General features: G+C 43.9%; 2 protein-coding genes and 1 long non-coding RNA gene across 17 annotated transcripts; 1 reads left to right on the top strand and 2 right to left on the bottom strand.

Moving 5' to 3' along the window:
- Positions 1 to 3,620: 3,620 nt before the first annotated feature.
- On the bottom strand, positions 3,621 to 7,199 carry Gm43653. Its single transcript, XR_003954551.1, has 2 exons — positions 6,513 to 7,199; positions 3,621 to 5,830 (listed from the first exon to the last, which is right to left on the bottom strand). It is a non-coding gene; the product is annotated as a predicted gene 43653 (long non-coding RNA).
- Positions 7,173 to 37,689, top strand: Ap1ar (adaptor-related protein complex 1 associated regulatory protein). 11 transcript variants are annotated; one of them, XM_006501241.3, is made up of 12 exons: positions 7,205 to 7,547; positions 9,802 to 9,832; positions 11,528 to 11,632; positions 21,383 to 21,431; positions 22,086 to 22,112; positions 23,911 to 23,936; positions 27,690 to 27,786; positions 29,002 to 29,100; positions 31,401 to 31,456; positions 32,089 to 32,162; positions 32,352 to 32,480; positions 35,943 to 37,689. In XM_006501241.3, exons 1-12 carry the CDS (start codon positions 7,466 to 7,468, stop codon positions 36,203 to 36,205), a joined length of 1,038 nt encoding a protein of 345 aa, XP_006501304.1. In that variant the 5' UTR covers positions 7,205 to 7,465; the 3' UTR covers positions 36,206 to 37,689. The 11 variants fall into 11 exon arrangements, with proteins under 11 accessions (NP_666076.2, NP_001333647.1, XP_006501304.1 ...); XM_006501240.2 differs by lacking the exon at positions 9,802 to 9,832 and adding an exon at positions 8,517 to 8,560; XM_006501243.3 differs by lacking the exon at positions 7,205 to 7,547 and adding an exon at positions 8,527 to 8,560.
- Positions 37,690 to 46,301: 8,612 nt separating this feature from the next.
- Positions 46,302 to 55,821, bottom strand: Tifa (TRAF-interacting protein with forkhead-associated domain). Of its 5 annotated transcripts, XM_006501236.4 has the most exons (4): positions 55,159 to 55,821; positions 54,525 to 54,912; positions 53,167 to 53,223; positions 46,302 to 48,127 (listed from the first exon to the last, which is right to left on the bottom strand). In XM_006501236.4, the coding sequence occupies exon 4, from the start codon at positions 48,112 to 48,114 to the stop codon at positions 47,560 to 47,562; it is 555 nt and encodes a 184-aa protein (XP_006501299.1). In that variant the 5' UTR covers positions 48,115 to 48,127; positions 53,167 to 53,223; positions 54,525 to 54,912; positions 55,159 to 55,821; the 3' UTR covers positions 46,302 to 47,559. The 5 variants fall into 5 exon arrangements, with proteins under 5 accessions (XP_006501299.1, XP_006501300.1, NP_660115.1 ...); XM_006501237.4 differs by lacking the exon at positions 54,525 to 54,912; NM_145133.4 differs by lacking the exon at positions 55,159 to 55,821 and having other exon boundaries at positions 54,525 to 54,824.
- Positions 55,822 to 60,948: the final 5,127 nt, after the last annotated feature.

Here is a 60,948-nt window from a genome sequence, read left to right as displayed (position 1 = left end):
CAACTGATATGTTCCCTGTGCTCTTAGAAGAAAAATCACAGTCAGTTCTTGCTTCCCATTTGTTTGCTTTGTAGCGTTTCTATTTCTCCCTCAGGTAGCATGTATCTTAACCTACAGTGCCCACGTTGGTTCACATGGCTGTAGCAGCTCTCTGTCAAACCCCTTGTCAGAGTCTAGTAGCAAGGTCTGTCTCAAAGGCCACTTTTACTGCCTACGTTTGCTCTTCCATGAGGGCATCCTTTCTACATATTTTTAAAAAATTAATTTATTGACATTGCCTAAAAAGCAACATTAAAGATAAAGAGTAATTTTGTTTTGTCTCCTCTCATTATTCCTAAAGAGTAAGGTTCTTTTTCTTTCCTTTAAAGTGACTGCAATTATTCCAATTCTCCCTGCATGCCTGTTGAACAGAGATAAGCCACATTTCTTTAGGCTTTAACTCACTGGGAATTTGCCTAATATTCAAAAGATTCCTGTGTCCTTGGGGTGTTTGGCGGTTTTTTTGGTTTGCTTTGATTTATACTTCAGAGGAGGGAGTTACAGTTGCTGATAGCTCTGACTCACTGCCGGGTTTAGCCATTGGGTCTAAGAATCCAAGTGCTGCGAGGATTTGAAAGAACGGGAATCTCATCCACTTCCCAACCTTTCTTGCACTCTTGCTTCCTTGGCCATGCTGTGTGGGGAAAGTGTTTTATTTTCAAATCAGCAGAGTAATCTGCTTATCTAACACAACATCGCACAGGACTCCAGATTTAGTAGGTCTAAAATCTGAAAGTAGAGACTTTGAACTGGAATAAAACAGGAATATTTGAAATGAGAACAAATGTTTACCTAACACTCTGGGATTTCATCAATCACACTGGCTATGACCCCACACCAAGGACCGGGGATCTTCTAGAGGCAGCTCTGATCACAAGGGTGCTGACTGGTGCCATTGACAGAAGTGGCCTGAAGTGCTTTCCTAAGGCCACTCCTCATACTGTGGCCTAAAATGGGGTGTGCAAAGTGATGTCTACCAGCCAGGTGACAATGAGTGGAGCACCAGCAGGGGACAGCTCCACCCTGCTACCCACTGCAACCTGAACTCTCTTAGAGAAGAATGTCAGGATGAGTCAAGATAAAGCAAAGTTGGAGTTAATTAAGACAGATTCTAAGATGGTCTTATGCTCCAGGGCTAAAAGGAAAAAGTGCCACACCCAAATGTGGGCGGAGCTTCTCAGAGAGCTATCTTCATAGCAGTCAGATATATGTTTTTGGAGGCCCCTTGGGTTACATCTCAAAGAGTTATTGAGAAATTTACATGAGATGACAGGATGCCCTTGAGGTATTCAGGAGAGGATTACAGCTAATAAGGTAAAAACCCTAAATCACATGAGTTGTGCAAGGCAGCTATGATCTAGTATTATTACTGTAAATAAAGTTTATAGTCCTGTTCATGAGATTCCCAGAAGATAGCGAGGAAAGGAGGAACAAGACCATACTTGAAGGTCATGTACACTCAGTCGTAAGGCATGGTTAATTGCTGTTTTAACAGTCTTATATGGAATATTTCTGTATGAAAGGAATATTGTCTCTAGGTAGGCAACCTCCAGAACAAATGTTAATTGTGCTGAATTCTTTACTTCTCAGCTGTCAAGAGGCTTCAATCTTCCACTTTGGAGTGAAGGGTTCTTTTCCTTTCATGTTCCCTTAAGCCCTCCATCTTTCTCTATCCTGCCTCAAGACTAGGCAGAAGCTTGAACATCTTTTTTGAGTTAGCCTCAGAGCTAACATATGATTTCTGTCACTGTCGGAAGCTTGATTCCATGGGAGGGATGGATCATGGAAGGTACCACTCAATGGGGAAACTACTAATATTGCATTCATCATAGGACAGGACACTTACAGTGGGAGGTGCTGAAATCATGTGACTCCTCTGCCTTTATAGTGTTTGGTCTTGACCCCTCCCCTTGAGTGTTCAAGACTCTTCAGTAGGATGGGGAAACCTCTGCTGTTTCTTTCCCATCTTTGCCAGGATGCTTGATGTCAGACCTGTACCCTGCAGACTCTATCTGAATGGTTCCGGGTGAGGATTTCCCAATGGGTGGCATTGCAGGGATGTTCTTGGTGTGGAGTTGGTGTCCTCCTTTCCACTGTCCTGACCACATGACAGCAGGTGGATAAACAGGAAAGAGTCCTGCCATGTTTCCCACAGTGGTGAGCACACCACTGCACACAGGTTTAATGTACGCACCTTCAATCCTTGTCTTTCTCTGCTATCACAATAGCAGGTAGCATGTTTCCACAGAGCCTATGAACTCTCTCAGATATCGGTGTCTACCTTCAAGGGACTTCGGAATTTCTAAATGCCTTCCTTATTCAGTGTCCAGGGTTTTCAGGTATGGTAGCTGTACCCTCTGTGTGACCTTAGAATTTCCTTCTAGCAGTAAGCACTGCTCACTGCCTTAGAGATTCTCTGTGCTAAATTCTCCCTGTGCTAATTAGTAATGTGGTTTCTGGCTTGGCAGGAAGAAATTTGAGACAAACTCTGCTCAACAAATGCAATTTGCCGCTTGTATAATCGTTTGTGTGAATGCCTCTTTTGTGAAATGGAAATGTTTGGCGAGCAAAGAGGGAAGCGAATCACTTAGTGTCTTGTACTGAACAATGTTGAGTAACTAAGCTAATTTACCACACACCCATAAGGCAGACAACAAGCTGCGAGGGATTCCGTTAATAATTACGGTTTGTGTCTTTGAACATACTTCCACGCACTTGTTTTCTTTGAAAAGCATCTATATAGTTCAGTTCTTTATTTAACTGTACAAATGTACAGTAAAAGACTATCATGAAAAATAAGGGATTCCCTCCTGCTCTGTTTTACAGGTCTTTCTGTGTGCTTCCTGTGTGCCTGTGTTGCCTCCTCTAATAAAAGCCTTTCTTCATCTGTAAGAGAATTTATAAGGAGCTGGAATATTTTGTGTTAGTATAAAAAAAAAAAAAGAGTTAGGCAATGCGGGGTCAGCTCAAACCTGCACTGGAAAATTAGTCTTTAACGGAATAGTATCCAAAGCTGACAAAAAGAAGGCATTGGGATCATGATGCCAGATCCTTGCATTTAAGATCATTTTCTTTAGGTTTTAAATAAGATGCTGCTACTAAGTAGCAGAGCAGTGTCTCCTCTTAACACACTGGATGTTTTAACTTTCAGTCACCCTGAAAGAGGCAGAGAATGGAGGATTTTCCTTTTACACAGGACATATTTCATCTGCTTTTCTCCTCCCCTTCCTTTTGACAGGATCTCACTATGTAGCTCTGGCTGCCCTAGACCTCACTATGTGTAGACCAGGCTAGCCTTGAACTCATAGGGCTCCGTCTACCTCTGCTTCCCAAATGCTGATTAAAGGTGTGTGCCACTAATCTGGCTACTGGCCAGACTTTCTTAATGACTGACTTCAGGCAGTATTGTGAATGCGCTTGAGCGCGAGACTAAAAGGTCGAATTCTGGAAGAGGAAGCATTTCTTCACAGATGCTTCTACAGCAACTACAAGGTTCACTTAGTAATCAGAAGCATTCCCAACTGAGGTATGAAAGGTCCGTATAATACAGTATAGGGATTAATATACTAAGCAGTTGAAAGCAAGTTTGTAAATAGTTTTATTTTGTTGACAAGGTTTATTGTAATTTTCTTTTATGTTGGTCATATGCCATACCCTGCATTTGGTAATCTAAACCATGAAGTGAATTAAAAGAAGTTTGTGTCCTTGTTTGGTAATAAGTAACACAAAAATCTCCCAAGGAACTAATATTGTATTAGAACACAGAGAGATTACTAACCAGTAAGAAATTCTGAGCAAAGAAAATCAAATTTGGAGTTAGATGATCAGAAAGCACTGAAAAGTATAAAACATATCCTGACTCCAGAGCATCTATAAAAAAATGACTTCATAATAAAATACTAATTAAGAGAATTTTGAAGAGGGTGAGGAAGGGAGGCCTTATATACCTGAAAGGCAAGGGTAGGACTCTAGAAAGCTGACATTAAAACTGCTTTATTAGAGCTGATCTATGTGTGTTGATAAGCTGCATATTCTACTTGGTCGGTTTTCATATCTTGTCATTTCATATGAATACATTCCCTAGCTATGATAAATTCCATACATCTATCTTGGGATATTCTTGGCTACGGTGGTTACTAACTTCATCCTCTGCCCAAACCTAAAGGAAACATATTTCACCTTAGTAGGAACCCAAGCCCATGTTACTCGAGCTAGGTTTCCTTCACGTTCACCTGTTGCATCAATGCTCCTCAAGGCTACAGGTTTTCTTTCCATCGGTTATTAACCAACAGTAGTTAACTGACTGCATGAAAAGTTTCAAATCTTTTCAATATTTCTTCAGAAAGCTTTAACCCCTCAGCACAATGGCACACGCCTATAGCCATGCTACTCACTCAGCCGTAGGACAGAAACAGTCTCTAGGCTGAGCTCAGACTCGACTGCGTGGCAAGACCCTATCTCAAAAAACAAAACGGCAAACTAGCATTGTTCACACATTAGTCAAAAGGCATTCCCTCTACTATTAGCTTTCAAAAATATTTCTGATGACTGCATAATATGAATGTACCAGCAAAGCTACCATCCCTCAAGTTAATCATTCATTTGGGGATTACTGATAAATAGTTTTCAAATGGTTTTCCATTACAAGTGTCAGTGTCTAAGGCTCAAGAGAGAGCCAGTTCACTGGATCCTTGCACATAACGGGGTATTTCATTTGCAGACCTTTTAAGTTGGCCAGCGAATGACTTATTATTGTAAGTTGCTTAGATTTGCTTAGTGAAGTTTGTTGTTTAAAGGTTTATTCACCTACATTGATTTTATAGACCATTCATATCCTAAGACCTGACTTAACCAGTAATATAGTATTTGTTTTTCACAGAGGTTTCTGAGAGCACCCATGAGAAGTGCCCTGTCAAGTCTGCAGCTGTAATTCCTTAAGCTTTGGGGGTTTTTGTTTGTTTTGTTTTGTTTTTTGTTTTGTTTGTTTGTTTTGAGACAGTGTTTCACAATGTAACTCTGGATGACCCGGAATTCTAGGAATCCGCAGACCTAAAAATCTCAGAGGTCTGCCTGGTTCTGCCTCCTGACTGCTGGAGTTAAAGGCATGCACCATCATGTCCAGCCCATTTCTTAAGCTTAAATGAGCAATTATCAAGGTGTCACATGAAGTTTCAAGAAATAATACAGAGGGGCTGGAGAGATGGGTCAGGGGACATGAGCTGGGTCCCTACTACCTACATCTGGTGACTTATAACCAATTCCAGCCTGTGTTGATCCAATGCCTTTTTTCTGGCCTCTATGGGCATCTGTATGCATGCTCGTGTGGGCGAGTGCACACACACACACACACACACACACACACACACACACACAGACCTTTTTAAAAGAAGTAAGATAATGTATTATTTATTATTATCACCATTATATCTTACATTACTTTCCCTCAATAGTAGTGTCTGACAAAGCCACAGGACAGTACCACAAACTCGGGCATGATGATATCCATAGAGCCCAAATACAGACTTTCTACCATGGATCCACTTCTTATCCCCTGGGAGCCCTTTGCTGTGCTTGTCATTTGTATCACTTTGCCTTTTTAAAACGTTCCTGTAAGTGTAGTTGTGCAATATGTAAGCTTTACAGACTTTAGTTTAGCATCAGTTTCTGCAGACTCATTCACTCAAGGCATGTTCATCAACACTGGGTAGTATCTACAGGCTGTGTGCACCAGCTTCCTTACGCACTTATAGTTCCATTTCCAAGGCTACATTATTATTATTGATTTCAGGTACTGGAAGAGAGGAGGAAAATGCAGTGACAATTTAGGAAACCATTAAGCCATTTCACTGGCATCCAATGAGCAGTGGGGCTTGTCCACTTGAATACCAAAGAGTCAAGTTCACTAAGTGCTAAGACTGAAATCATGGCTGGCCTTGATGCTAAGAACCAACAAAATGAGTAGTTGAAAGAATGTTTTCCTAGTAGTACTGTTTTCTTTTCTTTTTTTTTTTTCAATGTCACCATTTCACTCACACTAAAGTGGGTTAAAATTGTAATATATGGTATCAGTGGAGCATGTTATCCACAGAACTGGGCATTTGTGAAACAACTATGCCTTGGATCCAGTTGGGTTAGACAGGGTTTCATTACATAGACATGGCTGGCCAGGATCTGGCTCTGTAGATCAGGCCGGCCTCCAACTCCCAGGCATACTTCTGCCTTCTGCTTTTAAAGCTACCTGGTGTCTGAAAGGGGGTTTTTAGGGTGGCATTTGAGAACATGGACCTTTACCCCAGCCTTGCTCTTCTTAACTTGGAATTAGAATATTATATTTGAATTAGAAATGGCTTGTTCTCCCGAAAACCCAAGACCTTTTGCTGACTTCTTCTGGTTCTCCTCTTCTCCACCTGAAATTACTTTTAATTTAAAAAATAAAAAATAAAAATACAGGGTCTCACACAGTCCGGACTGACCTCCAACTTAATGTGTATCTGAGGTTGACTTTGAATTTATGACTCTGCTTCCATCTCTCAAGTGCTGTTGACTGCAGATTTTTCCACCACACTTCTACCAACCGAGCTACATGCCCAAGCTGGAACTTTTCGTTTTTAATAAAAGAAAATCCGCCTAGGAGTGCACAGTGTCTCTCCAGTCCGCTGGCAGTATAACGAGAATAAGCTGCTCCGCAAACGAGAATATTTTAAGAATTAAAACAAAACAAAACAAAATAAAACAAAAAGCCTCTTAGTGTGTTCTAAGTAACGGCAGTGAGTCCCTCCTCTCTGCCTCTAGCTCTGGTGCCATCCTGGAGCGCACTCGTTGGGTGACTTCCGACCCGCTGCTGCAGAAGGGGAGGCTCGTGCGCTCTAGGTACAAAGTTCGAAGGCTAAGCTTGCGCTCGAGCATGCGCTGCATGATCCCCACTGCTTGACAGCGGGCGACGAAGGCGCCAGAAGTGGCGTAGAGAGAGAGAGAGAGAGAGAGAGCAGATCCCCGTCTAGGATCAGGTTCAGCACACAGCACCTACAACCGAGAACAGCGCCTCCTGCCCGGCGCTGCCAGCCAAGCCGGAATCCAGCGGAAATGACGCCCGCGCCAGCCGCCGGAAGCGGTAGCCGCCAGAAACGTGTCCAATGGGAGCCCGGGAGCGGCAGGGGGCGTGGCGGCGCGGGCCTCCCGCGGCTGCCGGGGCGGTGACGGGCGCGGGCGGCCGGGCGGGTGGCGAGCGGGCCATGCGGACGGCTGGAGACCCGGGACCCCACGGCCCTGCGCTCGTCCCTCGCGCCGCGGTAGCCCGGAGCCCGCGGGCCTAGCGGCGGCCTTTGTTCCCGGCGTCGCCGTCTGCCGAGCTCCGGCCGGCGCGGATGCAGCTGCTCCGCCTGGGCTCGCGCTCGGGGCAGGAGGAGGAGCGGCGGCTCCGGGCGGCATGCGATGGGGAACTGCTGCTGGACGCAATGCTTCGGGCTGCTCCGCCGGGAAGCGGGTCGGCTGCAGCGAGCGGGCGGAGGGTAAGCGGCAGCGCAGGCCCGGGATGCCCGGGATGCGCGGCCGGGGATCGGCGGTGGTGGTGGTGCCCGCCGCCCCCGTGCAGGCTCCCTGTCCCTGAGGACTTACCTCGGGAGGTACGATCTCCTGTAAGCACCCGGCACTGCCTCCTGGACACACCCTGCTTTGACTTAACGCCAAAGCTTCTGTCTCTGTGTTTGGTCTTCCTTTTGGGCCTTGACAGAACAGGTGAAAATCTGGCCCCAAGGTTGATGCCCCAGGTGCATTTTAAATAGAAGTCACTTCTGCTCCAGGCTCTGGTGAACTCTTAGGTAAAGAGCTGCAGGATCGCAGTGCACACTGGCCATTGAAGCGACTGGTGCGGCTGTATGCGAATCCTTTCATAGCAATAACTTAGAATTTTGGAGAGGAATACCATGCTGTGATTGCTACCCTTATGCTCGATAATCTAACCAAAATGTCACCGAGCAGCACGTCTCTTGTGAGGAAAGTGGGATATGCTTCAGATTTTTCTATCCAATAGCAAAATTGTGTGATTACTGTTGTACCTTTATTTCCTAGAATAGTGAAAAAACAAAACAAAACAAAAAACCCGGGGGCACATAGCATTGATGTTGATTTTATTATTCCTAAGCATTTTTCGGGAATTAAAACCTAGAATCAAAAAATCTAAGCCAGCCAATCTAACTAAAGAACATATCTGTTTTGAACTTTCTTAAGCATGGTGCCCAATTTTCAGCCAATAGCTTTGTATTGGGAAGCTTTCAGCCCACACAAACTGGAACCAAGTGATTTGTAATTCGAATCTTTGGGTCATGAGTGCATTATAAAATGATTCACTAATTAAGCAGTGTGTCAAAGTAGTGAAGGTGTTACTCTATGCGTCCCTAGAATGGGAGGGGATGGACTTAAAACATTTCTACTTAGTTTGGTATTTTGATTTTCCTGATTTCTGTACTTTACTTTGACAGCTGTTGTGCATTGTGATCCAAAATCATGTTATTCCAAGTACTTCGTGAGTGAACTCGTTTGTGAAGCTATGGAAAGGGGCTCATGGAAGAACTGGACATTACAACATCTTTGACTTTATTATCATTCCTTGGAAGGCTTAACAGTCAAACTCTGGGAGGGAGTGCTTTGAATTCTGCGGTAGACAATGTTTTTGTATTTGACTTTGGAGTACATTACCCGGGTTCTGTAAGAACCTTGGGTATTTTTTTTTTTAACAGTGATTTTACAAATGATATCTTCATTACACACTATTCATTAAAATTGCGGGTTCTCCTGGCTCAGCCCAGGCTTGGCAGCATAGGAGAGGCTAGCAGGGTGAGATCACGTGAGGCATGTGATCCTTGTAGATATGTTGTAGTGCTTGATCGAGAGTCTGTACTTTGTCTTTGGCTGACTCCTTGAGTGAGTCCTAGGGGTTGTGGATGCTGATGCCGAAGACCATGTGATCTGTGTCAGTCCTGTTTCTTGGCATCTATAAGCATAGGCTTCAACAGTTCCCTTACTTGAATCTTCCCATAAACTTACCGTTTGGTATCAGTCTTAACAGTTCTAGCAGCTTCCTGGAAGCATGTGGTATTAAACTGCCTTTCAGTTTAGTCGCTGTTAGTTGTTTTCCTTTAGGTGTGCATCTGGGCAGTTAATGGGTACATGTTTAAGTGAAAAACTGGGCACTCACAAAAGTCTGCGTTGATTTTATGTCACTGTACTTATTAAGGCTAGAAAGAAATAGGACATCCTGGGCTCTGTTAGGCTCATTTACTCTGGACTCCACCACGGGTGCTTTGTGATTTGAGGCCTGGTTTCTTAGCCTTGTGGATTTCCCAGGAGTCTCTCAAAATGAGATCACTTACTCTACGCTTTGTAATCTCGGCACTATAATTACCAAGTACAGTTGAGTGTGCTCTAGTAGTATTTTATATGTGAGGATAACTAATGACCAGTCTAAGTGCTAAGGCATCTTGGAGACCTTACTACCAAGAAACAAAATACTGACATCCCGATGGGTTAGCCTTCTTCGTTTGGAGGGTTCGTCTCCCAGCATGTTCTGGAGAACTCCGTGTGCTGGCCAGTTGTTTTCTCTGGACAAGACTAGAACTCTGTGTGTGCTACCTTGCCTGGCTTATGCATTGCCGGGGCTCAAATCTAAGGTGTCATACTGAGCTACATCCCCAGTCCTACAAATTATTTGTTCTTAGATGGGTTCTTAGGAACCTAGTTGTGTTGTATTTTATTTCCCATCTTTAGGTTGCTGTACAGTTGCCCATCCTTGCTTCAGGTGAGTTGTCGTGTTACTCACACAGGTGTGATGATGTTTGGGGTGCTCTGTCTGACAGGTTTCAGCCCCTTGGATTCTAGCAGCAGCCTTGCTTCTAGGTGATAGTTCACAGAGATTAGCTTTTCTTTTCCTAGGGAAAATGGCTTTAGTGCTTGCCAATATTTAGCTACTTCCTATGTGCTGGGCGGTATTCTAAATACTATGTTACCTTATTTATTCTTTTGCACACCCCTGCCAAGTAATAACTGCTATTGAAATTTTAGTTCTCTATCCAAAATGCATGAAACCAATTTCTTACTTTAAATAGGATTTTGGAGTATTTCTATAGACAACACCCTTAGACATGGACCCAAGTTAAAGCATAGAGCTGATTTGTGTTTCATACACATCTTGTGCACTTGACCGTGACTTTATAGAGTACGTTCAGTCCGCCTATGGCTTTTCACTGTTTGCTTTGGGCAGCATAAGCATCTTACTGTTATACCCAGGCTGGCCTCGAACTCTCCTGCAAGTTGAGTGTCCTGTGAAGTCAAGTATGGAGTCCCCACGTTGTGGCCTCTTGTTGGCTCACAGCAGCTTTCAGAGCATGGGGCATTTTGGATTTTGAACTTTCAGATTAATGGTGTTCAACTTGCTCATGCTGGAGACCGAAAGCCAAGGCTTGAAAGTTTAACTTGCCTGAGATAACAGAGCTGGAATTGCAGTCAAAGTCCCTCTGAGACCAGAGCCCTTGTCTTTACCTGGGAAGAGCTTGCAGCTCTTTATTTTCTTCTCTCAGTCTTTTCTTCCCTGCCTCTGTTTTCAGAGGAAATGATTCTTCCTAATCATTTTTACTTTTGTTTCCTACCCTCTCCATAGAAAGTCAGTCTGTAGTCACCTTAGCTGTGAGCAGGAGGGTCATTGTCCTTCCCTCCAAATCCCCGTTCCCAGGCCCTCTCAGGGTTACTTCTGTGTCCTGACCACCTCTACATCTGTGCTGGTTAGGTGTTTTGACACCTGAGAAGAGGAATTTCCTACATCAGATTGGTCTGTAGAGTCCTCACTTTAGTGCTGACCCTGGGATATCTCTAGGATAAAGGCCAAAATATGTATCCTTCTAGATATCTGTATTTTCCCAGATTCTGCATTATGTATTTCTCCCTGTGTCTCCTTGTCTTGTCTCTGCTGTGTTCCTCCCTGAGTCTTATTTCTTCCCTATTTCTTCCTTGTCTTCACTTGAATAACACCTACTTAGTCATCTTTTCCACTGGCAATTCAGGAATGACTTTCCACAGTTTTCCTGAAGCATCACCAGCCTTCTGGAAATCAGAACTCGCAGCGCTGCTGAAACAGTCTGCTCTCCTGAGCTCCACTCCCTACTTAGCTTCTGAGTGCTTCCTCTGTCCCTATCCGTGCTTCCTCGGTCCATATCTGTGCTGATTCAGGCTTCTGTTGAATACCTAGTTAGTTAAGTTCCTAGGACGTGGAGATGCAAGTATTTGTTGATTCTGTGGCTAGAATTTCTTAAGTCAGTCAGGTCGCCTGGCTTTTGGTCTCTGGTCCTTCTGAAGGACTTTTCCCATATTTGGGCGTGGGCCGATCCTCCTCTCCAGTGATTAAAGCACAGCCTTGCTTGTAACTCACCTTTGCATCTACCCCAGATGACTGTAAGATTAGCTTTTATTGACTAAATAAGGTGCTTTGCCCATTGTTCAGTAACTTAGGGAAGGAAGAAAATGAAGACTCACATAAGAAAAGAGGTCACATTTCACTCTCCAACAAGAAAATGAGTGATGCCAGCTGCTGCACACAATGTGAAAGGTGAATGAATGGGGGCTCAGGCCTGAGCTCCTCCCTCTCTGTTGCTCGGTTCCTCTAGAGCTCTTCTCAAAAGGCAGTGGCTCTGTCTGTTTGTCTGTTTGTTTGTTTGTTTGTTTAGCCTGCCTTTTCTGTCTTTGCCTTGACAGGGGGAAGATATGTCTCCATTGTTCCTGCAAGGCATAAAATAATTTTCTGACTATCCCATCCAAAGCTCATCCCTCAGAGGCACTATTATCGTGGCCTTTTTTACTTGATTGCCAGTTCTATACGGGCCTGCATAATACTTAACCAGTAGAAAAACAGCACGTACCGTCCAATAGCTACAGTGGTAGATAAAAAAATGACGTGCGTGGAGGGATTGTCTCCAGTGGAAACTAAGTGCCACGGTCTGCTGTGTGCCCTTGTGACCCAGAAAAGCCAGTGGTTTGAGTTCCAGTACCTGGGCATAAGATAGCCAGGTTGGCATCTCAGGCAGCGAGGCAGAGAACTGGACCTGTTCCCGTGGCATGACATACTGTGTTGACATCATCTTATCCCTTCAGAATATCCCTTCAGAAGGCTCCACTGAAGTATTTGATGTCAGGTGGGAACTGCCCTGTCGTCCTCTTTGTGATAGCCTTTGCCAGGCATATGATTGATAGCCTGACCTGTCTTCCACTTGAGGGTGGGAGGATGTCTTGGGGAGCTTTTAATTTTTTGTAGACTTTGGAGCCATTTACCTTGGTTGCTCATCACTTATTTATAATATCCAAGAAAATATGAAGGATTGTCTTACTGTGTTTCACCAGGTATAATATAAGACATGTTGAAAAAGAACAATGCCAATGTAGTTTTGAGTTTCATAGGTTTTTTTTCTTACCATGCTGCATAACAGGGAAGCATTAAAAACTACATTTTCAGCCCGCTGTCAACAAGGTTTAGACTTACCTTAGTGTCTGTCTTGATAACAAGGTAGTAAGGTTGCAGGCATCTCCAACCACAGCCTCTTCTCTGCCACTCTGTACCTGTTGAACCACATTCACATTTTTAGCAGTGTAGTAAATAGGCAGGAATCTGTCTCAGGTTGCGACAACCCTCGAGGACACAGAGATGTCTCTGGGCTTTGGAGCGTGCCAAGCTAAGGAGGGAAATAGACTTGTGTCTTTTCTAGTTAGTCACTGTTTGCACACCCCGTGCTGGCTGCCTTTAGTTAACACAGTGTCGGGGTTTCTCCATTACTTTTCCCCTCCCTTTTTCCTAGAGAATAGCCTGAGTTGGTGAAAGTGAAATGTATATATGATGTGACCCTGACTTTTTATTTATTTATTTATTTTCTTTCTTTCTTTCTTTCTTTTTGGTTTTTCGAGACAGGGTTTCTCTGTGTAGCCCTGGCTATCCTGGAACTCCCTCTGTAGACCAGGCTGGCCTCAAACTCAGAAATCCGCCTGCTTCTGCCTGGCATTAAAGGTGTGGGATTAAAGGCGTGTGCCACCACTGCCTGGCGACCCTGATTTTCTTCACAGCTCATCCATGTGACCCTGCTGTGTTTCCTGAGGCCTCTGTAGCTTCTCACATCCCTGTATCTTACCCTTGCATCTTTGACTTACTATGTTTACTTTGTGTGGTGAACTCACACACACACACACACACACACACACACACACTGTAGCACCATTCAATTCTGACCCTGCCTCCCTGCGTCTCATTGTCTAACCCTTCTCCTAGATCAGATTCTGCTTTATCTTCCAGGTATTTGCTTATCTGCTTCTCCAGGGGGCAGCACCCCAGGCCCAGCTCCCACGGCCTTACCCGCAGCCTCAGGTTGATTGCATGCATCATTCACGTGCTCACTCTGCCTCACCCCCTCCCCTCGCAGCTCCCTCAGACTCTTGTGGTTCCTACCACTGGAAGCAAGCTTTCTATGGTGGCTAGATTCAAGGGAAGAATTTGTGTTCGTGTTCCTCAGTAACTACTTTAAATACAGTAAATATTAGTCTACACATTTGGTTGTTTCTCTCAGTGATTTTGAATAGTTGGTCCAAAACTCTCATTTTCATACTTGATCATGCGCCTCCTGTGTAGCACTGTATTGTACTACTATACCATCATTTACTGTTACTTTACTGATGGACATCTCTGTTACGTCAGGGGTGGGTGTGTTCTTTCTCTCTTTCTTTCTGTTACCGCTAATAGGCATTCTGATAATAGCCCCTCTGCACCTGTACAGGAGAGGACCAGGGACGGAATCACCGGCTGATAGCTTATGCATATCTTCATCAGTGCTACAGTATATTAAAGTTTTCCAAGTTTCTGCCAGTTTATACTACCAATAAGGGATTGTCATTGCTCCACTTTCTAAGTACTGCCAAAGTGCTTTTTTCCTACTTATTAATGTGAAATGTTGGGTATTAGTACGAGAACTTCATTATAACCCTATGTGCCTGTAGCAAATATAATGTGTACAAATTTTTTTTAATTCCCTTAGTGATAGCAATGGAAATATAAGAAACTAGGTTAAGTAATAGGAGATATTAAAAACTGCAGTGGCTCTTCTTAAACCTCAGATGAATGGAGGACACTACTGTGGTCACGGGAGGACCTTGCCTCGGTGTTCACACTGGTGACCACAAATAAGGTGCAATAAAAACGAAATTGGTATCAGAGTTCGACTAGACAGGGTAATTCCATACATTGTGAAGAAGGTAATAACTTCGTCTTAGGCCATAACAGACACTAATAAAGCTGAAGTGTTGGCCCAGCGCTAGACTGCGGGAGTCGGTAGAGCACAGTCGCCTTCATTAACAAGGTGACTGCCTCCTACCACGTAGGAAGAGTCACTGCTTCACTGAAATAGTTACAAGGATTGAGAAAGCATTTGTTATTTTCTGGTTTTTGTCTAGTTCGGAGACTCCTCCCTCCTCCAGCCCCTTCCCTGCTTTTTTCTTTCCCTAGTTCAACTACCCAGGGTGGGCAGCAGTGTCCAGTCAGGAGTAAGAATTCATTGTTCTGTTGAGTTTGCTGTGGGTGGGACCTGCGTGCCTCCTGGCACTTACTTACTGTTGCCATCTTCTCGTGTTGTTTGCCCAAAAGTCATACCTCCAAGAACTTGGACGGCTCTGAACGTGGGAGATGTCTAATGGTCCTGATGTATTATCGTCATAAATGAAATTAATTGGAAGTCGAGAAGCTTGGCCCGTACCTGCTTTCCTAACTCTGTGTCTTTTCTTTCTCTTAATCCTACTGTTTGAAATCTGTATCGAAGAAACGCCATCTCTTCCCAAAGAATCGAGTATCTGTCCTCACATTATACAAATACGAAGACAGGGACTGAGGCTTTCCCCTTGTAAGCATGCTAGAAAAAAAAATCAGATCTTCTATTCTGGTTTGCACTTTTTTTTTCTTAAATAGATTCAGGAACTTTTGTACAGTCTGACCCTCTTACGTTACAACAGTAGTTCTAGCCACTACCAGTGTCTGGTGAAAATGGTATGAAAGATGTAGTCATGTCTTATGTACAGAAGCACTTATGGGAATGGCGTTACATATACAGTGAGCATGTTTAGCCTCAAAGCCGCACACTTAGTACTGGATGTGTGGCAGCGTTTTCGGCTGTGGAACTGATGAATTAAACATAGAGGACAAATCAAAGGCGATCAGAACGTTCGTCATATCTAGTCATGCAGATATGCTGCAGAGCTTAGTTACTCGAGGAGATATTTCAGTTACTTTTGTACTCTCTTTGGAATCCAGTTCAATTTGACACTTTATAGCCCTCCAAATTCAGACTGGTTGCATCTCAAGTGCTAGTGGCTGTCATACTGGACAGTGGAGATCTCTCTAGGGTAACAGTAGCCGTAGGAGTATTGAGGAAAGGAAATGTCTCTGAGACACGTGCGAGAATTAGGTCAGTTCAGGGCCTATCCTGTGTACTTGGTGAATGGGAGTCTGTTCCTTACCATGTTATTACCTCGCTCTCTGTTGGCTTGGCTCATGTCACACAGAGCTGGAAATCAAGTCAGTGAAATACTGACTTCTTTTTCCTTAAATTTAGGAAAGCAACTCTTGTGCCTTTGTGAAACACAGGATTCAAAAGACCTGAGTAAAGCCAGCCTTAGTGTCTTTTACTTGTGATTAGTTTGGTTGATTTATTTAAACATGGCAGTTTGTTTTAGGCAACTATATCATGGTTTCTCCACGCCCCAGGCTTTCACCGTTGGCTGTGTTTGTTCAGATATAGAGCATTAAGTTATAAATTCTTAATGTAAGATGAAAAGTCAGCTGCTTGGGAAGTGTATAATAATTGTCTTTTGGTAAGGTCATCCTTTTTCTTTGAAATGACCACTAAGGTAGAAGGTGTTGTAGATTTAGAACAAAGGAACAGCATGCCAGTGTAACTGATCTGCTAGGGACAGTTTGGTTTTAGTCTGTTTCTAATTTACCAAAATTTAACTCACTCTCCCTCTGTCCTTCCACCCCAAGAACAGTTCCATTCTCCCATAGTAATTAGATATAAACTCCTTTAAAACTATAAGAATATATGTATTATATATATTCACTCTGCCCCAGAGTGAGGGGAGGGGTTCTCAGTCATCTGGGCTCCTAACCCATCCATCCTTAAAGCACCTCACTAACCTGTTACCAGGGCTACCCGCATTCATATACATGTTCACCTCAATAACCTGTTACCAGGGCTACCCGCGTTCATATACATGTACATGTTCACCTCACTAACCTGTTACCAGGGCTACCCGCGTTCATATACATGTTCACCTCACTAACCTGTTACCAGGGCTACCCGAGTTCATATACATGTTCACCTCACTAACCTGTTACCAGGGCTACCCGAGTTCATATACATGTTCACCTCACTAACCTGTTACCAGGGCTATCCGCGTTCATATACATGTTCACCTCACTAACCTGTTACCAGGGTTACCCGCGTTCATATACATGTTCACCTCACTAACCTGTTACCAGGGCTACCCGAGTTCATATACATGTTCACCTCACTAACCTGTTACCAGGGCTACCCGCGTTCATATACATGTTCACCTCACTAACCTGTTACCAGGGCTATCCGCGTTCATATACATGTTCACCTCACTAACCTGTTACCAGGGCTACCCGAGTTCATATACATGTTCACCTCACTAACCTGTTACCAGGGCTACCCGCGTTCATATACATGTTCACCTCACTAACCTGTTACCAGGGCTACCCGCGTTCATATACATGTTCACCTCACTAACCTGTTACCAGGGCTACCCGCGTTCATATACATGTTCACCTCACTAACCTGTTACCAGGGCTACCTGCATTCATATACATGTTCACCTCACTAACCTGTTACCAGGGCTACCTGCATTCATATACATGTTCACCTCACTAACCTGTTACCAGGGTTACCCGAGTTCATATACATGTTCAGGTCGGAACAAGTTTAAGTATGGGAGGGGAAAATGCTGACATTTGTGTCAGCATTGTGTCTTTGTGTATGACCAACATTCCTTAGGCGTAGAAAATAGATCATTTCTTGAGTTTGAAGCAAGCAAGAAAAGAACAAATGCTTCCTGTAGTCTGGAATGGAGAACAAGCAGTTGCTCATAAGCAGAGCTTTGAGACAAAGCCTGGATGCCCCGTAGGCTGGCTTCGTCTTCTCCTCATCTTGCCCTTTCATCTCCAGCTCCGGAGCACTCCCACGGGGGACTGTAGACTGACGTCTATGTCAGTGTTGCTGACTTAGCATTAAGTGGATGCTTCCACAGACTCCCGCTTCATGTGGACGTTGATCTCCAGACTGCACAGCTGTTCCATGTCTAACCTTCCTCCTCTCTGACAGTTCCCTTCCTGAGTGCTGTCCTCTTAAGTGCTCCTGCCTCTCTTAGCACATTCTGGCAGCCTTGTCTTCAAAGGACTTCTCAGTTCCTTCTGTTTCCACTGTGATCCTAGCCACTGCTGGTCTCCTTTGTGCCGCACAGTGCTTGCTTGTTGGCCTCTTAAAGCAGCAGATCATCTCCAAACCCCCTAGGGAAGTTCTTAATAGAGCTGAAGGCTTCTGAGAACATGTGTAAGGAATGTGAAAGATGGTGGACTTAATTACTCTAGTGAAACAACGAAGCTGAGCCGCGATTGTTAATGGCTGCTAGCAACCATGGTAAAGTGCTTTAACTATGGATGGGTTAGGCACCTGGGTGATCGACAAAAGCCTCACCCCGTACTCTGGGATAGAATTGTGAGGTAGAAAATAAAAAGTCAGGACAGCTCCAAGTGCTGCAGCCAGCAAGGATCCAGACCAGATCTCTTACCCTCAAACCCTCAGCTAGCTGAGCAGCGCCTCCACCACCAGGACCAGCTCTCTCGCGTGCTGTAACTGGTGAGGGTCAGGGCCAGCTGAGAGCCAAGGCTTTGAGTTGGCCCAGCCCAGCAGCTAGCCCATCTGTGAACTGCTGGAGCATGGGAAGGGGCTGGTTCTGCAGGACTTTTATGACACAGGCAACATCAGGATAGTTGAAAGGAATCCCAGCAGGATTCTAGTATTGATAGTATAGCAGAATCAGAGACCTCGAACCAGATCGCTGTCTCATTGCAGTGAACATTTGCAAGTAAAGATGTGTGGACAGAGGTATACTCTGAGACACACTGCAGCTGCATAATTGTCCCATTTCTAACCAGTGTTTTGTTTTTATTTATATTTTATATTTGCTCTTTGGGGGAGGTTGCCAGGGTGGAGGGCCGATACAAAGGGATAGGGAGATGAGTGGGGATGGGGTGTATGATGTGAAATCCACAAAAAATCAATAGAAGGTTTTTAAAGTCAGGATAGCTTTTATAGGAAATACTAAAAATACACGTCCCAAATTTGTTAGAATTTTAGCAGTCAGTAGTATGAAAGACTTGAATCTTGGCCTTCCTTTGCTTAAGTGATGGGGTGTTTACTGAAGGGCACTTCTGTGAGCTGACACACTGCCTGTGCACTGAGACATCCTTTAGATAGTACTTAAAAGCAGTTGCCTTTCTTGGAGAACAGCTATAGTTTTTATATGGGTCATTGTTGGCAAAATAGAACTGATGAAATTGAATACCGTACATGTCTGTGGAGGCTCTAGGAGGCGCCAGCAGTGTCTAAATAAATAAAGACATCCATAATTCATTTTAAAATATACATACTCTGATATCTACTTGTTTTTAGAAAAAACCCATAGTAAAGCTTCTTAAAAAAAAAAAAAGATGCCTGAGTTTGCCAAATTGCATATTTACTTTAACCAATCAATATGCTCTTATTACCGTAGGAGTCAATAAATATTCTTTGTGAATAAGATTTCAGTCTATTTTTTTTTAAGTGAAACCCTACAGATCTCAGAAAAATATTATCTATGTTTGGTTTCCAGAGAACTCTGAACAAACCAAATGAAGTCTAAGGGTGTATAGTTTGTCCAGTCAGGCAGGCAAGAATATGATTGTGCTCACTGTAACAGTTGTGGCTAGAGAGGCCAGAGACATTTGACTTGTAAGCCATACAACCTAATGTAAGTGTAGTGCTGTGGTAACTTCCCTGGTTTTGACTGTTTGGGATGTCTTATATTATCTTAGTATTGCTGGACTTTCTCTCATTATTTACTTACACCGCTCAGCAGGCCTAAACAAGAAGAGTTTAATCAGAGTCAGATTGTTGAAGCAAGGGGGTAATGAAACAATTGAATACCAGAAGCAGGAATCCTGTCAGAACACAATCCTAGAATATTCAACTCGTTTCTGCTTTTGCTTGAAAAACTGAAGAGTAGAGACCCTGTGTGGCTAGAGGGTAAAAGATACTGTGTTTGTATTGGAATATTCCACTAGGTTTTTGAAAAAGCCAATACAAAGGGAAGGCACAAAACAATGTATTATATTGGTGTGCTTCTCTGATCAAACTCCCCGCCTTATATAGATTAAAGCAGGAGAAATGGCTGACCTTGGCTCACTTTAACCCCTTGGCTGGGAAACATATGCCATTACATCACGGCAGTCCAGCTCTCTGCTGCTCTTCTTTTTTCCCTTTATTTTGTTCAGGACGCTGGTGCTTGGGATGGTGCCTCGGATGTCCTTTACACAGTCTCACCCAACCTAGAATCCCCTGGGAAGGGAGGCCCAAAAAGCTGTCTAGATTAGGTTAGTCCGGGTGTGCTTGTGAGAGGTGTTGTTGATCATGTAAGGTAGAAAGACCTGCACTGACTGTGCGCACATGCATTTCACGGCTGAGCTCTGGGAAGGAGAGGGAGAGGGAGACAGCACTAGCATGCACCCGTGAGCTCACTGCTGTCTGCTTTCTCCGGGTATGCTATGTCTAGCTGCTTCAAGTTCCTGTCACCCTGACTCCTGCGCAGTGATGGCCTTAACCTGTAACAGCGAGTGCACCTACCCCTGCTCCTTTGAGTGGCTTCTGTATGGTTGCTATATTACAGCAACAGGAAATGAAACTTGAAGTTTCCTTCCATTAGTTCTTTAGGGAAATGCTGTTACAGATCCCAGGTGCTTCTAAACCCAGTCAGTTGACAATAAAGATCAACTGTCACATCTGTCAGCTAAAAAACTGTCACAGGAAAAAATATCTACTCTAATTTCTTTGCTGTTTCTGTTAGTTGTGATAATGCATCATTTTCGTACTAACTCTTTAAGCCGCCTCCATCAGACCTGCCCTGACTCCAGAGATCTCATCGTTCAGAGGCCTTTTCTGTCTAGTACACCTGACAAATCAGGGACTGAAGGAGCGCAGCGGTTCTGTGCGGGGCTCTTCCCTTTATCCATTTTGGCACCTGTGGTGGGCACTGCACCTGAGTGAGAGTCTTATAGATGCCTAGTCCTCTCAGCAGCAGCAGCATTTGAATTGGTCATGTCTGAGATGGCCGCGGTGGTGCAGTAGAGCTTATGTTGTTGGTGCAGACTTGGTAAGGAAGGTGCCCCTTTAACTGCAGCTAAGTTTCAGAGAGAGGTACAGAAATGAATGACCAAAGGAAAAGGGCGTTTGCCCCACCCACCCCTTAGAAAGTTAGAGTGGGCGTTTGTGGTTTGTGAGCTCTTTCTTTCTTTCACAAGAAAAGACTGTAAAGCCCTCTATAAAACACTATCTAGAGGCCTGGCGATGTAACTGAAGCTGGATTAAACTCACAGCAGCCCTCCTGTCTCAGCGTTTTAGGCAATAGTGTTACATGCAGGAGCTGCCGAGCTGCTCTGCTACAGACATTGGCCTTTGTTATCCTTTCAGAGTTGTGATGTTTTACGTATAAACCCTTTTAAAACCTAAGGGACATAGTCATATATATTATTTAGTATGGCCTTTTGGGTGCTTTTAAAGGGATTTCTGGTTTTTGACTATTAGTTATAAATAATAATGGATTTCATTGTTATTTACATGCAGTGCCTCTAAATTGATTATATTTACCTCCATTTTAACAAGATATTTTGCTTGATACAATAAAATGAACTAAAAATTAAACTCACTGTATTTTGTTCTATGTAATATTTGTGTAAATTAACTTATAATTACAGTCTAAGTAAAAACATTAGTGCCAATAGAAAGATTGGTTAGTTAGCTATACGTAAGATGAAGTTTAAAAATCTAAACTATTTATATATATATATATTCTTAGGTAATTTTGGTTTGTTTTTAGAAATACAAGATACTCTGTATTGGAGAATTTACAGTTGTATGTTGTAGGAATATGTTTATGCCATAATTTTAATTCAATTTTAGACTTAGTTGTGATTTTTAACATCTTATATTTTTCTCCCTAGATCAAAGTATTTTAGGACATGCCCAAGAGGAGAGCACTTGACCATAGAGGTGGGTCCTTGAGCACCCGGTGGGATCCAGAGTCCCCAGAGGTCTTTGCTTTCTTCTTTACAGTTTATTTTATGCACATGAGTGCACGTGCACATTCTAGTCCTGCACTTAGTGTGGACTAAATCAGAAAAAGTAACTCTGAGTTTGAATATTGTTGGTTGCTTTGGAGGCGGGCCTCATGAGTGGTGGGTGAGACTCTGACTGACAGCCTCATCCCTCGTATTTGACTTTTCATTTTAAGACAGTGTCTCACTAGGTCATACAGGCTGGCCTTGAACTCACTGTGTCACCAGGGCTGTCTTGAGCTTGGCATCATCCTGCCTCCACCTTCAGAGTAGCTGAGATTACAAATCTGAGCCATGCCTAATGTAGATTCTGATAGGCAGAAAAATAATTTTCATATATATATATATATATATATATATATATATAGAGAGAGAGAGAGAGAGAGAGAAAGGGAGAGATAAATGCTTGGGTTGGCCATTTTGCTGACTAAAATATATCAGATGTGCTAATTATAAAATGCACTCAACTTCTTAGGTCCCTTATGCATATAAAATTTACATTTTTCAGGCTAAAAGAGAGTAATGTTTCTTGTGAGATGTGTCTAGTCGTCAAACATCCCTCCTAATGGTTGTCTTTTTGTCCTTTCAGTTTGAGAACCTCGTGGAGAGTGATGAGGTAAGTGTCTGACTCGGTTTTTGTTCTTACCGCGGTTGTGGCATTCCTTGGACCACTTTTTACCTTGCTTTTCACTTCTCAACCGTTCTGCAACAAAAAGACCTAAAAGCAGGGCACAGACCCATGCGGGAGGACAGCTCAGAGGCCCATGCAGCCTGTGCTCCTAGGGGAGCAACACTGGCCTCAGAGGAACCTTCTGCCTTCCCTTCCCTTCCCAGCAGTCACCACCTTCTCCTCCTCCGTCACAAGTGAGGCTTCTCAGTGGCACTCCTCATCCCAGCAGCATCCTTCTCAGAACAGCCCGAGGCTTCCTGCTTCCCTAAGGTGCTTTCTTTCAGCGGTTGCCTCCCGGCTCTTTGCTAGCCCTCACTTTGCTGACCAGCCTCTGCTCTGCCCTGCTTGCCATGGTCAATTTACACACCATCCTGTTGTGTGACGCTACTTCCGACATGACTGTAGGCCATTTAGAATTTGATTCCTACAGCTAACTTAGTAATATATTTTAGCTGACAGATATGTGTAGTTAAAATGTATAAGAAATAGTCATAAGCCCAAATTAGTCTTGAAGAAATTATGGCTTGTTTTTGAGAAAACAGGGTAACAACTACTGAATTTTATTATTTTATAAGAGAAACTGAAGCAGTTAATTTCTTTTTCTTTTTTGTAGATGCTTTTCTTAGTTTTATTCACCGTGCGTATATTTGTTGAGCATCTGCCATGCGTGCGGTGCTCTCACAGAGCTGAGGAAGGCAGTAGATCAGACCCTCTGCAGCCGGGATCACAGGCAGCTGTGAACTGCGTGACGTGGGTGCTGGGAAGTAACCTCAGATCACGCCGCAGCAGCAGCACTGGTCATAACACTGAACTATTTCTTCAGCCCCAGTTCATACTGAAACTGTAGTGTTTCCTTCAGGGTCCCGATGGATGGCATGAGCCGTCCTTCCTCCTAGCAAAACTAAGGTCAATCCCTGAAACCTCTGGTCGCAGCATCTTCATTGCCTGGTAGTTCATAGGCTTTTTTCATATTTTGCTATAGAAAACTGTCCTTAGTGTAGACTGCTGACTTGCTGGCTTTGTGCTTGCTGTCAGCATAACCTACCCTACATCTTCTCTATACAAGGCACATCCACCTTCCTGTGGTCAGGAACACCAGAAAGCAGCTGCAGGCCTTATCTGGGGTGCTGGTTTTAGTTTACGCACAATCTCCACGGCTCAGGAATAATTTTAAACAGTGAAACCACAAAGCCCAAGCAACAATGGCAAAGGCTGCTCTTTGGCGTGAGAAGTGTGCCAGAGGGCACAGTGATACTGTTGTACCTTAGCTAGGAGCACACATCCTTGGCCAACTCTTCAGGGACTCGCTATTCTCTGTGCTCTCAAGTGGCTAAAAGTCTAAAGGTACTGACTTCCAGGTGAGGGGTGCAGAAACCCTTCAATGGGTGTGAAAAGTTTAACCCTTTGAAATCTGAATAACAGAGATCAGCCACAAATGTGGAAGACACAGTGAGCGTGTTGTCTGGCATAGCCTAACTGTGAGAGTTTGTTTGCTACATAGCACATGTCTGTTAAAAAAGAATTAAGAAATAGCCAACAAATGTTTGTTCTATAATGGAGTTTTTGCCTTTGAAAAATAGTAAAGTTTTTGTTTGTCTCAAATCATTTTGATAATGAGATTCGTTTACTGTGACAGAAATAGGTAAGTAAAAAGTATTTTTGATTAAATGAAAATTGCTTTGGTTTGCCTTAAATAGTGAGTTCACCTAGTGAAAATTCTTTTACTTGTTTAATTTTTGTGCAGGGGGAGAGCCCAGGAAGCAGCCATAGGTAAGGTTTATCAAAAAAAAAAAAAAAACAAACCAACAACAACAACAAAAAAAAAACCAAATGTGTAAGTGTTGTGTGACAAAACTTCATGGGGAGATACAACCCATACACCTGCTCACTCCCATGATTCAAAGACAGCTGCATCAGCAAAGCCACCCAGACATAGGTGACAGCTCACAAGCTGGGATCGTGGAGCACAGACAGCCTGCAGGCAGCTCTCTTTCAGGTGCCTCAGCTGGTCCATACCTCCTGTAGGCAGCTGATCTGGTCTCAGAGTCCTCTTTACAGCAAGACTTACCTGAGAATGACTCTCAGGTTTCTCTACTCTGGCAGGGAGGGGTCTGGGGAATCTTGTTTGTTTCAGGGACTTCGTGAAGCCGTTTTGAGCTGTTTACCTTCTTGCTTAAGGGGCTTCTCTGCAGGATGGATCAGAACTTAAACAACAGATGTGGGCTCTTCAGGGCCAGATTCCAGAGTCTTATCATAGTCTTCAAGACACTGAACAGTTTATGTTTCAGAAACAAAACTTTCTCTTTACATAAAAGTAAGACAAATACATTCCCCGAACAATATTTTGAATATTAAAAAAATGACATATATTAATTTCTCAGATTTTTTTCTTTTGGACCTAGGTTGTAAATCATTTAGTTTTCCTAAAGCCACTTAAAACTGATAACTATTTCTTTTTATATTTGTTTTACCCCCTTTTTCTTCTTTTTGACATTCTAAAATATTCTTCAGATTAAAAAACCTTTTACAACTTCAGCAGTAACTAGAACCTTGGTAATATAATTTTTTTATATAACCTTTTTATCTGCTATTAAAATTGCATAGACTGCATGAAAAAGAACCATCTTACCTTGAACTCAAAAGAAAGTCCTGGGCTGGAGAGATGGCTCAGAGGTTAAGAGCACTGACTGCTCTTCCTGAGGATCCAAATTTGATCTTCAGCAGCCACATGGTGTTTACAGCCATCGGTAACTCCAGTTCCAGGGAATCTAATACTTTCTTCTGGCCTCCCTAGGCACTAGGTATGCACGTGGTACACAGACATGCATGGAGCCAGAACACCCATACACGTAAAATTGAATAAAAATTAAGTTCCTAGCGTCAGTGGCGTTGTTTCCTCTTTGGGGTATTTTGTCCTTGCATTGTTTACTTCAGTAACCCTGTATTGGGCAGTCCATGTGCAGGCACTGGGTAGATACTGGGCTTGAAAATCAAGTGAAAACTTGGTGTGAGATTACAGACCTGTAGTGTCAGCACTGGGGCCTCAGGATCAGGTGAAGTAGCATATGACAGACACATCTGGAGGACTGTCTGGCTGTGTGACACCCTTAAAGAAAAAGCAGACAAAGGCTGAGAAAATGGCTCAGTGGTTGAATGTTTGCCCAGCACTTGCAAAGTCCTGGTTTAGTCTAGTCTCAAATGCTCTGGATCTCCCCCATCCCCCTCTTCCCACCCTCCCCTTCTCCCCAGTGTGTTTCTCTCTCTCCTGTGTGTGTGTGTGTGTGTGTGTGTGTGTGTGTGTGTGTGTGTGTGTGTGTGTCTGTAGAAGAAAGTATATCTTACTGAGAGAAAGATTACATTTCAAGATGAGGTAGCAATGAAAGCAGCCGTTAAAGGACACACTAGTAAACCTCCCCGTGACCCGAATGTGTCCAGGGAGTAGATCCAAGGGGACTGCTTTTAAATAGATGGTCCCTGGGCTGATCTCTAAAGAGCCGGCTAGCAAGTATCATTCAGGCAGAGACCTTCACAGAGTGAGAGAATCCATTAGACGGCAGTGCTGAGAGACCGTAGATAATAACGTAAATGTAGCGAAGGTTATGAAGGCAGTAAAAGTCTAGGGTTTCTGTGCACTGGTTCCAACCAGACAGAGCTCCACCCCTGACGGAGAACCTGTTTGCAGTTGATACCTGCTGGGCAGGGGAGAGCCAGCTTTCTCCAATGGAGTGTTGCTGTTGGGTATACATCAACCACAGTCCAGGGCAGCCCAGCCCAGGGGGAGTTGGCCAACACAAAACACTCTCTGCCTTGTTTGTTAGCTTCTTCTTTTCTTTTTGACTTTTTTCTTGATTGATTTTCTTTTCTTTTTCTTTTTTTTTTTTTTTTTTTTTTTTGCTTGTTTGTTTTTGTTTTTTGTTTATTGGTTTTCTTTTTAAGCAGCAGAGAAAGGAAATTGAATGGGGAGGATCTGGGAGGCAATGAGGGAGGAGAAAGAATATGATCAAAATATACTGAATGAAAAAATTTTAAGTAAGCTTTTAAATAAGTGCTTAATAAATTCTAGGGTATTTGTGTTGCTGCACTGATACATACATATACATGTGTGTGTGTGTGTGTGTGTGTGTGTGTGTGTGTGTGTGTCTCAGAGCTTTTGGTCTTTGTGAAGGCTAGCCTCATTGGCCTATATCGCTGTGCCCAGATGTAACTAGCTCAGTGGCAGGGCACTTATCTAGCATGCACCCAGGGTCAGTCCCCACCACCTTAGAGCAGGTCAGGTCACATACCTGGATTGGGGGATAAGAGAGTAGGGTTTTTGGAGCATGGGAAAGACCCTGCACACAGTAAAAGGACTTTGAGAATGGTTGAGAAGTCATCGAGACAAAGACCCAGAGAGCGTAGGAAGGCAAAAGAGAAATGAGAAGGTCCAGATGCAGGCTAGGCTAGAGGGGCTGCTAAGCCTGCTCATGACACGGAGGTCAGAAGGACCCAAGTTGTTCACGCTGTTTAGCAGCAGAGACACTGCTGGTCACCAGTTCCTAGAGTGATGGCAGCTGATGTCTTCAGAGGCCTGAGGAGTGAGCTGAAACAAGGGCACAGAGACAGGAAGCACACTGGGTGCTGGACTGCCTGCATTTACATCCCAGCTCATCCGCATGCTTGTCTTAATCCTGTCCATCTCATCTCCCTTCCGTGTCATCTCTACCTGTACTTTACATGGAGTGGCTGCACGAGTGAAGTACTGGAGATGCAGGCCATGGACTTGAAGGATCATAAGGGTAGTGATGACCTCAGGTGGGTCATCTTTAGGAAGGGAAGCAAGAATACGGTGAATTTAAGCACTGAAGTGGAAGTGAAATGAAGATGCCCTTAAGGAAAAAAACTTGAACAAGAAACTTAAGGAAGCTAGGGAGTAGTTAGTGTAGGTGGTCACCTTGTATAAGTTCAAAGACTGTTGCTGGAGGCTGAGGGCCAAATTGTTGCTGCATTTTTTTTTATTTCTGGTCCACAGCAGAAGGGACTAAAAGTAGACAGACTCGGGGCCCAGAGTGGGTGAGCAGAGTGACTGGTGTCATGGAAGAAACGTGGGAAGGTGTGTGGAATTCAGACCAGCTATGAGATCGTCATTTCCTGAGTGGAAGCCAGGAGATTGCTGTCTTTATTGGCTAGTGGGGGAGGGGGAAGGGCCTGGGGAGCCCAGGATGACTGGCAGGATCAGGTTCCCACTGAGCAGTGAGAAGAGAGCAGAGCATACTGAGGTTACACTCTGAGGTGAGGCCTTGGGGTACAGTGGCTGGGAAGCAGAGCCTGTGAAGAGCAGCTCTGTAACGGGAAGCACAACACGGAAGGCCGTTGTTAGAGTTTCACGGAACAATTGAAGCTATATTCTGTTGCCTTCATATATTTTTGGCAGTAAATTTTCAGTATTCCCCTGACTTTGGGAATGTTTATTTGGACCAGGTTCATCAGAAGGGGTTTTGTTTTGTCTTGTTTGTTCCCTGTTCCCTCCCTCCCTGTGCTCTCTAGGCCACTCACTGAAGACGAAATCGCTGACTTACAGGAGCGGCATTATGATTCTATTGCAGAAAAGCAGAAAGATGTGGATAGGAAAATCCAGAGGCAGGTAAGTGGCCTGCCCCGCCCCACGGGTGAAACCCACGTTGTGAACCCTGTTGGCGGGTGGGCTCACCTATGTGTTGCCAACAGTCCCAACCTCTGTTTACATAAATACAGAAAAAAGTTATTTAAAGAGGAAAACGTATTCCAGCTTACTATAATTAATTTGATTTCATCTCATGTGATGTCACATGACGACTGTACAGTACTCTTTAAGTACAGTTCTCAGTTCCCTAGTAGACGTGCCGAGCAAGAACAAATGCTTTTCTGGGTCAGCAGTCATGTCTAAGTTTTTGTGTGTCTTGGGTTTATTTGTTCTCAGTGAACCAAGAACCTTGAGCGGTCATAATTCTTTCATAAATTTATGGAAATGGCCTGTAACCACGGCTTCACTAGCACTAAGTTAAAGACAATCACTTGCCCTTCATCCTGTCTTCTGAGCTGGGCGCGGTGCTGTGTACCTGCAGCTCCCAGCACTGGAGAGGCGCAGGCAGGAGCATGTGAGTCTGAGGCTAGCCCCGGGCACATAGCACGTTTAAGGACAGCCCAAACTATGTAGTGAGACTCTAATTCAAAACACAGGTGCTGGGTTCAGTCCACGGTACCAAAAAGACTTTTTTTTTTAAAGTAAAAATAAAGAACAGTATGTTTACTACCATCTGGGATTTACAAATGTATTAATTTAATCTACACATTATAGCTAAAAAAGAGGTTAGTGCTTGATTTAATCTAGGTTAGCTTAGATTTAAAATGCAGTAAGTTATCCCTAGGGTTTTGTGTATGCTATTATGGATGGTAAGAATGTAAATTAAAGAGTAGTTTTGAATGACGAATACTAATAAAGTTGAGAAATGTGTATAAAAGTCAACTAAGTGGGAGGACAAGACTCTGGGAGAAGCAGGGGTGTGGTTGACCTTGGATTCTAGACTTTTTGATCTGTGAGGGCCAGAGCCACTGTTGTCAGGTGGTAAGTACTAAAATGATGCCTGAAAACGACAGCCAGTGCATTTTCTACAGAATCCAATATGTCTTACATATCATCTGGGGTATTTTATAAAGGAATTTGAAGTGAGCAGCTACAGACATCCAATTTTGATACGCTTTGTAGATATCAGTTATTTTCAATGATGTATGTTTTGTTTTCGAATGAGAGCAGCTGGTGTTGAGAGCAGCTAGACAGGTTCTGGTTTCTGTTAACCCTTACCGTTTTGTTCGTGCACAGTTAGCCTTACAAGAGGAGAAGTTAAGACTAGAAGAGGAGGCTTTATACGCTGCCCAGCGTGAAGCAGCCAGGGCAGCAAGGCAGCGGAAGCTCCTGGAGGTGAGGGGGGACAGACCCCAGCGCACAGCAGGGCTCCTTCTCTCCTGTTTCCGCTGGCTATTCCAAGTGGGGACCTCTCTCCTAGACTCAACTGCTCCTGCTTTAGTGGAGGATGGACTTATGCGTATAGTCTCTGGAACCCCAAAGGCAAATTAATCCACCTTTATCTTCTAGAAGTAACATAAAATACTACTTGATGCTACATTGTAAGCGTAGCTTTAGGTTAGAGGGGCTGATTCTTGTTTAGCCTAGGGAGTACTGTGTTTAGAGGACAGATATTTCAAAATTAGCTTTTAATATAATTTCTCAAGTATTTTAATATATGTTCATGAAGATTATTAAAAACAGTTTCTTAAATGGTAAGACTCTTACTCTTAAAGACTAGCGACCTGCTTTATGGCTCGCTAGGGGTCTTGTTTACTTCTCAACTTCTTATGTGTTTGAGACATTAAGTGACAGATTTACCATGACAAGGGAATGTGGCATTTCCACATACTTACTAACTACCAGGAACAGATGTCTATAGGACTAAGTGTCAGAAACACTGCTGAGAAGGGTCTTAGTTTAAAGTTTACAGTCTTGGGAGAAGGTAGCATTTGAAACCCTACTTTAAGATGAGGAAGCTGAAGGGCAGATCTTGCTGCTGACACACAGGAGAGCCAGAGCTCAGGCGCAGTGGTGCTTAGCCATCATTCCCTGTGTGGCTTTGCCACCAGTATACAGTGGTCCAGTGTCCAATAGTGCAAAACTCCAGATTCAGATTATCTGAAAAATTCTGTCTTTGTGATTTCTATATGAACACTCTCCCTCTCACCCTCTCTCCCTCTCTCTCTCTCTCTCTCTCCCTCTCTCCCTCTCTCCCTCTCTCTCTCTCTCTCCCTCTCTCTCTCTCTCTCCCTCTCTCTCTCCCTCCCTCCCTCTCTCTCTCTCTCTCCCTCTCTCTCCCTCTCTCTCTCCTTCCCCCCTCCCTCTCTCCCTCCCTCTCTCCCTCCCTCTCTCTCTCCCTCTCTCTCTCTCCCTCCCTCCCTCCTTCCCTCTCTCTCTCCCTCTCTCTCTCCCTCCCTTCTTCCCTTTCTCTCTCTCTCTCTCCCTTCCTCCCTCCCTCCCTCCCTCCCCTCCCTCCCTCCCTCCCTCCCTCCCTCCCTCCCTCCCTCCCTCCCTCCCTCTCTCTCTCTCTCTCTCTCTCTCTCTCTCTCTCTCTCTCTCTGTGGGTTTCAGCAGATGCTTTGGGGGGAAGTGCGTCTTTACAGTACATCCTAAGTAGTGGAAAACGTTGGAGGTGACTGTCACTTTCTATGAAATGAATTGTTGCTCTTAATATAGGCATTCTTTTTTACATTAATAAGTTCTCTGTCTACCATGTCTTTGGTTAAAGCCGTGGTTCTCAGCCTGTGGGCCGAGACCCCTTTGGTGATCAAGTGACCCTTTACAGGGGTCGCATATCAGATACCCTGCATATCAGACATTTACATTTCGATTCAAAACAGTAGCAACATTACAGTTATGAAGTAGCAACAAAAATAATTTTATGGTTGAGGTCACCACAACATGAGAAACTGTATAAAGGGTCACAGCCTTAAGAAGGTTGAGAACCACTGGATTAAAGCACCCCATTTGATGTGTCAGTTTGGGTAATCTTTGTGTTCCTGTCCCCATGACTACATGCTTGCTTTGGGAATACATCATCTGCATATCGTACATGAACCCAACTCTGCAGACGGGCGCTGGTTCATTACTTTTCATAGCAACTGGGTCGGCTAAGGCAGGACGGTGGCCATCTGTGATCAACAGGTAGAGAAGCAGAAACTGACACTCAGGCCAGGAATACATAGCCACCTTCCAAGCACAACGTGGACGGCTCTGCTGAGTCGTAAAACCAAACCATTGCCATTAAAGTACCTGAGTCAGAGCGGCTTTCAGGTCCTTGGATTGCTCCTTATTCCAGCCAAAGAGAACTGCAGTGGCCCTAACAGTTGACTCCCTTATCTTCTAGTCAGGGAGTTCGTAGGAGTACTGAGAACGTTAGGGACACCAGCACATACACACCTGTTTACATCCACTCCACAACTCTGACTATTCTCGGCACTAAAACATCACACACTGATACGCTGAGAAAAATTCTGTCCTTAAATACGAGGATGTAGATGATGAAGTAATGATGAAGGAAAATTATTTCAGTGGAATAATGCTAACCTTTTGTTTTTAGAAACTAGGCAAAGGAGGATGTTGGCATTGCATGGTATTTTTTAAGAGAGTAACTTGACATCAAAATGATTTTGTATTGCATTGTGTTTCCAAAGCAAGAAAAGCAGAGAGTTGCTCAGCACTATCATTGCAGCAGTGGAGACTATCAAAGGTAAAGAGCACTGCCTTTACTCCTAAACACACACTGTTTGCCCCAAGATGTTTATAAATATATTCACATGCTCGAGGCCCTGGGTTCAATCCTTAGTGCCCTCCCCTCTGTGTGTGTGTGTGTGTGTGTGTGTGTGTGTGTGTGTGTGCGTGTGTGTGCGTGTGCACTCACTTGTGTATACACACATACAGTTTCCTCTAAGACACTGTCCCAGAATACTGAGAGCATTGGGTCTTTTAAGCTATAAGTGATCATTTATTCAAATTGACTTTGATGCCTTTGTAAGAGTAATAGCATCATCATGTAGAAAGGGATGTGGTAACCAGGTTTCTGCAGGTAAGTTGACAATAACCTTAGTCGTTTATCTTCCTTAATGGAGAACTTGATCTGCTTGCTAGTATAGGGTTATTGTACAGTTCAGCTCTGAGGCCTGGCCTTCAGAGTTTGTCAGTCTGTTTTCAGTTTCATGATAGCATTAAGTAAATTAAAGCCATTTTCAGCAGACTACCCTGATTGTACAGCAGTTACAAGTTGGGAGAGTAGGCTTCAGTCCAGACGCTCCACCATTGAAATAGGTGCTCACTCTCTTGAATCTATTACTAATGCCTTTTTAAAACTCACTTTTATTACAGTGCAGGACCAGAGGACGACTTTGAATCTTCCTTAAGAAACATAAAGTCACAGTATGAAGTGTTTCGGAGCAGTAGTAAGTCTTTAAAATATTCTCTGCACAGTATCAGTCACTTCTTACCACATTACAAACTATATTTCTCTGGAAAATTATAAGATGTTAAGATTTAGAGAGAGAGACAGTTGTTCCCTAAAAAGAAAAAGAGAAAGTGCCTGTTGTGGTCAGAGTCGTGTGACATTTCGGTTCCCTTGGTGTGTGTTCCAGGACTCTCCTCTGACGCCACAGTGCTGACACCAAACACCGAGAGCAGCTGTGACCTGATGACCAAAACCAAATCAACGAGTGGAAATGACGACAGCACCTCCTTAGACCTAGAGTGGGAAGATGAAGAAGGTCTGTTGCCTCAGTTTCCCTGAGAGTCACATTCCTGTCTTAGTCCAAATGGTTTCTGCCTTACGTTTCATGGTATTTAAATTGACTATATACGAGTCCATGAAAAATCATAATCAGACTTTTTTAAATGGAGTTTCACTAGCCTTAGGTGTCCAGGAACTTACTCTGTAGACCAGGCTAGCCTCAAACTCACAGAGATCCACCACCTCTACCTCTTGGTACTGGGGTTAAAGGCATGAGCTTCAATACCTGGCTAACAATTATTGATTATTGTTTCTTATATTGAGAGAGAGAAAGAGAGAGAGAAGAGAGAGAGAGAGAGAATGAATGTGTGTGGGTGTGTATGCTTACGATGTACACATCACAAGTGTAGAGGTCAGAGAACAAGTATGGGAGCATTGGTTCTCTCCTTGCACGACCTGGGGCCTAGAGATTAGGCTCCCTGGCAGCGAGCACCTTTACCAGTTCAGCCATCATACCAACCATGACTATTAATTTATTAGTAATTATAATCTCATAATCAGTCATTTAGAAAATTACTTAAATTTTTATGTTTTTTGAGATTAAGAAAGCAAATGTTAATTTAATTTTTTTTTTCTAACCTAACTCATGGAGTTTTCCACTTGAAGGATTTCTGCCTCCTGAGCAGTTTAAAGTCAGGTCAGCTACCGTGTGATTCACTATAAATGAACAATTTAATTCTTTAGGGTTTTGTAGAACAGAGGATGTTGTTTAGATATAAGTTTGGATTTTAGCTGCTTGGTCTTCCAAGCTGTGGTACTTAGAGAGCTACGGAATCTCTCTCGGCAATGGTTGTTCGTCCCCAGAGGGAAGAATAAAGGGTAATTTTTGCTGTTTCATATAAGCGCTAATGTATGAAATCTCATAATCAGTTGTTTAGAAAATTACTTAAATTTTTATGTTTTTTTGAGATTAAGAAAGCAAATGTTAATTTAAATTTTTTTTTTCTAACCTAACTCATGGAGTTTTCCACTTGAAGGATTTCTCAAAACTCTAAAGGATTTGGCCAGGGAGGACACTGTAGCTCAAAGGGAGAGAGAGGGTTTGCCTACCACGTGCAAAGACCTGGGTTTGATTTTTTTTTAAAGGTTTTTTTTTTTAATAGTTTTTATTTTATTTTATTGTTGATTTATTTATTTATTTATATGAGTACACTGTAGCTGTCTTCAGACACACCAGAAGAGAACATCGGATCCCATTACAGATGGTTGTGAGCCACCATGTGGTTGCTGGGAATTGAACTGAGGACCTCTGGGAGAGTAGTCAGTGCTCTTAACTGCTGAGCCATCTCTCGAGCCCCCTGGGTTTGATCTTCAGCACACAAAAAAGAAACAATAAAAACCCTATGTGGGGCAAATGAAAATGGTTGGCATTAACTCTATAAAATGCCCAGCACAGGGGATGGCATGCACATGTGCTCAGGGTTGTAGCAAAAATATTGGCTTGTTTTCAACACAACCCCATGTGAAAAATACACAGCATCAGAAAGAGTTAGAGTACAGAACTTAAAGAGAACCAGTAAGCTTTAGGCAATCCATAGGATGTTTCAATGAAATAGATCTTAGATATCCTTCAATCATGCTAATTGGTTTTGTCAATTAAAAGACAGACAGGGAACTTGAATAGCTTTGTGGCAGGCTACATTAGCTTGTTAAATCTTCCTGGTGTCCCCTTCTCCAGCTCATACGTACTTACTCCGTCAGATTCGAGTGCTAATCATATTCATAGATAAGACTGTCATCACTCAGCTTATTAGCACAATTGTTCAACTAGGGTAGGCAGAGGAAAGAATCCACTGAAAACCTTTTTGCTCGATACACAATTGCAGCTTCCTTTAGAGAAATTTCAGTCCAAGGAAACAGGCCCATTCTATACAAATGCATAGGCATATGAGTTCTCAGACCACAGTTTCTCTGTGGTATAAATGTGTGTGTGTGTGTGTGTGTGTGTGCACTATGTGTGTATTGCGTGTGTGTGGAGGTGGGGGTCAGCTTCAAGGGCTGTCTGTCTTGTCTCTGAGAACTTAGCTTACTGCTTAAGCTAGCTGGCCGGCAGAGCCCCTTGTCTCTGCCTCTTCAGCTCTCAGATTACAATTGCAACCACACTAGGCCTTCTGCATGGCTGCAGAGGTTCTCCTGTATGTGACAAGCAGTTTACCAACTGAGCCATCCATTTCCCCAACCTTGGCTCATATTTTTATAGTGCCCTCATCTAGAAAAATAATTTACTTTATTGAGTTGAGTCTTTGTAATGTTTTCAGAAGTGACAGACAACAGTGGTAGAGAAAGAATTCTGTCCTGTGAGATCTGGTTCTTTAAGGTCAGAAAATAAAGTTGATTGTGTCCCCTATTCCCTATAGCCTCTGCCCATCTGAGATTTTAGTTCTTTTACCAGTGCCAGTTTGTAGTTAAAAGTCGCTGTCCTTTCTCCCCTCCATCTGTTCCAAGATTTTTGAGACCCATGTTACTAACAGTTTATACTCAGTATTAAATCTAGAACTGTGAAACATCTGCACTCCATTATAGTAGAGAACCAGCTGTCACGAGAACACAGACTTTGGGGCCAGACTGGAGAAATTAAAACTCTGCCTTGGTTAGAAGTAGCTGATAGTGAGCCTGGCCCAGCCTGCAGGGAGCCCTGGGTTCCAGGCTGTGCTTCCTAGCTGTGTGACCTGGAGGCGTGCACCTCTCTGCTGCAGTGTCTTACACTCTAAATGGAGCAGATGATGGTGCTGCACTCAGCCTCTCGGGGCTGGCTAATGTACTGGCAGTAAGTGCAATGTGGCAGGGTCCTGGGAAAGCCTACGTCATCTCTCTGGTGCGGACTTCACCTTTCTCAGGAAATGCAACAGTCCTCTGCTGGGAAAGGACCTTGGCAGAGATAGTAGGTGGCCGTATGAGACCTGGAGCAATGAACTCTGGGCTCTGTTGTGTTTGATTTGTGGCCTTTCAGAAATTCTTTCTTATCAGATCAGTGTTGCAAGTGCTTGTTTTTTTATCAAAGGCGTGATGTGTGGAGATCATGCTTCATATTTGTATCAAAGGCGTGATGTGTGGAGATCATGCCTCATATTTGTATCAAAGGCGTGATGTGTGGAGATCATGCCTCATATTTTTTCTGTTAAGGAAGCTACCACAGGACTGACTCCATGGGTTATTCACAAATCAAGCCTCAGAGACTAACAAGAACAATCGTATTATTAAGCTGGCAAGCTGTTGTTTGTTTGTCTGTTTTTCCAGATGGGGTTTCTCTGGGTAGCCTTGGATGTCCTGGAACTCTCTTTGTAGACCAGGCTGGCCTCGAACTTAGAGACCCACCTACCTCTGCCTCCTGGGTGCTAGGATCAAAGGCGTATGTCAGTACCCCTGGCTTAGCTGGCAAGTCTTTTAATACAACTTTTTATTCTTACTGGGGTTTCTTTCAATGTTCTTGAAATGCTAGGAATGAACAGGATGCTGCCCATGAGGGAGCGCTCCAAGACAGAGGAAGACATCCTGCGGGCAGCACTGAAGTACAGCAGCAAGAAGGGCAGCAACCCCACGTCCGCCTCGGATGACTCCAACGGGCTGGAGTGGGAGAACGACTTTGTCAGTGCCGAGATGGACGACAACGGCAACTCTGAGTACTCCGGGTTTGTGAACCCTGTGTTAGAACTGTCGGATTCTGCCATCAAGCAGTCTGATACAGACCAGCAGATCCGATAGGGTGAAACCGTGACCTTACTTACCAAATGTTTAAAAACCAACTAGAATGTACAGGTGGCATGCCAAGGCTTTTTGTTAAGGCAGCAAAAAACCATGTGACAAATGCTTGTTTTCCTAGGAGCAGGAGTGGAGGGACAGCTGAGCGCTTCAGTCAGGTGTGATCTTAACATCTGCCTTCTTCGTCCCAGGACTGACTCAGTGAATCTGACATATCACACATTCATGCCTTTCTGCTCACCTCGTCAAGTTCTGCATCTTAAGTCTGTATTGGTTTTACTCTGATTGCTTTATAGAACTAAATCTGAAAGTATTTTTTGTTACTTCTCAGCATATGTGCAGGCAGCATGAGGAGGGATGGGCGGGTTCCCCGGGAAGGCAGACCATTCCCAGCAGCGTCTCCCTGGTTACTTTTACCTTTCATGTCTACTTGGCGGCAGTAATTGGAGATGGCCCAAGCATTGTGCTGATGTGCGGGCTTCCTTACACACACACACACACACACACACACATGCACACATCCTAAGTCCTGCTTCACTCAATCTGAGCAAGAGATGACAGGATTAAAGATGCTTCCAAAGTTTGGATACTTTGAGTTGGTAATAATTAAAACTAATACATAAAAATGCATATTTAAAATTTTTACTTCCTTTCACATGCCATTATATTGGCTTTGAATTTAGATTTTAAGTTTTCACTTTCTTTTTTAAAAATTCTATATTTCCAGTGAATGATCTTTGAAAGATTTTTACACAGAACATATTCTGTGAATGATTTAAGAAAACACTAAAATACGGGTATTTCAAAGTACACACACTCCTTTCTGATTTGAAAGGTCCCGTTGGCTGTACCGCCCTTTCCTTTGCCTTGTAGTGCAAGGCGCTCTGTGGCTGGAACAAATTATGTTAGCGTATTGACGACCTGTGTCTGAGTCTTAGAGAAGGCCAGGGCTGGGAAATGTGTCCTGACTGCAGTCTTTGGCTGGGCTGAGGACTGACTGTCACTTTGGCAAGCACACTGTATTCTGTCTCCCTTGCTGTTCCTCTCTCTTCGGCAGCGATGGTGCATGCTTTCAACAGTCCAGGACGGTCCAGGTAGAAATAGTAGAGTTCTTGCTGTCCGTGAAAACTTATGTGGGTGGCCCTTTCGATATCTGAACTGCTATACAATGACATCTGTAATTTTGTCATTTTTAAATCTCATACAAATAAATATACTTTGATATGTAAATATGCATTAGGTTATGCTATTATTTATATCTATCTCAAGATTTAAATTGTAGGTGTGTCATGGAAATAATTTAAAGGTACTCTATATTCACATTGCCTGTGTTAATGCTTTTTAAGGTTTATATTACATCAGATGTATATTTTTGGTTTGGCATAAGCTACTGTTGTAATTTTCTTGGCTTTTTGTTCATAAAGAATTTTCTGAAGGAATGGTAACTTCTCAAGGATTGTGAATAAACATTTTTACATTTAATGATATTTGCATCATGGCTTCATAATGGTCCAGGTGGTATGAGTCTTGGTGTTAATTATTTCCTTAAATCAGCTATGAAGATAAGAAGACAAGAAAGAAATGCTTTTAATTAGGGTAGGGGATGCGGTTTTGCCAGCTGTTCTCTGTAACAGGAAGGGACTGGGGGTGCTGGGAGAACTGGCAGCTAGCCTCTGCTTTGCTGCGTTAATGGCACCTCAGCCTTTTGTCCCAGTCTTGAGACCTAACATCGCTCTTTTTCCCCTCACCCTGTGTGTACATTTTGTGTGTCTTGGTTGGATCTTTCTCACTGTGGACCTGCACAAGGGTGATCCCTGATAACCATACAGCAGAGCCACTGTCAGGCTGTCTTGGAATCTCCTGTGCCGGTGAAATTCATAGAGAACTCTTCAGTTTTGCCTAAGGCAGATTCCTCGAACAAGGGCAAAAAGCAGCCACATTCTTTGCCAGTTTCACAAGAACTGTCTCTAGCCCAGGTGCTAATACTGTTTGCCTCTGACGCTTCTTAAGCTGGGGCCTCCACAGCCCCCAGTGCACTCAACACTACTCTGTCTCTCGAGCTTCTGCCTAGATGGCCCGGCTCAACAGCGTTCACTTTCCTAATCCACGTCCCTCCAAAACGCAGTGTGGTTAGGCTGCCCTAGCAATCCCCACGCCATGGTTCCAACTTCTGTCTTAGTTACTCTTCTATTCCTGTGAAGAGACACCAGGACCAAGGCAGTTTATACAAGAAAAAGTACATTAGGGGTTCACGTACCACAGAGAACTTAGGTCTTACACGTGAGACAGAGCACTGTGACAGGGCACGGGCTCTTGAAAGGTCAAGGCCACTCCCTAGTGACACACCTCTTCTCACAAGGCTAATCCCAGTCCTTCCAAACAGCTCTACCAACTGGGAACCAGATATTCTAGCCTATGGAGGCCACTCTCATTCAGACCACCACAAACTTATTCCTTAAAAAAAAAAAACCAGTCACAGGCCAGTTAGGCCAGTTACACAGAGTGATAGGGAGGGCCCAGTTACAAGTCTGTGTGAACTTTCCACAGGTCAGGAGGCGTCTTCTCTTGGGAGGCAGTGTTCTGGGCCTCAATGGGAGAGCCTAGTAGACCATGTTGAAGGCAATGAGAAGATGTCCCAAGTTCTTGAGGCAGGAAAAAGAAAATGCTTCAAGAAGGAAAAAACTGAGGCACTGAAGCAGCATGGGTGAGGGGAAGCCTTAGGATGTTAGGGGAGTGTTAAGTGTGATTCATCGACGACTTACAGGCCAAGGTTAAGAGCAAAAGAGAAAGGGTTTTATGTGGAGTACGATGCTTCTGACATTTTGTCGGAAGCTTAGGCCAAATAGTGATTGGATTTGCATTTCTGAACGTTGGCCTAGCTGTTCAATAGGGCCCAGCTCACGCGAAGGCAAGCACAGATGCATACTACCCTCAGTGGGTGGGTGGACTGGGGCTTAAGTTTACAATAGCCATAGAGAGTCAGAGCCAGTGTAGAGGGAGAATCTCAAGGGCTTCCTGTTGGATTTGGATATAGGGATTTAAAAAAGCAAGGGCCGAATCAGATAATCCACCCTGTGTGTCAGTTCCACATAGGCAGGACTCAGCGCTGAAGCAGATCTTGACAGAAAGCTTTGAGATCTCTCCCGGGATGTGGGAGAGTGGTCAGTCAGCCCTCAGAGGAACTGTCAGACCGTACGTCATCTGCCCCTCAGCCAAATCACTCCAGTGGAGCGCACCCCATTCAGATGCAGAGACAATCCACTTCTGTCACCCGTCATTTGGTCTCCTTGGTTCAGTGGCATCTTACGAGCAACCCTGAGAATGACTCCAGTTGCTTTTGCTTTGTGCAAATAATAAATGTGTGCGTAAACCTATGGTTATTTGGCAGGCAGCCTGGCAGCTGCGGCTCTCTACCTGACGACGATAACATTTTGTTTCTTGACTGACTTAGAGCAGTGGGAAGAACAAAGATTAGGTGAAGGGAACATTTTGTTGGAAAACTTAAATATTGGGAGTATCAAAAGGTGTTTGTGTTATGTCTGCCACTCAAAGAAAAGCTGTGGCTTTAAGTCTGAGGGTTCTTGGTAGATATATCCTTGTCTCGTTGCTGCCATTAAAGACCCTAACAAAAGCACCTTGAGGGCAAAGGGGCTTATTCTGGTTCATGGTCAAGTGTGCAGTCCATAGCAAGGACCTCTTGATTACAAGAGGTTTGAGGCAGAAGGATACATTGTGCCCACAGACAGGAAGCAGAGAATCCTGTCAGCAAATCCTTAGCTAGCTTTCTCCTGTTTATGTAGTCCAAGACCCCACCCCCTCCAACAGTACCATCCACTGGTAGGGTGCGGATTCCCTCCCCTATCTAGATGATCCCTTGTGGGCGTGCCCCAAGGTCTATCTCCTTGGTGGCTCTAGATCCTGTCTAATTGACATTAACCGTAACTGTGAGTGGGACGTATTTTAAGTCATAGTAGATGACTTCCCCCAGGGAAATATAAGCAGAGAAGCCAGCCCAGCCTCTCTTGGGGGCTGTGTGGGGTGGGTGGTTAAAGGGTACCTTGAAATGCAGATACAGAGTTTGAGAGTGGGGTCACTGGCATCAGGGGATGGGAGACCTTAGGGAACAGCAAGACTAATGGATGATGTGTGTTAGGCAAATGAAGGGGGCAGTGAAGAAGAAAAAAAGAGCGTAGATATTTATTTACAAAGTTTTCCTCTCAGAGAAGTGGGGTAGCTGGAGGGGGCTGAGGGGTGATGTGAGGGAACTTACAGAAGATTCTCCTGTTTACCTCTAAAATGACGTAAATTGAAATTGTACTTTTGTATTCCAGCCGAGGACAGACTTCGAGTTTTCCTTTAGATGCAGGTACACCACTCATTGTTTATTAACAAACGTCTAACAAGCTGGTCTAGTGAGGACTGGAGAGATGATGGCTCAATGGTTAAGACACTGGCTGCTTTTCCTGAGAACCCAGATTCAATTCCCAGCACCCAGGTGGCAGCTCACAACTGTCTGATACCCCAGTCCTAAGGAATCCCACACTCTCACATAGACAAACAAGCAGGCAAAACCCATCAATGCACATAAAAAAATAAATTGTTTAAAAAAGAAGCCTGTTTTCTTTTAGAAGATACATTGAATACAATATTTTGCTATCTTTGTTTACTTAGTATCTCCTATTAGTAATTTGATTGCAGAGAGAAAAAAAATGGAGTTCTGTGAAAGAACCAACTTCAGCAAAATGATACTTAACGTCCTTAAAAAAAAACTTTAAAGGAGAAATGAGATGCAATTTGAAAATTATTGTTATGAGCTCTTTGTTAAAAATGATACGTTTATTTGAAGACCCTTTCCCTGGCTCCTAGACATAGTAACATCTAAGCCACCCAGTTCTGAGGATTCTACCAGCCTGCCTGGCTGATTAGAACTTAATGATGGAGGAAGTTAGAATGTTGCAGAGCTAAATTCTCTTGTGTTCTTTGTAGTCCCTTTGAAAACCTCCGTTACCCACAGTTCTGCCTCACCTACCATTCTTAGGGCCATCAGAACCTTAGCAGATTAGTTTTACCAATCCAGAAGATAAGACTATAACCCCACTACCTACTAGCCCCACCAATTTTTTTGTTCTTTGACTGATTAAAAAAAAAAAAAAACTCATGTACCCACATCTATGAAACATCTTTTTGGGCAATCCTGGGATATGGTTACTCAAATTTGGCTCAGAAGTAAACTTCTCTCTTCTTCCCTTTTAGTTCCATGGGAGAGAGAACTGTTTTAACACAGAGAGCGTTAAATAGGAGGCCCAGTTGCTCGGTGCTACTCCTTACATAATGGAGCACGTGAAGAGGGGCTGCACGCCACACCTCAGGCTGAGCTTCATTCACAGAGGTCCCCCTCAGGCTGAGCTTCATTTACAGAGGTCCCGTGTAGGAGGCACTGCCTTAATCCTTAGTTTCAAAACAAAGAAAAATGAAACTAAAGTGTCAGGATCCATGGGAAATGAAGATAAACCCTGGCAGCATGATTCACAGCCCACACTGAACATCATGTTTCCTCTAGGAACTGGGTCAGCCTTGTTTGTGAGGGTTTAGGAAGCCTGGGCTTTGTTTTGTTTCATTTACTTAGCGGGGATTTAAAACTAGTTTTAAAATAGCCCGGTGATGTTTTTGAACACGGCTACCTTCTGTGGATAATTCCTGGGTAGAAACTGCCTGTAGAAACTTCAATGCCTTTAGAATTGACAATGTCCAGAAACTAATTGCAATTTATCTTAGGCTATTTTTTTAAGCTCATTACATAGTGATTCTTTGCTCCCCTCTATGTTAGAACCTAACACCCTGACTACAGGTAACACCTTTTGGAGTCTGTTAACAGCGCCCTAATTCCCCACTAACCAAAAGTCATCGAACCACAACAGAGGGTTACAGCCGAGGTTTTCCACAGTGCTGCAGTGACCCAGTTAATGTCCACACCAGTGCGTTTGAAAAGCATCTTGATTTATGACTTTTCTTGTTCTGTTTCTATAAAAACTTCATGAAACTGCTTCCAGGTCGATGCATGGAATTTAGGATAACCTAAATCCATGTTTCTAGGCTATGGTCACTCATACTTGGCTCCAGAATAAAACTGTTTTCCATCCCGTTTGAATTACGATTTCTGTGTGTGTGTGTGTGTGTGTGTGTGTGTGTGTGTGTGTGTGTGTGTGTGTGTGTGTGTGTGAGAGAGAGAGAGAGAGAGAGAGAGAGAGAGAGAGAGAGAGAGAGAGCACACTTCTGAGCCAAACTCATCATCAGATCATCTGTGCCCTCCTACAAAAGATCATCCCAGCTAGACTTGTTGACTGAGGACTTCCTTCAGTGGAGGAAGGGCTGAGGAGGGTCTTGGGACCCTCAACCCAAATGTCTATCCCTTCCTCCTAACCAGTTGTATGCAATGCCCTTAAGTGCCTTTGGCTTCAGGGAGAGTTAGACTACATAAGTGGAGAAGGACAGGGGACAAGGGGACCATCTACATGGTCATAGGGGAGTCTATAGAGGAGTCCATGGAAATAAAATCCATGCTAGGCTGAGCAGACCTTCCTCTTAGTGTGGCTCCTTCAGGGCTACCCATGCTCCTGCCTGTAACTTCTCACCCACTCTGTCCTATCTGGAAGCACAACAAACTCAGGGCCTCCCAGAATGAACTCCAATGGAATGACACCTTGCTTTATGGTTGGACTTCAGGAGGAGGGGTAAATGTCTTCCTCAGGGAAGGAATTTGAGAGGCAGGCATCATAAAAAGACATAAAGATGGGTTCTGTTGTCAAAGCTTACAACCATCTAACCTCAGAGGTTTTCTGTGTTACTATGACTTCGTCTTTGGAGCAGTGACATTGCTGATTCTGGCCTCGAGGCCAGAATACTCACCTCCAGTTCCTTGGTGGCTTTGCATCAAGAAGAAAATGAGACCAGCAACAGAGCTGACCCAGTTTTGCCATTTGCTTCCTCAAAGCCCCTGATCTTAAACCCAGTACTTGACAGGTGAGTTGCAGGCAGAGAAATAGTTTCCTATCGACAGAATAGCAGAGCGATGAGTAACTGGATTCTGGAACAACTCAGACCAGTTCGAAGCTCGCTGAATGCCAACCACGCTTTCCACAGCTGTCTCCTTAGTCACCACTTGCAATGGTCGGTCCCAATCACAGTCCACCACCTATTACATTCCCAAGTAACAATCATAGAAGTAGACGAATACTAAGTAGGAGAACAATGGAACCATTAGATAACGTAGAGTTAGCTGCTACTCAAACTCTCAACAGCACCTCCTCACAGTATGGTTATGGCTAGTATGGTTAACAGGTAGATATTATCTACACATGTAAATTACATGTTTAAAGTACAGCTTGTGGGGAACACACTGCCTCCTACACCTACTGAAACAAATACTCATGTTAGAGCCTCTGCCTCTCAGTCAAGGCATACTTAGAATTAGAAGTTTTAGAAAGTGATTATAGACATTATATGTGCAAGGAGATAACTGGCTCTCAAGAGTTGGCCTCTGACCTGCACCCCTCATGTGTAACTTTTCACAGACATAAATATAATTTTAAAAAGTGTTTGTAACCTGATGGCAGGGCCTGGAGAGATGACTCACCAGTTAAGAGGCCTTTGACAACTGTTTTTGCAGAAGACCCAAGCTTGGTTCCAAGCACTCATACTTGGGAGCTTACAACTTCTTATAACTGTAGCATACACACACCCACACAGTCATATTTACATACTTAATTTTTAAAAATAAAAAATGTAAAACTCATATATGCCAGATGAGTGTGCTTTCCACAGTGGATTGTATGGCCATGTCATGAAGCTACAGATCCAAGAAAAGAATGCCAGTGGATGTAACAATGACTGTTAGGACACGTAATGAGTTGATATGCCCACTCCCAGAGGCAGAGTCCCCTTAAGACCTGTGTTGAGATTTTCACTTAGCTTCATAGTATGTGGCACTAAACACTATTTTTCTTTTGTTCTCGTTTCCACTCTGCTATGGAGATTTATTTGTAATTGTTAGAAAATGCCCCGCCCCCTTTGATCACTCCCCACCCCCCCACACATGGTCACCCCACTTCTGGCAAGGGGTGGGAAGAGTTGTTTTACAATGTGATTGTGTTATCTTCAGAGAGTTGGTTGGAGGAGGCTTGGGCATCTCATTCAAGCTTACTCTTTCCAAGACCTGAACCAGGAAGGTCAGGTTCTCTGAGTGATTAATACACAAGAATCTTGGGAGTTCCTGGTGGCCACGTGCAGCCATGTGGGTGGAGAATGGGGCCACCACACATTTAGGAATGAACCTGGGCAATGCAATCTCACTGTGAGCCTGCAGCGTTCCTTCCTATTGTTCTGTGTGACACTGAGATTTCCCGTTAATAATCCCCTCTGTGCTTGCATAGCTCAGAAGAGGTTTTGTTATTTGTAATCAGAATGCTCTCATATGCCTCTTGCACTCCTAGGCAGCCTTTGCCCCAGATGGTTCACATTGCAAGCACTTCTAACAAGCTTGGTGATCTAGTTTGCAAATTTGCATCAGAAGAGAAATTATAGATGCTAAAGGAGGGTAGTGTCATGGAGGTCATTGATTGACAGTGGCAAGAAATGGCAGTGCATTGGTTGGTGGGTCCAATAAGAAGGACCCTCATAGGTGTGTCATTGGAGGTCCCTCATTGGAGTGTCTGGTTCCCAGTTGGTAGACTATTTAGGAAGGATTAGGGAATGTTGTCTTGTTGGAGGAGATACATCACTGAGGGGAGAGGCTTTGAGATTTCAAAAGCCCAAGCCAGTCCAAGTCTCTCTCTCTCCCCTTTCAACCTTTGGATCAGGATGTGAACTCCCAGCTGCTGCTCCAGAGCCATGACTGCTTGCTTGCCACCCTACTATGATGGTCATGGATTCACTCTCTTAAACTGTGGGCAAGGTCCCCAATTAAATGTTTCCTTTTATAAGTAGCCTTGATTCTGATTGTCTCTCCACAGTGACAGAATAACTAAGACAATAACCATACGTAAGAGGGAGTATGTTTCTTTTCTCTTTTCTACTATAACAAGTTGCTGTAATTTGCAACAAAGTTTTGTGGGTGGAAGTCAACGGCAGGAGTCCTTGGGATTTAGATTCTTGCTAAGGTTTCCATACCAGGTTTCCATGCCGTTTCCAGCACATAGACATCTGTGCACATTTTTCTGTCTCCAAGATGTTGCTGCTTTGGTTCATGACCTCCTTCCTCCCAGTGCAAAGCCTATACTAGTCTGCCAAGCCCGTGTCACACTTCAACCTTCTGGTACCATTGTTTCCCCCTCCTCCTTTTAAGGACCCCATTATTACTTGAGTTGATCTCTTTCACTTGAGATCATCAAATGAGCAACCTTAATTCTATCTGCAGCATTCATTTGTCCTTGCTATGTCATGACATACCCACAGGTAGCACATGGACACCTGGACACCTGCTGGGCAGGATGTACAGGCGGGACTTACCATTTCCTGGAAGAAGGGGAGATTCGAGGGAGGAGAGAGGGGAGAACCAGGCAATCATGTGAGGTCTCGTGAGGAGCTGTGGGCTGTGGCCACTCCTATAGGTGGGTGGTCAGAGATGTTTAGCAGGGACTAGATTCAACTGACCGACTAAAATTAGGGCAGGTAGGAGGAACAGAGCTAAGAGTAATGATAAGGGCATGCTTTTACAAGTGGGAGAGAGTAGTGCCCAGCAATTGTGCCAAGAAGGCAAGCACAAAAGGAACAATTTGTGTGTGTGTGTGTGTGTGTGTGTGTGTGTGTGTGTGTGTGTGTGTGTGTGTTTTATCCATGGATTCAAGGGAAGCTGGGAGGGGGCTGGTAGTTCAGTCTGATTCCCAGAGCATAGCTAGGATAGTGAAAAGCTACACACAACAGCTTACCACGGGAGTCAGCAGGAAAACAAGGCAAGAAATGAAATACTCACCTGGACACTTAGCACATAAAGGGTTGCCTATAGCAGCAATCCCTGCTGAGGCAGCAGCTGATGTCTTATTTTATAGGCAAGGGGTGACTGACTGGTGATCTGCAGCAAGAGGCATACTGCAGATAACATTCACATGGTACTAGGCCAAACAGTTTATTAGAAATAATTTCAAAGGGCTGTTGCAGAAATACAGTTACATTAAGCTAGGCACAGCATTCAGGGGGCCGATGTATGAGGATCAAGAGTTCCAAGCCAGCCTGAGCTTCAAAGCAAGCTATTGTTGGAAAACAAAAACAAAAACAAAAACAAAAACAAAAACAAAATATGAATGTGGCTAACTTCCCCCACCTGACCTCCTCCCCTACCCAAAATCCTGTACCTGTTACAGCATTAAATTTCATTTACAGAGGAAGCTATACAGGGTGCCTTACTTACTAGTAATGCTAGAATTTATCTTAACTTAATGGCTTTCATCCTCTTTTACATAATGTTCACTAACATTCATCTTAATCTAGCCAAAATGAAGTGAATGAGAATCTTTTAAATAAATACAACTTTATGTGAAACTAAAATTTTAGAAATAATTAAGCATTTAATATAAATATTCACAGGTACTGACTTCTATAGGGCAGCCTAAGAATAGATGTTTTCCTTTAAGAATACATGTTTTCCTTTAAGAAGTTCCAAAGAAGCAACTAAGGAACTGGGCTCCGGCTTTATCATGTGCAAAGAGGCTGTTAAAAGTTTTGATTTCTGCCATTTTTAAATCTGTGAGATACATAAAATTCACTTTCAATATTGTAAGAAAACCATCTTCATCTCAGTGTTCTTTAAATGTTTGTTGTAGGTCCTACATATAGGAAAGCGACACTACCGTTCCACAGAAAGAAAATCAAGGAGCTATTTCCCAAGTCTTTCCATAAGGAAGCCATGGTGACTCAGTGACTCAGCACTCTAGAACTTATTCCAGGACTCTAGTTCTACAAGCGCTAGCACGCCACAGACACCAGTGAGCAATCTGCCCGAGCTCTAAACCTGAAAAACAAAGGCTGCTACGAAATGATGTGACCGGGCCAAGAGATGGCTGCCACCAAGACAAAGCATGGGGGTAACATCATGCAGAAAAGCAACAAGGGTGACCTCATTACCCAGAAGACGTGTCTGATGCACCAACCCTTACAGATGTACACTTAATTCTTTGTAGAGCCGAAACTCAGTTGACTAAGTTGATGATTAACACAGTCTAGAGACTTCCAAATGCTATTACCAAAACGAAAGTCAGCATGAGGACAGCCGCGCTACGCTACACTCACAAACTCGGAAGTAGGATGTCTCTTGACATCCGACCCATGTGTCCTCATCCTTCAATGTGTCTCCAGTTGGACCCTCTTCACAGTTCGTTTTCATCCATTTCTGAAGGAGAACTTCTGTGGGTGAAGTATGAAGAATACATCCCATCCTCTGGTATGGGATTCTGTGTTGGCCAGTTGTTTTCTTGCAAGAGAGGTCTTGAAGACATGATAAATTGAGTCTCAAAAGATTCCACCGACTCTCCGTCTTCCTTCTGCAACAGGAACTGATACTCTCCGAACCTGAGCATACACTTGTAAGGCAGGTCCATTTTATTGAGGTAGCCGAGCTCCTGGTTGTCTACCATCAAACTGGTTTTCTTGCTCATGTTTTTTATTTCAAACGAGAGAACGGAGCTGTTGAACTGTTTAAACGGCTGTAAAACAAACTGAATTCGGGACACCTGTTTGTCCTGAAACGTATACTGGCACATGTTGGAATTGCGTCCAAATTTCACCACTTCAATGGAAGGAAACTTCTCTTTGCTGCAAAACCTTATTGATTTAAATATCCCACTTTGTTGGCCAGGATGGTAAATGGTCATCTGGAGACAAGTGACCGTCTCCTCTGTATCAGCGTCTTCAAAGGTGGACATGACGCTCCCCGGCCTGCAATGGTCAAAGCATGCGGTTAGTTCAGCCTGTACTGCCCTCTCAAAGAGTGTGCTCAAAATGCGGTAGGGGATCCTATAGTAAGAACAATACTAGCCCTTTCCTCTTGCTTTGTTTCATTTCTCCTTTGCCCAGTCTTATAATGTGGACGGTTATGAGATTGCTCACAGTACAATGGTGTAGGGGAAGCAGAGGGAAGTCTCACTCCTTTCTCATTTAAATAGTGATGTAAACAAAAAAATATGATGGTTGTAATTAAAAATTAAATCAAGTATGTGGTGGTGAGAAGTTAAGGCAGAAAGATCGTTAGTTCAAGCCCAGCCTGGACTACCTAGTGAGACTACTAAAGAACAAATTGGTTTGGGTTTTAATATCCTCAGAGGAGCTATACACAAATAAAACCTACAGTCTATTAATTCTATTATAACACGATTAACTATAAATTGTGAACTCTTTCTAAAATAAGAAACTTAAAGGTTATAAACACAGGGCTGGGGAGATGCTGCAGCTGTTAAGAGGTTGCTCTTCCAGAGGAAAAGCCTGCTGAGATTCCTAGCACCTACATGGTGGCTCACAACCTTCTGTAATTCCATTTCCAGGGAATGTGATGCCCTCTTCTGGCCTCCTTGGGTATTGCATACACATGGTGCACAGACATACACACAAGCAAAACATCCATCCGCACAAAAAATAAAAATATAAAGTAAAAAAATTTTAAATGTTAAAATTAAAAATAAATAAATTTAAATGTTAAAATTAAAAAATAAATAATTGCAATCGTATCACCTTATATCATTAAATTAAATTAATTTATATCAAATTAAGTCTTGAATTTCTAATAGTTTTGCTTTGACATTACGTTTTTAACAGCTCCCGAGAGGCTACTCACTCCCATAGCCCTTGCTGGTACCAGAACCCACCTAGACTTCACTATACACCAGAGCACTATAGTACAAGTGGGAAGGGATGCTATTTACAGGATTACAACAGAAAAGAAATTTTCATTTCTTAAATATTCCTGAAGCTATCTTGATACAGAACTACCATTTTAAAGAAAAACTAACAGTTTTAAAAACATGCACATATCACTTAAAAGTTCAAAAAACATTCAGAAACAAATCTCTCAATTCCAATCTTTTATCTTTCTGCTCTAGAATGAACCACTCACTATAAGCTGCCTTTAACTTTATAAACATGTTCTCCACACAAGCATAATTACGTGAACATGCACACATGTACATGTATACACACACACACACACACACACACACACACACGTTACTCTACAGAGAATAATTTCTCTCATACAAATAGAAATACATTATATTCCACTCTGGACCTTGATTGCTCCATGTATATTGGTAGTTTTTTGTTTGTTTGTTTGTTGCCGTAGCCACATACCACCTTCCACCAAGTGTGGTGAAGGCAGCACTCATTAGCTGCTGACTGTCCACTGCGACCTCTGAATGACCCTCACTTGTTTGTGTAGTTGGATTCTATCTGCTTATGTTGATTTAGGGCTTGGAAAGCAAAAATCTTCAATAACTATTTTGAAATGGCATTTTAAGTTTACGTGCATTGGTATTTTGCCCGAATATCAGGGTATCAGATTCCCTGTAAATGGAATTACAGGCAGATGTGAACTGCCATGTGGGTGCTGGGAATTGAACTCAGGTCCTCTGAAAAAAGCCACCAGTGGTCTTAACCACTGAGTCATCTCTCCAGCCCCCATCAATGAGGTTTTATAATTAAGTGAAATTTATATTGGTACTGGGGTTTTTTGTTTGTTTATAACAAAGCAAAAATAGGTTAATATTAAAGTCCCATCTACCTTAGACACTGATATCAAAACTATCATGGTTTGAAAACAAAAGCTGCAACTGTTTTCCAGGTCCTTCTATATCCCAGCCTTGTACTCTACTGTTTTTCTTGACAGGGTGGTTTTCTTGATAGTGGTTTGAATGGGAATGGTCCCATAGACTCCGATGTTTCAATATTTGGTCTCCAGTTGGTGGAATTGTATAGAACTGATTAGGGAGTGTGGCCCTGTTAGAGGAGGTCTAGAGATGGAGGGTTTTGAGGTTTCAAAAGCTTACTCTGTTCCCAGTTAATTCTCACCGCTTGGCGGTTTTGCTTCAGTGTGAGGTGCCATGCCAAGCACCCTCACCTGCTGCCATGGTCCTCACGATGAAGGCACGGACTCTATCCCTCTGAGACTGCAATCCCCAGCTAAACTCTGTCTTATATATGGAAGCCTAGGTCATGGAGTCGCATCCCAGCAATAGAAATGAACTAAGACCGAGTCTCAGTATCTAGGCCACTTCGTTCTTCCCCCTCATACCCAGGGCTGTCTGCTTTTCAGACATTATTTTTCTCTCTTTTACAAAGTTGTGCTGCTAAAACCAAGCTGCATGTATTTATCCCATAAATGACCGCCAAGCAAAATGTCTTTCGTTAACTTAGACATTAATCTTTAACTTTTGTTTTGTTTTGTTTTGTTTTTTTGAGACAGGGTTGCTCCGTATAGCTCTGGCTGTCCTGGAACTCACTTTGTAGACCAGGCTGGCCTCAAAATGAACTCAGAAATCCGCCTGCCTCTGCCTCCCAAGTGCTGGGATCAAAGGCGTGCGCCACCACGCCCAGCTAATCTTTAATTTTAATTTTTCATCCCTATCTCTTGGACTTTATTGCAGTACACTGAGCAAGGTAAGGTAAGAGATCCTCCAGTGTAAGTTAGAAATAAATAAATAAAAACCAGCAAAAGGGATCCTCACAGTCTCGGGCCAAACATGGCAAAAACAATTGAAACAAAAGCCAGCAAGAACTAACTACCATGCAGTGGGTGGAACTGACTAAACCAGTTTATGCTGTCATTTGAATACACTTTCATTATGATGATCGAGTCTCATGATTCAAGAAGCAGACAGCATGAATGAGAGTAATTACGCTACGTTATGCAATGATACAACTAGCAATTTATTAAAAAATTATTTGATGTTTTGAATCTTGGGAGACATCCACTTCCCATCTATATTCCCAGTTTGTTTAAAAGATGTATACAGGAGCCGGGCGTGGTGGCGCATGCCTTTAGTCCCAGCACTCAGGAGGCAGAGACAGGCGGATTTCTGAGTTCGAGGCCAGCCTGGTCTACAAAGAGAGTTCCAGGACAACTAGGGCTATACAGAGAAACCCTGTCTCAAGAAACCAAAAAAAGAAAAAAAAAATCTATAAAATAAAACTGAAAGTAAGAATGTCAGGATAAAATGAGGAACTTGGAAAATGGCTCAGTTGGTAAAGCATTTGCCTTGCCAGTTGGAGGACTGTGCCTAGATCCCTGCCAAGTGAGTTGCGCTCCCAGCCCCCAGCAGATGCTTTCCTGTGCGAGAGACCCTGGGTTCACTCTCGCTCAAAGGTCTTTCTCTGGGGCAGAGAGAAGGATTAGAGGGTAAAGGTGCTTTTGCACAAGGCTGGTAATCCGAGTTAAGTCTCTGGAGCCTACATAGAAACTGAGAAAGCTAGCGGGGCGTGGTGGCGCATGCCTTTAATCCCAGCACTCGGGAGGCAGAGGCAGGCGGATTTTTGAGTTCAAGGCCAGCCTGGTCTACAAAGTGAGTTCCAGGACAGCCAGGGCTACACAGAGAAACCCTGCCTCGAAAAAAAAAAAAAAAAAAGAAGAAGAACCACTATTCCAGTCTGAGTGTCAGAGTGTCAGAGGTGAGTCCTTGTGATTCTTGAGGCTATGCTATGTTACTCCACTCTAGGCTGAGAAACTCATTCACCTCTCAGGAGGATGAAATGGCCACAAACTCTGACAGTTAGAAGGGTTTCTGCTTATGGTGCCTTTCCTGTGTCAGGCAGGGTGCTGGGTCCTTTGCTTGTGCCATCCCAGCTCATCTTCAGAATAGCTCCATGAACGACCCCTTTACAGGTGAGAGAGATGGAGCTAGGTAGAATGTAAAGAGTGGGTTCCGCTCCAAAACAAGGTGCCAAGGCCAGGGTCCAGACCCCAAGGCACTGTCTCTTAGCACTCCACAAACTGCCTCCCTTCCAGGGTTCACAGTTATACTTTGCAAACTATAGAAGTTAAGAGAAGGAGGGGGCTCAGATGCATGTGCTATAGCCAGCGAGCTGTGAACCTGGACCCCACACCACTGTTAAGGAGGGAAGTGTGGCTGCCTGCACTGCCTCATAAGAGGATGTGAACCAAAGCATTGGCTTGCTGCAAAAGCTGATCACCCTTACTCCTGCATAGGAGCACAGGCCTACCATTCACTGGCAAGTCTGCTGGTTGGTTGGAGAGTGGAGAAGGCAGATAACTAATCTGTTAACTTCCAGAGGCCCAAGGACCTTCTACAAAGTAGCTTGAACCCTTGGCACTTCAGTATTCAGTAGAAAAACAGAAATGAATAATTAACATAACAAATTTAAGAGTAGTAGTTGTTTTTTGTTTGTTTGTTTGGTTGGTTTTTAAGCCACTGGTGTGTAGAGGCTCAACAAAAGTTTTTTTAATTCTGCTAGTTTTAAATACCAAATACACAGAAGGCCAACAGACTGCAGTAGTAACCATGTTTGTCTTGGGAAGGGGAACCAAAGGGCCAGGAGAAGAGAGATTTCTCAGGGCACACCAGGTACAGGAAGATCTGTTCAAATATCTAACAATTTTTTTTTCTTTACAAAACCCATAAGCCATCATATTTTTGTGGAATAAAATAGAATTAGCGATAGTAAAGTATCATTTGGCAATGCGTGTGTTACACAGTATATTACTCTGTTATCTGACATCACAAAGTTGTCAAACATGAACATCTGGGGAACAGTAATAATCGGTTAACAAAGAAACTATTATAGAACAAGGAAAGAGAGGAAATGAAAAGCTACAGACAGGAGCCAAAGGCATGGCTCTTCACCCCCCCCTACACACACACACACACACACACACACACACACACACACACACACAATTCCTCCAACCCCCCCCCCCCCAACTCTCCAGGCTTAACCCTTTGCGTGCTGGATACCAAGATGCACACACTCACCTGAGAGTCTTCCAGTGGCCACAGCTAGATCAGGACTCCTGAGCCTTGTCTCCTCTCCTGGGAGAAAAAAGAGGGGTCTGTGTCGGTGTGTTAGGTACACCGCAGCACTGACAACCCAGCTGCGCACGCGGGACAAGCTGCTCCTAACTGACCCCTGTGTCCTGTGAAACCAGTGAAGGACTACCGGGCTTTGTTTTTGCACAAGGCTGATTGGTTGCAAATACCACAGATGAGAAGCTACGCAGAGATGTTTTTACTAAAATGAGCCAGGTGTCCAAACGGTTTAAAGGGAAGTTTGCACGGCTCCCCTGGGTAGGGGTCACGCATGCCATCAAGGTTTCTCACGTTTTTAGAATTTGCTGTAAATGGAGGTTCCTCTGAGTCGATATGCTAGCGATTGTGATTACAAGAAGGGAGTTTTTATTTTTGCAAAAAAGCTTCTCTTCTTGACAAACACCCGACACCGAGCTGGCAGAAGGGGAAGAGAAACTTGGAAGAAACAAAAGATAATTTTACTCTCTTGCCCAACTCCCTCAGTTGCCATGGCCCCACCGGGTGTCTTAGAAGACATTTGTCCGCGAATTTTACACCAAAGCAGACCTGCACTGCCGACTCAGCAGCCTTTCTGGTTCCCAATCTTTCAGAGAGAGTGGGGGCAACCAAGTACGGAGAGGAGAGCGTCAGGCAAGCTCAGCGCTTTCCAGCGTTGGCGATTCTCGCTCTGCCCACCCTCCACTTCTTATCCCCACCCCGGCCCCACTCCCCTCCCTGGCCGCGGACCCCCCACGGAGCCTCTCCCAGCAACCGGATGCGAATCCTCTGGGAAAATTGGAAAATCCCGGATCACAACGACGCTGGGCTTTCCTGTGACCCGGCTACGGCCGGGAGGTGGGTCTGGAAGAGGCTTGTGCACTCCGGACTGGGATATTTCCCAAGTTCAATAACAGCATGTGACGGCGGGGGACCGGGATGTCGGCTAGTGAGCCAGAATGCACAAGCGGCATCCTTCTAGTTTCCGATTGGATGAAAAGTTTGCAAGAATAGGAGAGGAAAGACATACACACACACCGCTCCCCTCCCCCAGTATTGTTCGGTTCCTCCCTTATTTTATAAAGATCACGTATTTCATAAGCTTAAGATCGCGCTGGCTATATATTTTTTCAACCTTTCCTTAGTATATAGTGCAAGACTGCCTGTAAACCAAGCCAAGGAGAGAGAGAGCGAGAGCGAGGGAGAGGGAGAGGGAGGGAGGGAGGGAGGGAGGGAGAGAGAGAGAGAGAGAGAGAGAGAGAGAGAGAGAGAGAAGCAGGCAAGCGACAGTCCCCCACTCTCAAGCTAAACAGGTGACCAATAGGTACCTGGGGACTTGGAGGTCCGTGAGTCTTGCGGAGCCTTCTGGTGGAAGCCTGGGGATAGGGGTGGGGGTGGGGGACCGTCGCTGCCAGCGCCGTGGGAGCTCGAGGAATCCGCAGGTCGCTGGTCCTCCCACGCCACCGAGCCTCCCACGGGCGCGCCAAGAGCGGCCTCGCGCGAGTGACCTCGGCAAAGCCCTTGCCGGGAGGAAAGCCCCGCAGAGCCAGGCAAGAGGCTGCCGCCGCCGTCCAGCCCTTTTCCACAGGAAGCCCTGCCCCCTGTCGCCTCTCTGAGGTCTCCTGACTGACCGGGTTTGAGTCGCCGGGCACCCGGGGCGACCGCACCTTCTCCAACAAGAGGCAGCTCTAGATGGCATGTGACCCGGGAGCTGGGCTTTGAGAAGAAAGGAACTGGGTCGGTTCCAGATTAAGAGCTGCTGTGGGGTGGTGGACCAGCAGGCAGTTGGAGGACTCGTTGGGGACCCTAAGAATGTGCGCCTGATCTCGGGCCTTGGGAGGCAGTGGCTACTCTCTGCTCAACCCGAGGCGTGGGGAGCGGATGAGAGTCCAGCCAGACAGGATTGGAACCTTCCTCGGGATGCTGCCACCCTGCGCACAAGCCGTCCAGAAGCCTCCTCACCTGTCACTTCCGGCTAACCAACCTTTCTTCGCCCAACACCTAGTGCTGAGTGGTGACAGGGGCAACAGCCTCGTGAGGGTCTTTCAGAGGACCGACTGGATACCCGGACACTAATTTCCGAAGTTCAAGGAGGTTGGGATGGAAATACAGAAGGCAGCTGTGGAGAGAGGTAGGAGAGGGCTTCTATTTAGGGAGAAGAGCGATGGAGAGCAGAGCGAAGAGAACCAGAGTGACTGTAGAAGTTGCCAAGGATGTTCTAGTTGTCCGTTCCGTCGTCCCCTCTGCTTGGGAACCTGAATAGCAATTCCCACAGTCTTTCCATGGAAACTGTTTATTTGTCTGGACTCTGTCCTTAATGTCAGGGGAGGTAGGTCTTTTTCTGGGACAATAAAATGATGTGGCTTCTGCACTGTTGTCAGTCTACTGGAGGGCCTCCCCCCCCCCCCCAATTCTGCTGGGAAGCCTCGGCTGGGAAAGGACTTAAGTACATTTAAGTGAGGCAGATTCCAGTAAGGGATGTAATTTCGTTGGTTAATGATCAACGTTTATTATTCCTTCTTGGAAGAAGAGACAGCCACGGAATCTTCTTTCGATTGAGCTGTATCAAAGCAGGTACAAGATAAGACATTGCCAAGTGATTGTGCCAAATAAACCCAGGCAATAAAGTAACATAAAAATCGGAGTTTCTGCTCTCAGATCTCTTTCTTGTTAACGGTTTTCTTTTTAGACAAGGTTTTGTCATGTAGCTCAGGCTAGCTTCCAAGTCAAGACCCTTCTGCCTCCTGTGAATCCTAGCGTCATGATTGTGCTCCATCTGAACTCTTTAATCTTCAAAGCTGAGTTGAAGAACATGTGAAAAAAATGTGACGAATAAGGGAGTAATAAAGTGATGGACATGGTCAAAGTGCATTAACACAAGTAGAGAAATAACATAGAAACCTTCACTTTATACTATTAATATTTAAGTAGGGGCTATTAACAACACTGACAGAAGATACAGGTTAAAATTCAGGATGCTAGAGGGCATGCTCTTTATTTTCCAGAACTGTCAGGCATGATTGATCCCAAAGAGACTCTAAGTAAGCATGCAGGTCCACATTAGAATCTAATCTCGGTCACAATTGCTTGACCCTGACAACTAGTTAAAAAATAATGGATCTTAAAACCGAAGATGAGCATGTGATCAGCAAGAATCAGGCAGGAGTGTGCACCTGAGAGAGAGTTCCTCTGCTTCCAGGCCTGAGGGATACTTGGCTGGCGCTGCAGTTACTGGCCTTGGCTTATCTCAGTTCAGATAGCTACAGTATCGCTCCAGTAATCTCCGCTGGCTACACTTCTGGACAAAGACAGAAGGTCCAGAATGAGTAGCCTGAAGCCTCGACTTGGGCAAAAGCCAAACAGAAATGTGCCCTCTTGTTTCTGTAACTTCAGTTTGTGGAGGCTTCTGAAGCCCCCAGAAGACATGCAGGAAATAAATGGTCTTAAGCCTCTCGTTCCTAAATTGGGCTGTCTTTTTTAATTATACCTTATTGTTGTCCATTCCTATGAGACCAGTGAAAGCAGGTTTTTTTTTTCTATGAAAATACCTTCTATTCTCCCGTTCAATTGTCATTTGGAGGCTTACTGCCTCAGTCTGTAACTTAGGCCTTGTCCTGAAAGCTTCTAGCCTCTCTACAATCTTATCTAGGCCTAGAGTGTGTGAAAGCAGTTTTTAAATGAGATTATTTCACAAAGTTACTTCAGATTTTTCTTCTTCTTCTTCTTCTTCTTCTTCTTCTTCTTCTTCTTCTTCTTCTTCTTCTTCTTCTTCTTCTTCTTCTCCTTCTCCTTCTCCTTCTCCTTCTCCTTCTCCTTCTCCTTCTCCTTCTCCTTCTCCTTCTCCTTCTCCTTCTCCTTCTCCTTCTCCTTCTTCTATTCAAGGCCAAATCTTAGGCAGCCCCGTTAGTTAGCTCTGAGAACTGCAAGACCCAGAATGTGCTGCTCTGACAAATGTGCTGAGAAGGGGAAGCAGAAAGAACATGATTAAAACATCCTGCATCAGAAAAACAAAACAAAACAACAACAACAAAACCACCCTTCATCAAAGTGTCAAGAATATTTTTTTTAATCTGCTAAGAACATGACTGTTAGAATTCATATTGGGTTTCTTCTTTTCCTTCCTCTACCTTCTCCTTTTCCTCCTTCTTTCTCCCCTCCCCCTTCTTCATCTTCTATAGTTCCCTTAAAGGAAAAAACAGAACAGAAAACCCCTCTCCCTGTATAGCCCAGCTTGGCCTCAAATTCATGATGTTCTTCCTGCCACAGACTTCCCAGTGCTACTGTGCCCAGTTCTGTGGTTTCCTTTTTTGAAAAGGGACCAAGAGTTCATCTTTTTTTTTTTTTCTGTTTGGTTGTCAGCCATTTCTCCAGCCCACAAATCCATCTTTCCATCAAGATGACCTCCAGGAGTGAGACTCTTTGCACTAGGAGCTGCTCATGGCTGCCAGTGTCTCCTTTCTAGTGGCTTTACTGAAGACCTCAACTGGCTTTTACCCTTAGCCTCCCTTGACTGAGCCAAAGGCTCTGGGTGGTGGGGGTTCATAGGAAGTACACTGAAACTGAGCTGAGCTCTTTATGGCAGTGGATATTCCATGAGCTAAGCCTGAATTGTTTACTAAGTCAAAAACCAGCAGCATCACATATGTTCTCGATACAAAAAGAAGGGTTTCCCCATCATAATGTTGAGTGACTTAGTAGTTAATGTGAAAATAATATCAAATGCATATAACTCCGCACATTTCTATTAATCCTTCAACAATTTGAAATACACAAATTCTATTCCTATTTTAAAAATAGGTAAAAGTTTGTCAAATCTCTCCTATTGCATTGATATTGTCACTGGATCTGCACCCCACCCCCATCATAGCATCCAATCCCCAGGGTATGGTATGGGTTGCAAATAATTTCTCATTACCACACTTAGTTATGTGGCAGCTTCAGCCAGGTGGTTCTGATTTTGGTGTCAAGAACATAAGAAAGGGGTTGTGGAATCTCCTTCTGGAGCTAAGGAAAGCCACTGAGGCCAGCTGTGTGTTGGGGTGCCCTGAATAGAAGCCCAGAGAGGCCATTGTGTAAAGCCATGAAGGTGAAGCCTGGATTTGTGTTCAAAGATCCAAGGGTGTTGGAGATGCCATAATTGTGAGAAACCTGCTGAGAAGAGCTCCAAACTCAGTGTGGGGCCAGCCTGAAAGAGAGAGGTGGGGGGAGGGGCAGGGAGGATGAGGGTGAAAGAGCACTTGGACATCAGACACTGAGATGCAGAGTTTGGCACGTACCCTGCTAGTTTTCAGTCTTGCTTTGGTCCAGTCACTACACTCACTACACTCTTTGTCCATGCTTTTGGAATGGTGACATGTATCATGTGCCATTGTAAGTTGGAAGTCTGTAATCTGCTTTTTTATTTTGATTTCACAGGTAGTTTACGGTTTTTCTCCTTGTGTCTCCCATGAGACTTTGAAACCATCTTAAGGCATTTACACACTGTGAGGACTTTTGAAGTTGGACTGAAAGCAGTTTTGCATTATGATATGGCCCCAGGCCTATGGGGGCCAGGGAGCAGAATGTGGTGGTTTGAATAAGAATGGCTCCCATAGCTCATGTATTTGAGTGCTTGGTCATCAGAGAGTGGCATTACTTGAGAAGGATTAGAAGGTGTGGCCCTGGAGTAGATGTGGCCTTGTTGAAGCAGGTATGTCACTGTGGGTGTTGAAGGAAGTGTGTCACTGTGGGTGTGCTTTGGGATCTCAGAAGCCCAAGTCGCTCTTTCTCTTCCTTCTGCCTCTAAATCTAGATGTAGAATTCTCAACTACTTCTCCAGGAACATGTCTGCCTGTGTGTCACCAGGCTCCTTGCCATGTTAATGGACTAGACCTTGGAAACTATAAGCTACCCCCAGTTAAATGCTTTCTTTTATGAGAATTGCTGTGGTCAGAGTGTGTCGTCACAGCAGCAGAGCACTGACTAAGAGTTATTTGAAGCTCAGACCACATTTTCATGGAAATATTTCTTTTTTTTTTTCTTTGACAGGATCTCTACACTTTCTACGTAATCCTACATTCACTATGTAGACCAGGTTGGCCTCAAACTCACAGAGATCAGCCTGCCTTTGACCCCCAAGTGCTGGGATTCAAGGCATGCATAACCATGCTCAGCTATGAAAGGAATCTCAAATAGCTTTCAGGTATTTTCTCCATTCCACAATTTTCCCCATTTCACTTAAGTAATAGAGGACGATTGGTTCTAGTAATACCACATAGGAAAGATGAGGAGGAGTTGCTTGGCCCTCACTGGCCTTGAGATATCTGATACCTGCTTTCTCTTCAAGGAAGCACCAACCCACACAGTCATCTGACTTCCTTGTCCACACAGTACCTCAGATTGAGTGTAATTCGGTTCAGGAGTGCCATGCTCCTAGCTGGGGGTTCTGCCTTTTGACAGTGTGCAGAGAACCCTAGTAATTCATCTGGCTCTTTTTTCCCCATTAATCTCATCTCCTTTTTCCATGAAGACAGAAAAACCAGTGACCAGAATAAGATGTCACCATTGTAACTAACTGGGCTTCTAATTATTCATTTTTGATTCACCCAAAGGGAATCAAACCTGCTAGGCTGGACCAAACCAGCTGAATTCTTAAAAGGTGTCAGATATGAGCTTCTGCCAGCCAGGGTGCTCTCCTGTCCTTGTCTGTTTTCCTCTCTATCATCCTCTACTGACCCCTCCTATTCATTGCCACTGTGACCCAAACTATCCCCACTCCTACCTGCCCCACCTTCAGGCAGGCCTAGGGTCAGGGCATGACCTTAACTGAATCCTTGTCACCTTGTTGAAGTCTTTAACCAATCTGCCTTTGAAGAGGAACTAAATATAATGTGGCTGGTTTTGTTTTATTTGAGGTACATGATTTTGTTGTTGCTGTTGTCTTTCTTCTGCCATTTTGGGCATTCTTTCCCCAAATCCTTTGTAGATTAGATTCCTCCTTTTCTTCATAAATTCTGTTTTAGGTTGAGTTCAGTAGTAATGGCTTGTTAGACATGTGCCAAGTGCTGGATTTGATTCCCAGCACGAAGAGGTGAAGGAAAAGGACAAGGGAGAAGAGGAGGGGAGGAGGGAGAGGAGGAGGGGAGGAGGGAGAAGAGGAGAATGAAAAAGAACAAAATCATCTAAGTCCAAGTATTATATTTATATTACTAAGTGTCTTCTTCTGTCCACTCCTACCCTCTGCTCGTCTCTACCTATAGTTTGCTTTTTTCCCCAATTACCTTTACATCATTTATTCCCAGTTTTCATATCTCTCATCCAGGCCTGTTTATTTCCACTCTTATCAAGACTAATTGAGCTCCTCCATCAGTTATGTCTAGACTACCACAATAGCTTTGAAATTCCGTTTCTAATCCTACCATAATCCACAATCCGAACTTCCTACTGTAATTTTTCTTTCTAAAATGTATGCATTTATTGTCATATACTCTTGTGAGCGCCCGACTCACCAGCAAAGCAGACGCCACAACAGGATCCTTCTGCACATGTTTATTAGGAGAGCTTGATTGCAGAGGCGAAAAGACCCCGAGCCCAGAACTGGTGCTGCTTATATAGGCCTAGAAGAGGCGTGTCTCACACCCGGATTGGTTATACTTACTACCTCATTTGCATGTCTCACATCTGATTGGTTAACATGTCTCTCATCTGATTGGTTAACATGTCTCTCATCTGATTGGTTAACATGTCTCTCATCTGATTGGTTATATTCTCAAA

Source organism: Mus musculus, chromosome 3 (assembly GCF_000001635.26).
Source record: "Mus musculus strain C57BL/6J chromosome 3, GRCm38.p6 C57BL/6J".
NCBI classification, from domain to species: domain Eukaryota; kingdom Metazoa; phylum Chordata; class Mammalia; order Rodentia; family Muridae; genus Mus; species Mus musculus.
The sequence above is the reverse complement of the archived record's forward strand: the minus strand, read 5'-3'. Positions and strand labels throughout refer to the sequence as shown.

Bases quoted from the DNA above. Each gene is read 5' to 3' on its own strand.
- Tifa (XM_006501236.4), bottom strand. From the start codon at position 48,114: ATGTCCACCTTTGAAGACGCTGATACAGAGGAGACGGTCACTTGTCTC.
- Ap1ar (XM_006501240.2), top strand. From the start codon at position 7,404: ATGCAGCTGCTCCGCCTGGGCTCGCGCTCGGGGCAGGAGGAGGAGCGG. The intron at 21,432-22,085 runs GTGGGTCCTTGA...TTGTCCTTTCAG, and splicing joins GAGAGCACTTGACCATAGAG to TTTGAGAACCTCGTGGAGAG. The intron at 29,101-31,400 runs GTGAGGGGGGAC...GTGTTTCCAAAG, and splicing joins GGCAGCGGAAGCTCCTGGAG to CAAGAAAAGCAGAGAGTTGC.